This window comes from Bos indicus, chromosome X, assembly GCF_029378745.1.
Source record: "Bos indicus isolate NIAB-ARS_2022 breed Sahiwal x Tharparkar chromosome X, NIAB-ARS_B.indTharparkar_mat_pri_1.0, whole genome shotgun sequence".
Lineage (NCBI taxonomy): Eukaryota > Metazoa > Chordata > Mammalia > Artiodactyla > Bovidae > Bos > Bos indicus.
Window position 1 is genome coordinate 55,376,266 of NC_091789.1, and position 71,663 is coordinate 55,447,928.

General features: G+C 42.2%; 2 protein-coding genes and 1 long non-coding RNA gene across 3 annotated transcripts in view; all 3 read left to right on the plus strand.

Moving 5' to 3' along the window:
* The first annotated feature begins 24,118 nt into the window (after positions 1–24,118).
* LOC109554900 (nuclear RNA export factor 3-like) lies at positions 24,119–39,308 on the plus strand. The gene is made up of 13 exons (XM_070784133.1): positions 24,119–24,283; positions 34,987–35,143; positions 35,364–35,517; positions 36,133–36,216; positions 36,320–36,424; positions 36,537–36,617; positions 36,722–36,820; positions 36,935–37,033; positions 37,145–37,252; positions 37,399–38,114; positions 38,464–38,670; positions 38,810–39,096; positions 39,203–39,308. Exons 1-10 carry the CDS (start codon positions 24,250–24,252, stop codon positions 37,633–37,635), a joined length of 1,158 nt encoding a protein of 385 aa, XP_070640234.1. The 5' UTR covers positions 24,119–24,249; the 3' UTR covers positions 37,636–38,114; positions 38,464–38,670; positions 38,810–39,096; positions 39,203–39,308.
* Positions 39,309–39,395: 87 nt separating this feature from the next.
* Positions 39,396–41,770, plus strand: LOC139181226 (uncharacterized). Its single transcript, XR_011565265.1, has 3 exons — positions 39,396–40,059; positions 40,599–40,718; positions 41,216–41,770. It is a non-coding gene; the product is annotated as an uncharacterized lncRNA (long non-coding RNA).
* Positions 41,771–68,076: 26,306 nt separating this feature from the next.
* The window catches only part of LOC139181244 (nuclear RNA export factor 3-like), a 5,001-nt gene continuing 1,414 nt past the window's right edge, over positions 68,077–71,663 (plus strand). Inside the window, exons 1-8 of the mRNA XM_070784147.1 lie at positions 68,077–69,234; positions 69,455–69,608; positions 70,225–70,308; positions 70,412–70,516; positions 70,629–70,709; positions 71,015–71,113; positions 71,225–71,332; positions 71,479–71,588. Of these exons, the coding sequence (XP_070640248.1) occupies positions 69,059–69,234; positions 69,455–69,608; positions 70,225–70,308; positions 70,412–70,516; positions 70,629–70,709; positions 71,015–71,113; positions 71,225–71,332; positions 71,479–71,588 (917 nt within the window). The 5' untranslated portion in view covers positions 68,077–69,058. The remainder of the gene's footprint in view (positions 69,235–69,454; positions 69,609–70,224; positions 70,309–70,411; positions 70,517–70,628; positions 70,710–71,014; positions 71,114–71,224; positions 71,333–71,478; positions 71,589–71,663) is intronic.

The window sequence follows — 71,663 nt, forward strand, 5'->3', positions numbered from 1 at the left end:
AATAGGCCTCCTGGCCAGAAGATGATGTAAATCACCTAAAGCATTTGTATACTATACGTTTGCAGAAAAGAAAGCCTGGTCTCGATAAGGATCAAGGACTGCTGATTTTGCATGACTTTACACCTCCTATTAACCTCTATGCACACCTTAAGTTATATAAGCTCCCTTTGAAAATAAAGCTACGGGCCTTGCTCATCAGGCTTGGTCTCCCCGTGTTGTTCTTGCTTCCCTTTCTCTCCTTTTCTTCTCTGTTCTTCCTTCAGCATGACTGAATGGAGCGTGGGGGCTCTCTGAGACCACTTACTGCCTGGGCTTCTAAGACCCACTCGAGAAGGTGCTTAAGGTGGGGCACCTTCAGATATTTGGGAGGGTGCCTGCAGCATCTGTGGTCAGAGCAAGTTCGGTGTCACGAACTTTATTGGTGTCCCACGTTAACCAGTCAGATCAAGCCTCTGTCTCTCCCCTTTTGCTATTCTTTCACCAAAGCTGTTCTCCTGAGGATATCCCTGAATCCAACCGGTAGGTCCAGAATTTTCCTATCAGTATATTAATATAAGGAGCAGTCCAGGAGCAGCAGTTAGGCAACACCACAGCTTGCTGCCCTGTTGCCATCTTTCACCGAAACTACCAGGTGAGTTAAAGGCAAGCCTGTCTTCCCAGTGAGGGGACTGGATTAAGGTCTGCTCAGAGGCATGGTGTTGGGCAGCTCTTAGGAGCTTCTGAGTCTCCCAAGAGACTAGAAGTTATTCTGTCTAGAAGTTTGAACTCCAGCCATATCAGAGAGTCATTTGCATCCTTTCTAATTATATCTACCATATCATTAGGGAGAAGTGTGAGAAACGACTTTACACAGTGCCTGCCTTAGCCCCAGGCTTTCTCATTCACCCCTCAGGACAGCTCTGGGTTAGAGATGAGTCCCATTTCACAGCTATAAGCTCCTCCTCTTATAGCTTCTGTCCCCTGTCCAGATAAGTGGGAACTTGGGGTGAGGTTCTGTCCCTTGCCCTCTCTGGAGGACAAGGGAGCAGCCTCCCTTTTAGACTATGGGCTAGAGAAATGGTCACTTTGCTCTCCTGTGATATAACAGGCTCAAGGGGTACTCCCTCAAAAGCCCCTACTGATGAATATAATACTGCACAGACATGTGCACATGCATTCATTACCTAAGAAAAGAATTCATTATGTTCAGTTTCATGAGGAGATGAATTAGAATTAAAACGAATTGCCAGCATATCTACGTGTGTGTGTGTGTGTGTGTGTGTGTGTGTGTGTGTGTGTGTATCATCGGGCTGTGTGTAGGAAATGTATAATATCATTACTTATAAAGGCACAATATGTCAGGTAAATATGTGGAGATGACATACCTCTGAGAGAAAGACATTTCCTTCTTTACCTCAGAGTCCCCTTCCCTAGTGTGCAGGACAACTTTTGAGGATTGGGGAAAATAGAGTATCATTTTCATGTGAAAGTGCTTTAAGAATCAAGTCTGGAAAGTTCCACAGGGGGACCTTTTCAGATATCCAGAAGCAAAGAGCAGGGAGAAGGCAATGCAAGGGCAGCTATGGTGGCCTTCAGTGGAGCAGGAGCTGAGCAGGGCAGAGTGCTTCAGCTAGGCACCTCCCTGGTAGCCCCCACGTCACCACTGTCTGCAGCTGAGAACCAGGAATGCTATTGGGTAAGAATCTTCCCTGGGTCATTAGAGGATGGGCATAGGGCCAAGCACCCAGGGAGAGCCCAATGCTTGTCTGCATCTTTCACCTCCCCAATCTTCACTTCCTATGTACTCCACTCTCCGTTGGGTTCATCCCTAACTTCTTGCTGATTACCACCTCCACCATTCATATTTTGGCTGAGTAGTAAGAAAAAGAATAATACACATAAAACTGAAAAATCCCCACAAAAACGATAAAAGATACAAAGCACACAGATAAATTACTAACTTATCAAGGTAAATCATTCAGCACATAATGGTTCACAGCATCAAATCCTGGTCTTCTGACTGAAAAGGCTCTGCCCATCACCTCTGTTTCTATAGTGAGTGTACTTATGCGTTAGGACTGAGGCCAACACAGGTAAGGGACTCAGCCCAGGTCCTGTGGTCAGCTGATGACTCTGGAACTGGAGATTTGCTCGATGACTTCTGTCTAGCTGACCTGTGCCTATTCTTTGCTCTCCTGTACTAATCCATCCTTGGGGCTTCAAAGAAGTTACTTCTGGTCAAACGAGAATTTGAAAAAAAGGCACCAAAAAGTGTGAGCAAATAGGAAGTGATGAGATGGAACCAAAGTTTACTTCTTGATTCCTCATTTCCAGATAGTTTTTCAAATTTTCTACTTAATAGCACATAGGAGACAAGCTTCCCAGGTGGCACTAGTGGTATAGAACCCACCTCCCACTGCAGGTAGACATAGGAAACTCGGGTTTGATCCATGGGTGGGGAAAATCCCCTGGAGAAGGAAATGGCAACCCACCCAGTATTCTTGCCTAGAGAATCCCATGGACAAAGGAGCCTGATGGTCTGCAGTCCTTGTGGTCACACAGAGTCAGACACAACTGAAGCAACTTAGCATGCATGCACAAGGTGCAGGGTGCTGCTGCTGCTACTGCTGCTAAGTCGCCTCAGTCGTGTTCGACTCTGTGCGACCCCAGAGACGGCAGCCCACCAGGCTCCCCTGTCCCTGGGATTCTCCAGGCAAGAACACTGGAGTGGGTTGCCATTTCCTTCTCCAATGCATGAAAGTGAAAAGTGAAAGGGAAGTCACTCAGTCGTGTCTGACTCCTAGCGACTGCATGGACTGCAGCCTACCAGGCTCCTCTGTCCATGGGATTTTCCAGGCAAGAGTACTGGAGTGGGGTGCCATTGCCTTCTCTGGTGCAGGGTAGGCCAGGAGTAATACATCTCAAAGTCCCGTTGTATATGAGCTGTTCTTTGAGGTTTTCTCCTTTTCTTCTAACAAGTCTAGAAGTAGGCAGCCATAGTCCTGTTTTACAGATGGTCAACCTCAGGCTGACAGAGAATGTAAAATTTCCAGGGTCAGATGTCTTCCCTTTGCCCTCTGCAAAGGCCAACCGGCAGCTCCATTTTACATGATGGATTTCCAGGGCTTAAAGACTGATAGTGGAAAATTCACCTGATGTAAATCTAGGTTGTGTCATGCTCCCCACTGGACATGAAGATGATAATGGGGATGAAGTCCTCCTCCCTGGGCCAGGAGGAATGGGTGTGGGGGCTACAATGATTACCTGATTCCTGAGGTGCTGAACTGAACCCAGGAGGCAGCACAAGCTGTTACTCTTTGGAAAGAGGACCTGAATTGCTGCACGGGCACAGGAGGGCCTAGAGGAGCTATGCCACGTTGAAGGTCAGGAAGGGCGGCGCTGAGGAGATACCCCTCATCCAAGGTAAGGAGCAATGGTTTCGCTCTGCTGGAGCAGCCGTGAAGAGATACCCCACGCCCAAGGTAAGAGAAACCCAAGAAAGATGGTAGGTGTTGCAAGAGGGCGTCAGAGGGCAAACACACTGAAACCATATTCACAGAAAACTAGTCAATCTAATCACACTAGGACCACAGCCTTGTCTAACTCAATGAAACTAAGCCGTGCCCGTGTGGCAACGCAAGATTGTTGGGTCATGGTGGAGAGATCTGACAGAATGTGGTCCACTGGAGAAGGGAATGGCAAACCACTTCAGTATTCTTGCCTTGAGAACCCTATGAACAGTAATGAAAAGGCAAAATGATAGGATACAGAAAGAGAAACTCCCCAGGTCATTAGGTGCCCAATATGCTACTGCAGATCAGTGGAAAATAACTCCAGAAAGAATGAAGGGATGGAGCCAAAGCAAAAAGAATACCCAGCTGTGGATGTGACTGGTGATAGAAGAAAGGTCCAATGCTGTAAAGAGCAATATGGCATAGGAACTTGGAATGTCAGGTCCATGAATCAAGGCAAACTGGAAGTGGTCAAACAGGAGATGGCAAGTGTGAATGTCCACATTCTAGGAATCAGTGAACTCAAATGGACTGGAATGGGTGAATTTAACTCAGATGACCATTATATCTACTACTGTGGGCAGGAATCCCTCAGAAGAAATGGAGTAGCCATCATGGTCAACAAAACAGTTTGAAATGCAGTACTTGGATGCAATCTCAAAAACGACAGAATGATCTCTGTTCATTTCCAAGGCAAACCATTCAATATCACAGTAATCCAAGTCTATGCCCCAACCAGTAACGCTGAAGAAGCTGAAGTTGAATGGTTCTATGAAGACCTACAAGACCTTTTAGAACTAACACCCAAAAAAGATGTCCTTTTCATTATAGGGACTGGAATGCAAAAGTAGGAAGTCAAGAAACACCTGGAGTAACAGGCAAACTTGGCCTTGGAATACAGAATGAAGCAGGGCAAAGACTAATACAGTTTTGCCAAGAAAATGCACTGGTCATAACAAACACCCTCTTCCAAGAACACAAGAGAAGACTCTACACATGGACATCACCAGATGGTCAACACCAAAATCAGATTGATTATATTCTTTGCAGCCAAAGATGGAGAAGCTCTATACAGTCAGCAAAAACAAGACCAGGAGCTGACTGTGGCTCAGACCATGAACTCCTTATTGCCAAAATCAGACTTAAACTGAAGAAAGTAGGGAAAACCACTAGACCATTCAGGTATGACCTAAATCAAATCCCTTATGATTATACAGTGGAAGAGAGAAATAGATTTAAGGGCCTAGATCTGATAGATAGAGTGCCTGATGAACTATGGAATGAGGTTCATGACATTGTACAGGAGACAGGGATCAAGACCATCCCCATGGAAAAGAAATGCAAAAAAAGCAAAATGGCTGTCTGGGGAGGCCTTACAAATAGCTGTGAAAAGAAGAGAAGTGGAAAGCAAAGGAGAAAAGGAAAGATATAAACATCTGAATGCAGAGTTCCAAAGAATAGCAAGAAGAGATAAGAAAGCCTTCTTCAGCAATCAATGCAAAGAAATAGAGGAAAACAACAAAATGGGAAAGACTAGAGATCTCTTCAAGAAAATCAGAGATACCAAAGGAACATTCCATGTAAAGCTAGGCTCGATAAAGGACAGAAATGGTATGGACCTAACAGAAGCAGAAGATATTAAGAAGAGGTGGCAAGAATATACAGAAGAACTGTACAAAAAAGAGCTTCACGACCCAGATAATCACGATGGTGTGATCACTGACCTAGAGCCAGACATCCTGGAACGTGAAGTCAAGTGGGCCTTAGAAAGCATCACTACGAACAAAGCTAGTGGAGGTGATAGAATTCCAGTTGAGCTATTCCAAATCCTGAAAGATGATGCTGTGAAAGTGCTGCACTCTATAGGCCAGCAAATTTGGAATACTCAACAGTGGCCACAGGACCGGAAAAGGTCAGTTTTCATTCCAATCCCAAAGAAACACAATGCCAAAGAATGCCCAAACTACCACACAATTGCACTCATCTCACATGCTAGTAAAGTAATGCTCAAAATTCTCCAAGCCAGGCTTCAGCAATATGTGAACCGTGAATTTTCTGAAGTTCAAGCTGGTTTTAGAAAAGGCAGAGGAACCAGAGATCAATTTGCCAACATCCACTGGATCATGGAAAAAGCAAGAGAGTTCCAGAAAAACATCTATTTCTGCTTTATTGACTATGCCAAAGCCTTTGACTGTGTGGATCACAATAAACTGTGGAAAGTTCTTCAAGAGATGGGAATACCAGACCACCTGATCTGCCTCTTGAGAAATTTGTATGCAGGTCAGGAAGCAACAGTTAGAACTGGACATGGAACAACAGACTGGTTCCAAATAGGAAAAGGAGTTCGTCAAGGCTGTATATCGTCACCCTGTTTATTTAACTTATATGCAGGGTACATCATGAGAAACGCTGGACTGGAAGAAACACAAGCTGGAATCAAGATTGCCGGGACAAATATCAATAACCTCAGATATGCAGATGACACCACCCTTATGGCAGAAAATGAAGAGGAACTAAAAAGCCTCTTGATGAAAGTGAAAGAGGAGAGTGAAAAAGTTGGCTTCAAGCTCAACATTCAGAAAACGAAGATCATGGTATCTGGTCCCATCACTTCATGGGAAATAGATGAGGAAACAGTGTCAGATTTATTTTTCTGGGCTCCAAAATCACTGCAGATGGTGACTGACTACAGCCATGAAATTAAAAGACACTTACTGCTTGGAAGGAAAGTTATGACCAACCTAGAGAGCATATTCAGAAGCAGAGACATTACTTTGCCAACAAAGGTTCATCTGGTCAAGGCTATGGTTTTTCCTGTGGTCATGTATGGATGTGAGAGTTGGACTGTGAATAAGGCTGAGCACCAAAGAGTTGATGCTTTTGAACTGTGGTGTTGGAGAAGACTCTTGAGAGGCCCTTGGACTGCAAGGAGATCCAGCTAGTCCATTCTGAAGGAGATCAGCCCTGGGATTTCTTTGGAAGGAACGGTGCTAAAGCTGAAACTCCAGTACTTTGGCCACCTCATGTGAAGAGTTGACTCATTGGAAAAGACTCTGATGCTGGGAGGGATTGGGGGCAAGAAGAGAAGGGGACGCCAGAGGATGAGATGGCTGGATGGCATCACTGACTCGATGCATGTGAGTCTGGGTGAACTCCGGGAGTTGGTGATGGACAGGGAGGCCTGGCGTGCTGCGATTCGTGGGGTCGCAAAGAGTCGGACACGACTGAGCGACTGAACTGAACTGAGCTGAACATGTTCACAGCTACTATATGAAACCTGTTTTACATTTTATCTCATTCAGCCCTAATCTCTTTTCAAGGCCAATATGCACTTGCAAACAGTGAGAAAGAGAGTTTTTGTGTGTGAATTTTTCAATTGAGATACAGCTGATGTAGGGCATTATTTTCAGGTGTACAGTAAAGCAATTTGGATACATATATATATGTATTTCAGAATATTATCCATATATTAGTATAAATTAATCAGTATAATGTCGGTACCTTACTGTAATTCCTTATTGGTTACCCGTTTTGTGATAAGAGTTTGTATCTGTTAACCCCAAATTCCTATTAATTCCTGTCCCTCTCCACTCCCTATCCCCTTTGGTAATCATAAGCTCAGTTTGTCTGTCTGTGAGTCTGTTTCTGTATTGAATATAGATTCATTTGTATGATTTTTAAGATTCAACAAATAAATGATATCATATCATAGTTACTTTCTCTTTCTGACTGACTTAACTAACTATAATATTCACTAGGTCTGTCTATGTTGCTGCAAATGGTAATATTTCATCCTTTTATGGCTGAGTGATGGTCCACTGTTTGGGTGACTGTGTCTGTGTGTGTGTATCATATCACATCTTCTTAAGCTAGTCATCTGTTGATGGGTACTTGTGTTGTTTGAGTGTCTTGATTACTGTAAATGGTGCTGCTATGAATGACAGTTTTCTTTTCTTCTGGCTATGTTCCCAGAAGTGGAAATGCTGGATCCTATGGTAGCTATATTTGTAGCTTTCTCAAGTACTTCCATACCAATCTCCATAGTGGCTGCACCAATTTAATTCCCACCCGCAGTGTATCAAGGTCCCTTTTCTCCACACCCTCTCCAGAACTTATTATTTGTAGACTTTCTGATGATAGCCAGTCTGACCCATGTGAGGCATAACCTCATTGTGCTTCTGATTTGCATTTCCCTAATATTTACTTATGTTGAGCCTCTTTTCCAGTTCCTCTTGGAGATCTGCATCTCTTTGGAAAAATATTTAGATCTTCTCCCCATTTTTTCATTTTGTTGTTTACCTTTGGTTATAGAGTTGTGCATTTTGGATATTAAATCCTTGACAGCCACGACATTTCAAATATTTTTCTCTCATCCCATAAGTTGTCATTTCATTTTGCTGATGACTTCCTTTGCTGTGCAAACCCTTTTAGGTTTACTTAGGTTCCATTTGTTTATCTTTGTTTTAATTTATTTTGCCTTGGGAGACTGATCTAAGAAGATATTGCTATGATTGTTTTGTCAGAGTGTTTGTTGCTTCTGGTCTCAGAATTCTAAGAGTTTATATTTAGGTCTTTAAACCATTTTGAGTTTATTTTGTATATGGTGCGAGGGGGTGTTCTAATTTCACTGATTTACATGTAGCTGTCCAGTTTTCCCAGCACCACTTGTTGGAGAGACTGTCTTTTCTCCATTGTACATTCTTGCCTCCCTTGTTGAAGATTAATTGACCATAGGTGCATGGGTTTGGGCTTGCCGGGTGGCACTAGAGGTGCAGAATCCTCCTGCAATGCAGGAGACGTGGGTTCCATCCCCGGGTCAGGAAGATGCCCTGGCAGAGGGCATGGCAACCCATTCCAGTATTCTTGCCTGGAGAATCCATGGGCAGAGGAGCCTGGTGGGCTACAGTCCATGGGGTTGCAAAGGGTCAGACACGACTAAAGTGACTTCGCACGCAGGCACACACTCGTGGGATTATGTCTGGACTCTCTACTCTGCCATTCATACATATGTCTGCTTTTGTTCCAGTATCAAGTTGCTTTGATGACTGTAGTTTCCTAGTATAGCCTGAAGTCTGGGAGGGTTATGCCTCAAGCTTTGTTCCTTAACTCAGGATTGCTTTGGTAATTCTGGGTCTTTTTGTAGTTCCATATAAAATTTTGAAATATTTGTTCTAGTTCTGTGAAAATGTAATAGGTTGTTTTGATAAGCATTGCATTAAATATGTTGATATCTTTGGGAGGTATAGACATGTTTATAATATTAAGTGTTCTGATCTAAGATCATGGGATATCTTTTGAATTCTTTGAATTTTCTTCCAATTATTTGATCAAGATTTTAGAGTTTTTATGTCTTGGTTAAGTTTATTCTTAGGTATTTTTGATGGCATTTTAAATGGGATTGCTGTTTTGTTTTGTTTTGTTTTGGTTTTGCAATCTCTTTCTGATATTTATTAGTGTAATGGAATGCAAATGATTCCTATAGATTAATCTTCTATCCTGCTACCTTGCTCAGTTCATTTCAGGGAACAGAATGTAAAAGTTAAGTAACATGACCTAGGAAACAGCGTTATTAACTACTACTTCAGGATTCATAAACGGGAGTTACAAAAATGATTCAGCATTTCCCATTTTATACTTTAACTGACATTCGACATCCCAGGAAGCATCATTATTCAGTTGTTCTTTTGAAAACAATGTGAAGAACATGCAAAACACTAAAACTCATTACAAACTATTGGATACCCTCTGCATAACAACATTAAAGATGTGTAAACACCTGGAAGATATTATATTCACATATAGATTTCTTAAGCTATAGAGTAGGTCAATGATATCAAGAGCGCACAAAAACACTTGAAAAGAAAAAAAAACTATGTAAATAAGAAAGAACTAAATCATATTAAGTGAACAGGATTGTCATGATGTACCAAAAATATGATGCTATTTTTTGCAAAGAATATATATCAGCATGGGTGTATGGGTGTGATTAAATATGTTAGTGCATTACATGCAGAGAAAAATCTGGAAAGTAGGCACCAAGAAGTTAAGAGAAACTCATGTCTCTATTTTTTCCATATGTGTTAAACAAAGAGAAGTATTAATTGGTGACTTATCAACATATTAAGAGAAAGTTTTGTAAAACGGGTTTATCAACAGCTGAGTCACAAAAGAATGGTGTAGAAATACATTCATTGACTTAGGTATTAAACAGATCTCTGTAATGATTATTTGGTGAATATGCATTGTCAAAGATAGAGGATGTTTTTATTTTATAACGTTGCCTTTCTAGGGTGTTTTCAATATGTAATTTACTGAATAAAATGTTGAAAATACAAAAAATTGCACCCTGATAAAGACAACATTCATATATTGATTGTTTCAGAAGGCGTTGAAAACAATGTATTTGACAGTTTTCTATATGTGTGTGTATTTATATGTGCTTTTTGTCTCAAATTGTTTATATCAATTATCCATACACTAATTCGTGCAGCTTTCTACTCAATTCACTAGGAGGCTGGATTTCCAGTCCCCAGGCTTGAAGATCCCAGCATGGGCATAAACACAGAAGGATTGCTGCCAGTGTGAAGTCTAGAAATCTTGGCCTGTGGGAGGGAATCCGTTCCACTCCACACCAATACCACGGCTCTTTCCGTCCCCCATCCTTTGCCAAACCCCCAGTTCAGACATTCACACCTGCAGTTCTGACTCTGTTCACCAGGTGGCAGCACTGTCAATTGTCTACATATTTTTCTTTCTCTCTCTCAAGGAAGACATTATTTTTTTCAAAGTAAAAAGTTTCCTAAAAGACAGAAGTAGGTACAACGGGCTTTAAGTTTCTTTGAAAATTCAGACGTGTGTAAAAAGACTAACAGGATATGCGTGCAGTTTCTATCCTGCTTCTCACTGAGGTATTATGTATACCGTGTGTGTACTATGTGGAGGGACTGTCGGTCCAATTCCTTATCTGCATCTCAGCCTCTCTGTCTTCATCCGCAGACCTGCATAACGGTAAATGCCAATTGGAAACATGATGGACGTTAGTGGCCATCCCTTGGGGATGGGAATACAACCCTCATCCCTTTGACTTCAGACTTCATTCTAAGCAAGATTAGTCCAAGCTTGACCCTGAGTCCTGGAAACTGTCATGGAAACAAGAAATGATGTAGGTGAGTGGGAGAGCTTGTAACATGGGACAATGTGGCACCTTCTAACTCAAACCTCTGTCCTTTTGCATAGGACTAATAGGCTATTTATTACCTTTTCTGAGTGGGCATTGCTCAAAGCGTCAAGGATGAGGTGGTCAGTGTTGGTTTCAGTTTTGCTTCTTCTCACCAGATCCAGCTGCAGGTTTCCCTTTCTTTTGTTCTGTCAAAATGGTACACTTTGGAATTGGTTTGGAATTTATTACCCCTGAGGACATAAGAGGGTGGTTCTATCCATTTAGTCATCTGAAATGTCCATTTGAGATGACATGGAATTCCTGCTTTATAAAGATGTTCTCTGCCAGTCAGGGGGAGCCAGGCATGTATCCACAAGAGATGGAAAAGAATAGAGACTGAGCTATCAAGACAAACACAGGAGAGACATTCTGGTCCAAATGCCCAATTCTATTGACTCAAAGAAATGGTTTTCCCAGATTTCTCCCATGATGGTCACTTGTTTTCTGGGTTCCTCTTACACCTGACACTCTAATATGATCCTTTGCTCTCTTTCTCCTGTCCACAAATGTACACCCCCAGTCGTTTCCTCTAGAAGCTAGTAGTTGAGAAAAGTTTTCCAAAGATGACTTCAAATCCAGAAACAGGAAGGGAAAACCATGGTAACACTCGATTCCATTAAAAATTGCATGGCAAAAAATCACATAAGCAAAGTAAAATGAAAAAATTACACATTGGGGAAAATATACAACTTATCTAACCAACGAAGTTTATGTCCTTATACAGAAAGCTTATGAAAATAAAAGGCAAATTAGAACATTCTGAAGGAGATAGTGTACTACATACAAAGAAATATTTCCAGAAAATATGTTCCTTAAACATGTTAAAAACTATTTAACCTAACTCTTGACTAAGAGATGCAAAGAGAAAAAAAAAAAAACAACAACAAGATGCCTCTTCTCATCATTTACATAGTCTGTGAAGTAATATGGAGACATATACGTTGCTGGTTGTAATGTGACATGGTACAACTCCTAACCAGGGAATTTGTTATGATTTTATAAAATTACCAGGAGACTTACCATTGGAATCAGCAACCTCTTCTAAGAAATTACCCTAAAGTAACAATGTAAAAAGAAAAAAAGGTTTAAGTACAAAATCATTCCTGCCAGAATAATGCATACAGCAGAAGATAAGAAACAAGACATATACAACATATATATTCAACCAGCCCCCTGTTGCAAGGGTCTGGTTGAATAAACTGTGGTCCATCTACATCCAAAAGGACTATGCAGCTATAAAAACCAATAAGAGTAAAAAAACCCAATAAGACTCTCTTTCTCTATTGCTATGGAGTCATTGTTCAGTGACACTAAACAACAGGTGCAGAAAAGTGTGTAGAGCTGCTGCTGTCCCATAGGATAGCCACTAGCCTCAAGTAACTACTTACAGTAAGTTAAATTAAAATTACATGGCATTAAGAATCAATTACAGTTGCCACATTTTAGTAGCTAAATGTTCAATTCCTGAATAAAATGTTAGTTAATGACTGCCATGTTGAACAGCACAGATACAGAATATTTTCCTAGCTCCACAGAAATTTCTATTGGATAGCACTGGTATAAAGTATGACAACTTTTACATCTGAAAGGAGAAACAAATGTATGTTATCTGTTCTTATATTCTCTAAACTGGGCAGTAAATACAATTGATGATAAAAATGTGTACCTATAAGGGGACAGAAGAGCAACCCAGGATGCATGACAATGATGTAGATTTTCTGACTATGAGATCTAGGTTTATTAGCTCTATTCGCTGAAAGGGGCAAGAAACATTGACCAATCTAGTAGCAATCAGCAACTGTAGTCCCTGCACTGAATTTTCTAAACACATTTCCCACTGAAAGGCACCAGGCTTCCTGGAGAAATGCCTGATTTCTGGTCTAGGTAAGGATTGTACAAGGTGGGTCTGGACTGAACTCTCGTAACAGAAATTATATCAAAAAGAAAAATAACCTGAGGGGCTCCCACTGACCAAAGATAGAACAATTGGACCATCAAAAACATTCATGCTTATAATGGGGACTGCAGCCATGAAATGAAAAGACGCTTGCTCCTTGGAAGAAAAGCTATGACCCAACTAGACAGCATATTAAAAAGCAGAGACATTACTTTGCCAAGAAAGGTCTGTCTAGTCAAAGCTATGGTTTATCCAGTAGTCATGTATGGATGTGAGAGCTGGACTATAAAGAAAGCTGAGTGCTGAAGAACTGATGCTTTTGAACTGTGGTTTGGAGAACACTCTTGAGAGTCCCTTGGACTGCAAGGAGATCCAACTAGTCCATCCTAAAGGAAATCAGTCCTGAATATTCACTGGAAGGACTGATGCTGAGGCGGAAGCTCCAATACTTTTGGCCACCTGATGGGAAGAACCGACTCATTGGAGAATCCCCTGGTGCTGGGAAAGATTGAAGGCGGGAGGAGAAGGGGATGACAGAGGATGAGATGGTTGGATGGCATCACCAACGTAATGGACATGAGTTTGAGTAGGCTCCAGGAGTTGGCGATAGACAGGGAAGCCTGGCGTGCTGCAGTCCACGGGGTGGCAAAGAGTCGGACACGACTGAGTGACTGAACTGAACTGACGTAGGGAATCCTCAGGCTCCCAACACGGGAGTCATCTGCTGTTCCCACTCTCAGCTTCCCTCCACAAGCCTGGCCACCTGCAGCCTGTGAGAGGTGGGCCAGGCCCAACTGCAGGGAATGGGTCTTGAAGGGCAGCCTGGAGGGCCTGCAGAAACTTGGGGTGCAGAGGAAGTTCTGGGGTCTGTCCTTTGCACTCAGACATTGAAGGTCCATTTCAGTGCACCCCTCCCCAATATCTAGAAGCTTAAATGAGGCCAAAGATCGAGGGTGTGAAGGTTTAAAATATCCCAGCTGGCTCCAGATGGGGTGGACCATGAAATTGAAGCCAGCAAGAGGGCCTAGGGGGCTCATTGCCTAGTAGGGGAACGGTGGGGGTCTTCAAAGCCTTCAGCAGGCCACGATTGGCTGCCCCAGCCCAGGAGGCTTTGCCAAGGAAAGCTGTCACCAGCCCCCCAGTTTGAGCCTCACCTTAACACACCCCAGTAACCCCCTGAACACCCGATGCCACAATTTATTCACACATCCTCTCGGGCCCCCAGACCACAAGATGACCACATGCTGCATGTGGGTACATTCAGCCCAGCACACTTGCCAGGAGGATCAAGCATGTAGGAGGTGCCCCAAGGAAAGGGGACACCAGGGGTCAAAGATGAGGTATACCTGCTCACACAGATAGGTAATAGTTGTGGACCCAGGAATCATTTATGACTCTGCCGTATGATCATCCCAATTGAGCAGCCTCAGGGAAATCACATGGCTAAGAGAAGGGAATCTGTCTCTAAACAAATGTTACATTCAACAGTTAGGAAGGGTCTCCACTTCCCAGCATTTTAACTAAGGTCTTGAGTTGACAGTAGTTTCTCAACATGCATCACTCTGTCCTTTCCAAATAAACTCTCTTGAAATGAAGGCAAGCTCGTGGGTTTAACCACCCAGTTAGCAAAGCAGTGAACACCACAGAGACGGGAAAGGTTGAGAGCCTTCATGAACATCCAGAGGGGCAAATGTTCAAAGGGCAGGTTTCAGGGAAAATTTAGTCCCAGGATCATTCAAAGTCCCCATAAACAGTCAACAGAGGTAAATGAAAGCACCTTTGAAGTACCTTCCTTGTTGTTGTTCAGTAATTGCTCATGTCCAGCTCTTTGCAACCCTATGGACTGCAGCACACCAGGCTTCCGGTGCCCTCCGCTATCTCCCGGAGTTTGCTCAAACTCATGTCTACTGAGTCCATGATACTATCCAACCATCTCATCTTCTGCCATCCCCTTCTCCTCCCACTTCAATCTTTCCCAGCATCAGGGTCTTTTCCATTGAGTTGGCTCTTCACATCAGGTGGCAAAAATACTGGAGCTTCAGCTTCAGAATCAGTCCTTCCAGTGAGTATTCAGGGTTGGTTTCCTTTAGGATTGACTGGCTCCATCTCCTGCTGTCCAAGGGACTCTCGTGAGTCTTCTATAGCACCACAATTCAAAAGCATCAATTCTTGGGCGTTCAGCCTTCTTCGTGGTCCAACTGTCACATCACTGCATGACTACTGGAAAAATCATAGTATTATACGGACCTTTGTCAGCAAACTGATGTCTCTGCTTTTTTAATACGCTGTCTAGGTTTGTCATAGCTTTACTTTCAAGGAGTGAATGTCTTTTAACTTCCTGACTACAGTCACCATCAGCACTAATTTTGGAGCCCAAGACTATAAAATCTAACACTGTTTTCATTTTCCCCCATATATTTGCAATAAAGTGATGGGACCAGATGCCATTATCTTCATTTTTTTGAATGTTGAGTTTTAAGCCATTTTTTTCACTCTCCTCTTTCGCCTTCATCAAGAGGCTCTTTAGTTTTTCTTTGCTTTCTGCCATTAGAGTGGTATCATCTGCGTATCTGAGGTTACTGATATTTCTCCCTGCAATCTAATTCCAGTCTGTGATCCATCCAGCCCAGCATTTCACATGATATACTCTGCAGATAAGTTCAATAAACAGGGTGGTAATAGATAGCCTTGACGTACTCCTTTCCCACTTTGGAACCAGTCCTTTGTTCCATGTCTGGTTCTAACTGTTTCTTCTTGACCTGCATACAGGTTTCCCCAGAGGCAAGTAAGGTGCTCTGGTATTCCTGTCTCTTTACAAATTTTCCACAGTTTGTTGTGATCCATACAGTCAAAGGCTTTAGCGTTACCTATGAAGCAGAAGTAGATGCTTTTCTCGAATTCCCATCTTCTTTCTATGATCCAACAGATGTTGGCAGTTTGATCTCTGGTTCCTTTGCCAGTCCAGCTTGTACATCTGGACATTCTTGGTCCTCATACTTTTGAAGCCTAGCTTGAAGGATTTTGAGCATTACCTTGCTGGCATATGAAATGAGTGCAATTGTGCCGTAGTTTGAATATTCTTTGGCATTGGCTTTCTTTCAGATTGGAATGAAAACTGACCCTTTCCAGTCCTGTGGCTGTTGTTGAATTTTCCAAATTTGATGGCATATTGAGGGCAGGACTTTAACAGCATCATCTTTTAGGATATGAAACAGCTCAGCTGAAAGTCCATCACCTCCACTTGCTTTGTTTCTAGTAATGCTTCCTAAGGTCCACTTGACTTCACATTTCAAGATGTCTGGCTGTAGGTGAGGGACGACATTATCGCAGTTATCCAGGCATTAAGATCATTTTTGTACAGCAGACACCTTCTTTGGGGAACCTAAAATAATCCCAGGAAAGGAAAATATACACATGCCCAACACTAGTAATACAAAATTGGGTCACCTTCAAAATTGAGGCATCCATAAAGTGACCAAAAGTCTGTGTGTTGGTCTGGATACAGGAAAACACACTCCTTTCAGTCACTGTCTTCTTAGACCAGGTTGTGGCTATCAGATTTTAGCTCTGCAGAAATGCAAAGTGCAAAAAAAAAAAAAAAATGTAAATGATAGTGAAGGTGAATATTAAATTTGGGGTTATCTTGGGGTTGGATAAGACTCTTGAGAGTCCCTTGGACTGCAAGGAGATCCAACCAGTCCATTGTAAAGATTAGTCCTGGGAGTCCATTGGAGGGACTGATGTTGAAGCTGAAACTCCAATACTTTGGTCACTTGATGTGAAGAGCTGACTCATTTGAAAAGACCCTGATGCTGGGAAAGCTTGAGGGCAGGAGGACAAGGGGACGACAGAGGATGAGATGGTTGGATGGCATCACCGACTCAATGGACATGAGTTTGGGTAGGCTCCAGGAGTTGGTGGTGGACAGGGAGGCCTGCCGTGCTGTGGTTCACAGGGTCACAAAGAGTCGAACACGACTGAGCAGCTGAACTGAACTGAACTGAACTGTCACGGCAGTGCTGTGTTGTGATACACCTCACTGAGCTGATGAAAGGACTTGAGACAACAAAGGAGGAGAAAAGCCTGAGTGATGTCAGCGACAATGCAGAGATGGAACAAACCAGAGAGCTAGCAGGTGGACAGAATGTTCTAGCTAGGAATGTGACTCCAGGAGGCAGGTAGGACCTCACTGGCAGATGGAGTCCCTGGGGTCTGGGGACAGAGAGAAATTAAAGAGAGTGTATATTTTCCAGATGGCATGGGGCATCTCTTACTCATGAATTCTTCCCCTTTAGGTCTGCTTCCTACTTTCAAGGAGGTTCAGGGAACTGAGTATCAGCACAGTTTCCCTACTCTCAGTGGACCTGGTCCCTCTCTGCTCCGTGGACCAGTGACAGACATGTGGGGCACTTTACTCCTTACCATCGTTGTGCCTTTTCAGTGTATGAAGGGGCTATGTAGTGTCCATGGAAGCAAATATGGTCCTTCCCCAATCAGTCCTACACCCAGATAGCCTCAGTGCCCAGGAGTGTCCCATCAGTTACCTCTCAGCCTTATGTGCTCACCTGGGAGCCCCCACTCTTCACTCCAGGCAGAGTGGACTCCCCATCTCTTCCCTTCCATCCACCCCTCCTTCAGTCTTGCCCACTGTTCCAGGCCTAGTTCCTCTTTCAGGAATCTCTGATGGCTCCAGTGAACATCAAGATTGTTCAGGATTGTTGTCTATTCAGGATCTTTTGTTCGCTACCGATTTTAGAATTATTGGATTTGGTTCTATGAAATATGTCATTGTCATTTTGATAGAGGTTGATTTGAATCTGTAGATTGCTTTGGTATTATGGTCATTTTAGCAACATTAAGATTTTCAATCCGTAAGATGCACTATCTTTCCATTTATTTGTGCCTCTTTCATTTTCTTTCACCAGTGTCTTACTGTTTGCACTATAGAGGTGTTTCACCTCATTTGTTAAACCTGTTTCTAGGTATTTTATTCTTTTTTATGCAATTGTAATGATATTGAGCACCTTTTCATATACATGTTGACCATTTATATATAATCTTTGGGAAAATATCTCTCTAGGTCATTTGCCAAATTTTACTCAGACTTTTGTAGTTGTGTGATTTCCTTACATATTTTGAAAATTAATTGCATGTTATATACACAGTTTACAAAGATTCTCTCCAATTCCACAGGTTACCTGTTTATTTTGTTGACTGTTTCTTTTGTTGTGCAAGATGTTTTGTTTTGTGGTCCCACTTGTTGGTTTTTGCTTTTGTTACTTGTGCATTTGTAATATATTGAAAAATCACTGCCACGACCAATGCCAAGGAGCTTTTTCTTCTATTCATAAAACCTGGGAGTTTTATGGTTTCAGGAAATAGCAAGAGAACTAGAAATAGAAAAGGGACCTGAATACCTGAATGCATTTTTGCAATCTCATGATAAAACTTTAACCCCGAGGAGCTGTTTCTTATGGGAGTGAAGAAAGTGGTTTCTTGAAAGGAATCTACCCTTGGTGGAGATGCTGTGAAGATTTTTGAAATGACAATGAAGGATTTAGAATATTCCATGATTTAGAATATTAGATAAAACAGTGGCAGGTTTTGAGAGGATAGACTCCAGTTTTGAAGGAAATTCTTCAGTGGGTAAAAAGCTAACAAACAACACTGCATGCTAATTGTTTCTGAAAAAGAAGAGTCAATTGATACAGCAAACGTTAGTGTTGTTTCATTTAAAGAAGTTACCATGGCCACCCCAACCTTCAACAGCCACCACCCTAATCAGTCAGCAGCCATCAAAACACATGCCTGACCCTCCACCAGCCAAACGATTATGGCTCTCTAAACTTTCAGATATTTGTTAGCAAGTTTCAGCAATCAAGTGTTTTTAATTAAGATATGCACTTAGTTTTTTAGACAACGCTATTGTACACTTAATAGCCTACAGTACAGTATAGACATAATTTTTATAAGACATGGAGAACCAAAAAATTTATGTTATTCACTTTGTTGCCATATGGGCTTTCTTGCAATGGTGTGCAACCAATTCACAATATTTCCAACATATACTTGTATCAATAATTGAGGCAAGGTTGAGTGAATTGGTAGGAAGAATAAAGTTTAGGTTCAGAAGACGTGGGTCCCAGTCTGGAACCAGCCAATGAGTAGGAGCATGCCGTGCGGCAGTGTAGGCCATTAAAGTAGGTCCCGAACCTCAGGTTCCCCATCCAGGGAGTGACCACTCTCTCCTTCATCCGGTCCTTGTCAGGATTTATTGAAACCACAAGACAGTAAAGGTCACCCAGAGCGTTGAGTCTCAGTCAGGTCTGGCTGAGGCTCAGTTTTGTCACCTATAAGGAATGAATCACAATGTGGAGGTTGTAGTTATGTCAAAAGGATTAAATGTTATATGTAGATTAAAGATAAGCCAGTGTCATTTTATGTACATAATTAGTGAGAATATAAAAATGGTGATATCTCATCAGAGGTTAATGGAACATTTTTCTTCCTTCTTTAGTTTTTTTTTTTTTTTTTATTACTTTCAAAGCTCATTTAAATATTTTGAAATATATTTAAGAGTATTCCACAAAACAAATTATTCAAAAATTTTAAGACTTGCAATTCTACCTCTGGAAGATTCATTTGGTTTTTGCCACGCAAAACCAATCCACTAAAACTGACAGACTGTCCATACATTGCTACCATGGGCTCTTTTACAGAAGGAGAAACAATCCCCAGCTGCCACAGGTTCTCAGAAATACAGAGTCTGATTTTTGTCTGAGGAACGATGCTGCAGTTCCTTTGCTGAAGTGTCCCTAGCATCCCCCTTCAAAGTGGAACAGTGAATTTTCGGTGACTCTTCAGACAAGATATTTGAAAAGTTCAGCATCTGAAGTCCACTATGTGATGCTACAGCCTCTGAAAACTGGTGCGCTCACAGCCTTCGGTCCCCTTTCACATGCAAAGTGTGTCTGGAGATGACAAACGTGGTGGAGTCATTATATGCCTGAAGTGAAGTGAAGTGAAGTCGCTCAGTCGGGTCCGACTCTTTGCGACCCCATGGACTGTAGCCCACCAGGCTCCTTGGTCCGTGGGATTTCCCAGGCATGAATACTGGAGTGTGTTGCCGTTTCCTTCTCCAGGGGATCTTCCCGACCCAGGGATTGAACCCAGGTCTCCCGCTTTGTAGGCAGACGCTTTACCATCTGAGCTACCAGGGAAGCCCCCCATTATATGCCTAGTGGTAATCAAACCAGTAGGGTGTGTCTGGGACTTCTCACATGAAGTGATCTTTAAGCTGAGATCCGAGCTTAAGGAGGCTTTAGCCAGCAAAAGGGGTAAGGGTGGAGACGAGCCAAATATAACAGGAAGGACATACCCTGTAATCTGGTTCATCCCTTTGGAAAATCCAGAGTGGAAATCCCTTACCCATCAGTCTATCACTCAGGGAAAAACTTTGTGAACCTTAACAGGACAGCTATAGGGAGATGTACATGAACCCCTTCTGCCTTCCTTGCTCCCACCTCAGGCATATACTAACCAGTCGTTCTCTAAGAGTCATATTATTACTATGATTTCTATGTGGGAAACCACGGAGGAGAAGAAAATTGTTAGGCAAAGCAATTTGAGCATGAATTTATTTTATATATTCTCCCACTACTCGCAATGCAAAGCAACTTTTAAAACATTTTTCATTCCTTTTCCCAAATAGCACTTCTCACTGGATAAAATTCAAAAACTGGAGATCTGTGCCACCTGGTGAACATATCTGGAATAAAAGCCTTGGAAGGAGGAAAGGAGCAAGATGCCCATCACTAGGAAATATCTAGTAGGATTTTATGGTTAAATGAATCAGTAAGGGTGAGTCAGAGCCCATGTACATTAAATCTACTGGCAAGAACTTTTCTTCAGCCTCTCCCTCCCTGTTGTGACAGGAAACCGATATACATGTGATTAGAAGAGTAGTGAGAAAGGGTAATGTGAAATGTGTAATGTGAAAGTGTCGTGTGAAAATAATTACCGACTCATATATAAACACAGTTAAGCCACATAAATTGTTTTTTGAAATGAAATTCACAACTAGTTCTATACTATAATGTTATAAAAATTTACATTATTTACTTTTCTGACTTCAAATTATTATCTTTCTTTTCAAAACTAATGAAATGCAGGGATGTGTATACAATAGATAAAGTAATTTTTATGTTTTATTAATCTTTTTCCATAACAAGAAATATATTCTTGGTAATTTACTTTGTTCCCCAGATATATTTCTCTGTGTACAATATTAAATAAGTAAATTTATATGAGCATATCTGTTCTTCCAAATTTTGTTCACAGTAAGTATATATACTATGTTCTGTATGTATGTATGTATGTTGATGTATATATGTACGTTTATGTAAATATACATATGTAAGTATATGTACATTCATATATACTTCCGTATATAACTGTTTTTGTATTTGTTTGATCTTTATATGTTTGTGAATCATAGTTCTCATTCAAGTTTTTAAGAGACTTTAAATGACCCTCTTTACTGATCAGATTTATTTATATCATATAGTATAAAACATGTGCTCTAAAATATGTTCCTAATATTTTGCCAATAATTTGATTTATTTTGTATGTGACATTTTTGTTTGGGAGAGACATGGGCTTTTTATAACTTCACTTCAATTGCTCTAATTAATTTTGTAACAGAGTTCTAAGCTTTTCTTGCCTCTCAGATCTAGTTTTGGTTGTCCTGGTGTCAATGCCATGTTGATAGGGTCCTCAAACAACCTTCTCCCCCATGTCTTGGTCTTGAAGATAGGTGAAATCCACTCCCTGGATATAGGGTCCCAGGAATTGAAGTGTCCTGAAGGATTTGTGTGAGGCTCAGGTTGAAGCAGAGGAAATTAGACTCCATGGAGGGAAGGAAATGGTCATTTATGGAGTTATATTAGGCCAGATGCACTTTACATGGTATCTTGTATAAGCAAACACAGATGCAAATATTTTCCCCATTATTAATCAATGTAGATTTTGGGCTAAAGCTCTTTTCCATTTTGTCATGAGGCCCTCAAGTCTTTGGATCTAGAATGCCCAGTGGACTAGTACTCAGTGCAACCCTATGCATTACTCACTTTTTCAGTCATGCATGCTAAATTGCTTCAGTTGCATCTGATTCTTTGCAACCCTATGGACTACAGCCTGCCCATCTTCTCTGTCCATGGGATTCTCCATGCAAGAACAGTGGAGTGGGTTGCCATGCCCTTCTCCAAGGGAGCTTTCTGACCCAAGGGTCGAACCCGTGTCTCTTGTGTCTCCTGCATTAACAGGAAGGTTCTTTACCACTTGTGCCATCTGGGAAGCCCTTTATTTTTCTTTAAAAAAAAAAAAAAACCACGAAAATTAAAGGAATTTCTTTACTGTCAAAAGAAAAAAAATGTAAAAGATTGAAAAGTTTGGAGACAACATTTCAAACAGTATTACAGCTTTTGTGTTCATGTGCAAGAGCAAACAGGATTTCTGATAATCAATAGAGAAAAGACAAAAAAAAAACCCCACAAATAATTCAATTCATCTAAAAAACAAAATGCTTTTCAGTAAACATCTGGAAATATGCCAAACCATGAACTGAAGAAATGAAATTCTGAAGATGTCATATTAAATTAAAAATTAATTTGCATACATTTGCTTATGTAACTTAAATTTTTATTTTGTTTATTTATTTTTGTGCCTTGTGGCATGTGTGATCTTAGTTCCCCAACCTGGGATCAAGCCAGTGCCCCTGGATTGGGGTGCAAAATCTTAACCACTGGACCATCAGAGAAGTCCCTGTAATGGAAAATTATAAACAATATTATATCTAGAACTACATACCTACACAAATCCTTTAAGATAGGTATATGCATTACCATAAGAGAAACACATCTGGAAAATGTGCACTAATTGTTTTACATTGGATACCTTGGGTACGTGTGGGTCATGATAAGGTGATCGTGTAGATGGAAGGTTGAGAATAATTTTATTTTCCAGATATACATTTTCAATGTTTGAGAATTTCTGATTAGGCTAATTTGTTAAGAGGAATACTTGAAAACAACAACTAATTGACAAAAACGTCCAATATATTTACATGTTATAAAAATGTTCACATGTGGTTGTTTAATAAAAAGTCAACTTTTTCAACTTTTGACTTGACAATGTATCCGTGTATTCGTATGCATTTGTGTCTTACATTTCCCTCACCTCAGATGTTCACACACTCAGGTGTAGATTTTCTTCATCTCTCTCAGGCGTTGTACTTCTTTCAGGGCACAGAGAACTGGAGAGGAAGATATTAAACATTCCAGAAAATTCTAGCTCATGAACTAGAGCCCAGGCTTTTCCTTCCTTTCTTCTTTAGAAACCCTCTGATTTGAGACTTTCATATCTACAGTTCTGGCTCTAACGGAGGCAGTGTTTCAGAGAGTAAAGTGAGCAATGGAGAGCTGTGGGGAGCAGCAGATGAAGCTTCCCTTGCTCACTCCCCCTAGGCTCACCCTCTGCTGTGCAACCCAGATCCCAACAGGAGCTGGGGACCCCTGCACTAGGGGATATCTGCCTACATTGGCTATTTTTTTTTTAAAAGAAAGACTAATTTTTTTTTTTTTTTTTTCTACTGTCATTGCAGTGACCCACCAAGCTCTGTTTGGTATTTCCTTTTTATTTTCAAGGATTTTTGTTGTTTTGGTATGATCTCTTTGGAATGGATTAGAGTTAATTCTAGCCACCTGATTATTTTTAGAATAGTCAGGTGGTGGCTCAGACGGTAAAGCGTCTGCCTGGCAATGCGGGAGACCCGGGTTCGTTTCCTGGGTCGGGAAGATCCCCTGGAGAAGGAAATGGCAAGCCACTCCAGCACTCTTGCCTGGAAAATCCCATGGACGGAGGAGTCGGACACGACTGAGCGACTTCAATTCACTTCACTACACTTGCATAAACTTCAGAAAAAGCCCTATATTGCACCAAGTATTTAGTAAAGCTATGCTTCAAGAAGGCATCTTCCAGTCCATGGAGCTCAATTCCGGCCTGTTTCTCCCAGTAGCATCTGAATGACCCTGAACAAGTGCAGCACCTCAATAAGCCTCAGCAACCTTGGAAAGTTGATGATTCTGGTATCAATGTCCCCTTGTGAGGAATACATGAAAGAACAGATGTTATGTAGCAAGGACAGTGCGTTTCCTACTGCTGCCCCTCCAGTTCTCTGGGTCTGCAGAATGAAGGAACACAGTGTAATGTAGCTGATGCAGAGTCTGGCACAGAGAGTTCTCTGTGTTTGTAGCTATATGTATCAAGATCCCTAAGCCTCCTGATTCTAGCTGGCCTCCTCTGCAGGAGTGGTACTGTCGGGAAGAGTTCCTTGGATGTTATGCTGGTAGCAAACTCAGAGGGCAGTAATTACAGGAAGTTAAGTTTCCTCTGGCCCCCAAGACTCTCCTCCTCTATGACCTTGGGGAAAGGACTTCCTGTTAGGACGCCATCTTGTTTGTGTGGCTGTGAGGAAGGTGTTTGGGGCTTGCACTCTTCCTACCTCAGCAGTTTTCCTTGATATTCTACAAGCTTCCAGCTCCAGACCCACAGATTCTCTTCCAGGGCAGCCTGTGAGGACAGTGATGGACAGATCTCTGCCTTCAGGCCACCCTATGGGTGAGTGGTCTGCGTGAGACCTTCTCTTCAGAGCCCCCCAAAGCAGGAAGGGTTCTGGGTTCCCTCACCCACCCCAAAGCACAGGACCCCCAACCAGTTGACTGTCCTTCAGGGAAAGCGGGGAGAGAGCCCACACTGACTATTTTCCGGTCTCTTGAGGAGATGGGCCAAGTGGGCTTTGACACACCCATCTCGATTCCACGTGGTTAACCTCCCCTCTGATGAAAATGGCCGTTGGTGACTTGAATTTTTCCCTGGCTAAGGAAAAGGCATGAATCATGTTATCTTCTCAGGTCTAGGGTTTGGAGAGTGGCGAGGGTCACCTAGGTGGAGGGTAGGATTATATAAACTACTATTCTTTGGATTTATACTAGAGGTGGGGGAGGGGCAGAAACCCGACCGTTACTACTGGATATTACATTAACAGTTAGGGTAAATTGTATTAGCCCTTCGAACCTTCTTGAGGCTTTATTGCTGGGCATGTGATATATTCTGGAATGTTTGATGAGTAGTCATGTGCATTGTTCTACGTCAATTAAATAAATGTAAGTCAGATTTTAAAATCCTCTCCCTCTAGCTGAGATTTTTGTCTGTCATTTTATGTGTCACTCAGTGAGATGTGTTAAAATTTCACACTGTGACTGTGGATTTGTCCATTATTTCTGTGAGTTTTTGCTTTGTATGCTGGCTTTAGTTAAGTTGAGTTCAGTTCAGTCGCTCAGTCATGTCCGACTCTTCGCGACCCCATGAATCGCAGCAAGCCAGGCCTCCCTGTCTATCACCAACTCCCGGAGTTCACTCAGACTCACGTCCATCGAGTCAGTGATGCCATCCAGCCATCTCATCCACTGCCGTCCCCTTCTCCTCCTGCCCCCAGTCCTTCTATTTTTATTACTATCTTCTTATTGCTCTGAACCTGTTATCATAAAGGAATTTCCCTTTTAAAGTGTACCTTTTCTTTTACTGATATGGTTATACCAGTTTTCTGAGGTTAATGTAAAAAGGTGTACATTTTGCAATTTTTTTATTTTCTAATTTTCCTGATGATTAAATTTTGCATATGTCTCTTTTCAGGAGTATTTGAGGAAAGGTTTCTTGTCCAGTCTGATACAATCTGTCTTTCTATTTGGAGTATTTCGCCTGAATCTTCTAAAATAAAAATAGATATAATATGATTTATGTATATCATATTATTGTGTATTTATTGTTGCCTCTTCTAAGTTCCTTTTCCTTTCTTTTCCTTTGATATGGTGAATATTTTTTAACTGTCAAATCATTACTTTGCATGGTTATCTAGGTAAACATTCTTTTGCTGTTCTTGTAGTGTTCACCCTTCAGATTACAATGTACATTTTTGCCTTTTCACAGTCTAATATTAGTTAATTAGTTCCCTAAAACTGTTCAGTTATGGGGCTTTGAGACACTTTGATTCCATAAACTCCTTCCACATTCATTGTCATGCATTTTCATTCTCTCTATATTTAAATCCCCGAAGGAAATTATTATCATTGTGTTATATAGTCAATACTCATTTAAATTTTCCTCCATATTCACAAATGTCATTCGTCTTTTTTTTCCTGTATCTGTGTGGCTCCACCTAGGGTGATATTTCTTCTGCCCAAAGAAAAGCCTATAATATTTCTTTAGTTTGGATCTTTTTTTTATACATATACAAAATTTTATATATTAGATGTTTCACAACTTTTGCAGTTTTTAAATTTTTTAAATTTAAATTTATTTATTTTAATTGGAGGCTAATTACTTTACAATATTATATTGGTTTTGCTGTACATCAACATGAATCTGCCACAGGTGTACATGTGTTCCCCATCCTGAACCCCCCTCCCACCTCCCTCCCATACCATCCCTCTGGTTCATCCCAGTGCACCAGCCCCAAGCATCCTGTATCCTGTATCAAACCTGGCCTGGTGATTCGTTTCCTATATGGTATTATACATGTTTCAAAGCCATTCTCCCAAATCATCCCACCCTCTTCCTCTCCCACAGAGTGTAAAAAACTGTTCTATACTTCTGTCTCTTTTGTTCTCTCGCATACAGGGTTATCATTACCATCTTTCTAAATTCCATGTATATGAGTTAGTATACTGAATTGGTGTTTTTCTTTCTGGCTTACTTCACTCTGTTTAATAGGCTCCAGTTTCATCCAGCTCATTAGAACCGATTCAAATGTATTCTTTTTAATGGCTAAGTAATACTCCATTGTGTATACGTACCACAGCTTTTTTATCCATTTATCTGCTGATGGACATCTAGGTTGCTTCCATGTCCTGGCTATTATAGATGAACACTGAGGTATATGTGTCTCTTTCAATTCTGGTTTCCTTGGTGTGTATGCCCGGCAGTTGGATTGCTAGGTCATATGGCAGTTCTATTTCCAGTTTTTTAAGGAATCTCCACACTGTTCTCCATAGTGGCTGAACTAGTTTGCATTCCCACCAACAGTGTAAGAGGGTTCCCTTTTCTCCACACCCTCTCCAGCATTTATTGCTTGTAGACTTTTGGATAGCAGCCGTTCTGACTGGCATGAAATGGTACCTCATTGTGGTTCTGATTTGCATTTCTCTGATAACGAGTGATGTTGAGCATCTTTTCATGTGTTTGTTAGCCATCTGTATGTCTTCTTTGGAGAAATGACTGTTTAGTTCTTTGGCCCATTTTTTGATTGGGTCGTTTATTTTTTGGGAATGGAGCTGCAGGAGTTGCTTGTATATTTTTGAGATTAGTTGTTTGTCAGTTGCTTCATTTGCTATTATTTTCTCCCATTCTGAAGGCTGTCTTTTCACCTTGCTTATAGTTTCCTTTGTTGTGCAGAAGCTTTTAATTTTAATTAGGTCCCATTTGTTTATTTTTGCTTTTATTTCCAGTATTCTGGGAGGTGGATCATAGAGGATCCTGCTGTGATTTTTGTCGGAGAGTGTTTTGCCTATGTTCTCTAGGAGTTTTATAGTTTCTGGTCTTACATTTAGATCTTTAATCCATTTTGAGTTTATTTTTGTGTATGGTGTTAGAAAGTGGTGTAGTTTCATTTTTTTACAAGTGGTTGACCAGTTTTCCCAGCACCATTTGTTAAAGAGATTGTCTTTTCTCCATTGTATATTCTTGCCTCCTTTGTCAAAGATAAGGTTTCAGTAGGTGCGTGGATTTATCTCTGGGCTTTCTATTTTGTTCCACTGATCTACATTTCTGTCTTTGTGCCAGTACCATACTGTCTTGATGACTGTGGCTTTGTAGTAGAGCTTGAAGTCAGGCAGGTTGATTCCTCCAGTTCCATCCTTCCTTCTCAAGATTGCTTTGGCTATTCAAGGTTTTTTGTATTTCCATACAAATTGTGAAATTATTTGTTCTAGCTCTGTGAAAAATACCGTTGGTAGCTTGATAGGGATTGCATTGAATCTATAGATTTCTTTGGGTAGCATACTCATTTTCAATATATTGATTCTCCCGATCCATGAACATGGTATATTTATCCATCTATTAGTGTCCTCTTTGATTTCTTTCACCAGTGCTTTATAATTTTCTGTATTTAGGTCTTTAGTTTCTTTAGGTAGATATATTCCTAAGTATTTTATTCTTTTCATTGCAATGGTGAATGGAATTGTTTCCTTAATTTCTCTATTTTCTCATTATTAGTGTATAGGAATGCAAGGGATTTCTGTGTGTTGATTTTATATCCTGCAACTTTTCTATATTCATTGATTAGCTCTAGTAATTTTCTGGTGGAGTCTTTAGGGTTTTCTATGTAGAGGATCATGTCATCTGCAAACAGTGAGAGTTTTACTTCTTCTTTTCCAATTTGGATTCCTTTTATTTCTTTTTCTGCTCTGATTGCTGTGGCCAAAACTATGTTGAATAGCAGTGGTGAGAGTGGGCACCCTTGTCTTGTTCCTGATTTTAGGGGAAGTGCTTTCAATTTTTCACCATTGAGGATAATGTTTGCTGTGGGTTTGTCATATATAGCTTTTATTATGTTGAGGTATGTTCCTTCTATTGTTGCTTTCTGTAGAGTTTTTATCATAAATGGATGTTGAATTTTGTCAAAGGCTTTCTCTGCATCTATTGAGATAATCATATGGCTTTTATTTTTCAATTTGTTAATGTGGTGTATTACATTGACTGATTTGTGGATATTGAAGAATCCTTGCATCCCTGGGATAAAGCCCACTTGGTCATGATGTATGATCTTTTTAATGTTTTGTTGGATTCTGATTACTAGAATTTTGTTAAGGATTTTTGCATCTATGTTCATCAGTGATATTGGCCTGTAGTTTTCTCTTTTTGTGGCATCTTTGTCAGGTTTTGGTATTAGGGTGATGGTGGCCTCATAGAATGAGTTTGGAAGTTTACCTTCCTCTGCAATTTTCTGGAAAAGTTTGAGTAGGATAGGTGTTAGCTCTTCTCTAAATTTTTGGTGGAATTCAGCTGTGAAACCATCTGGACCTGGGCTTTTGTTTGCTGGAAGATTTCTGATTATAGTTTCAATTTCCTTGCTTGCGATGGGTCTGTTAAGATTTTCTATTTCTTCCTGGTCGAGTTTTGGAAAGTTTTACTTTTCTAAGAATTTGTCCATTTCTTCCAAGTTGTCCATTTTATTGGCATATAATTGCTGATAGTAGTCTCTTATGATCCTTTGTATTTCTGTGTTGTCTGTTGCGATCTCCCCATTTTCATTTCTAATTTTATTGATTTTATTCTGCCTTTGTTTCTTGATGACTCTGGCTAATGGTTTGTCAATTTTATTTATCCTTTCAAAGAACCAACTTTTGGCTTTGTTGATTTTTGCTATGGTCTCTTTTGTTTCCTTTGCATTTATTTCTGCCCTAATTTTTAAGATCTCTTTCCTTCTACTAACCCTGTGGTTCTTCATTTCTCCCTTTTCTAGTTGCCTTAGGGATAGAGTTAGGTTATTTATTTGATTTTTTTCTTGTTTCTTGAGGTATGCCTCAAGGTATGCTATGAACTTTCCCCTTAGCACTGCTTTTACAGGGTCCCACAGGTTTTGGATTGTTGTGTTTTCATTTTCATTCGTTTCTATGCATGTTTTAATTTCTTTTTTGATTTCGTCTGTGATTTGTTGGTTATTCAGCAGCGTGTTGTTCAGCCTCCATACAGTGGAATTTTTAATAGTTTTTGTCCTGTAATTAAGATCTAATCTTACTGCATTGTGGTCAGAAAAGATGCTTGGAGTGATTTCAATGTTTTTGAATTTACCAAGGCTAGATTTATGACCCAGGATGTGATCTATCCTGGAGAAGGTTCCATGTGCACCTGAGAAAAAGGTGAAATTCATTGTTTTGGGATGAAATGTCCTATAGATATCAATTAAGTCTAACTGGTCTATTGTATCATTTAAAGTTTGTGTTTCTTTGTTAATTTTCTGTTTAGTTGATCTATCCATAGGTGTGAGTGGGGTATTAAAGTCTCCCACTATTATTGTGTTATTGTTAATTTCCCCTTTCATACTTGTTAGCATTTGTCTTACATATTGTGGTGCTCCTATATTGGGCGCATATATATAATTGTTATGTCTTCTTCTTGAATTAATCCTTTGATCATTATATAGTGTCCTTCTTTGTCTCTTTTCACAGCCTTTGTTTTAAAGTCTATTTTATCTCATATGAGTATTGCTACTCCTGCTTTCTTTTGATCTCTATTTGCATGGAATATCTTTTTCCAGCCCTTCACTTTCAGTCTGTATGTGTCCCCTGTTTTGAGGTGGGTCTCTTGTAGCCAACATATATAGGGGTCTTGTTTTTGTATCCATTCAGCCAGTCTTTGTCTTTTGGGTGGGGCATTCAACCCATTTACGTTTAAGGTAATTATTGATAAGTATGATCCCGTTGCCATTTACTTTATTGTTTTGGGTTTGAGTTTATACACTCTTTTTTTTTTTTTTTTTTTTGAGTTTATACACTCTTTTTGTGTTTCCTGTCTAGAGAATATCCTTTAGCATATGTTGGAGAGCTGGTTTGGTGGTGCTGAATTCTCTCAGCTTTTGCTTGTCTGTAAACCTTTTGATTTCTCCTTCATATTTGAATGAGATCCTTGCTGGGTACAGTAATCTGGGCTGTAGATTATTTTCTTTCATCACTTTAAGTATATCTTGCCATTCCCTCCTGGCCTGAAGAGTTTCTATTGAAAGATCAGCTGTTATCCTTATGGGAATCCCTTTGTGTGTTATTTGTTGTTTTTCCCCTTGCTGCTTTTAATATTTGTTCTTTGTGTTTGATTTTTGTTAATATGAATAATATGTGTCTTGGGGTGTTTCACCTTGGGTTTATCCTGTTTGGGACTCTCTGGGATTCTTGGACTTGGGCGATTATTTCCTTCCCCATTTTAGGGAAGTTTTCAACTATTATCTCCTCAAGTATTTTCTCATGGTCTTTCTTTTTGTCTTCTTTTGGGACTCCTATGATTCGAATGTTGGGGCATTTAACATTGTCCTGGAGGGGTCTGAGATTGTCCTCATTTCTTTTAATTCGTTTTTCTTTTTTCCTCTCTGATTCGTTTATTTCTACCATTCTATCTTCTACTTCACTAATCCTATCTTCTGCTTCCATTATACTATTTGTTGCCTCCATAGTGTTTTTGATCTCATTTATTGCATTATTCATTATATACTGACTTTTTAAATTTCTTCTAGGTCCTTGTTAAACCTTTCTTGCATCTTCTCAATCCTTGTCTCCAGGCTATTTGTCTGTGATTCCATTTTAAATTTTCAAGATTTTGGATCATTTTCACTATCATTATTTGGAATTCTTTATCAGGTAGATTCCTTATCTCTTCCTCTTTTGTTTGCTTTGGTGGGCATTTATCCTGTTCCTTTACCTGCTGGGTATTCCTCTGTCTCTTCATCTTGTTTATATTGCTGAGTTTGGGGTGGCCTTTCTGTATTCTGGCAGTTTGTGGAGTTCTATTTATTGTGGAATTTCCTCGCTGTGGGTGGGGTTGTACCGGTGGCTTGTCAAGGTTTCCTGGTTAGGGAAGCTTGTGTCGGTGTTCTGGTGGGTGAGGCTGGATTTCTTCTCTCTGGAGTGCAGTCAAGTGTCCAGTAATGAGTTATGAGATGTCAGTGGTTTTGGAGTAACTTTGGGCAGCCTGTATATTGAAGCTCAGGTCTGTGTTCCTGTGTTGCTGGAGAATTTGCATGGTATGTCTTGCTCTGGAACTTGTTGGCCCTTGGGTGGTGCTTGGTTTCAGTGTAGGTATGGAGGCATTTGATGAGCTCCTGTTGATTAATGTTCCCTGGAGTCAGGAGTTCTCTGGTGTTCTCAGCATTTGGAGTTAAGCCTCCTGCTTCTGGTTTTCAGTCTTATTTTTACAGTAGTCTCAAGACTTCTCCATCTATACAGCACTGTTGATAAAACATCTAGGTTAAAGATGAAAAGTTTCTCCACAGTGAGGGAGATTCACAGAGTTACATGGAGAAGAGAAGAGGGAGGAGGGAGTTAGAGGTGACCCGAATGAGATGAGGTGGAATCAAAAGAAGAGAGAGCAAGCTAGCCAGTAATCACTTCCTTATGTGTGCTCCACAGTCTGGACCACTCAGAGATGTTCATGGAGTTATACAGAGAAGAGGAGGGAAGGAGACAGAAGTGGCCAGGAGGATAAAAGGGGGGAATCAAAAGGAGAGAGACAGATCCAGCAAGTAATCAGTTCCCTAAGTGTTCTCCACCGTCTGGAACACACAGAGATTCACAGAGTTGGGTAGAGAAGAGAAGGGGGAGGGAGGAGACAGAGGCGACCTGGTGGAGAAAAAGGAGAGTCCAGAGAGGGAGAGAGCAGTCAAGCCAGTAATCTTGCTCCCAAGTAAAAATGGGTACTGAAGATTGGGTTCTTAAAGGTACAAAATTGATAACAAATACCAAAAATCAAAGATTACAAATCTAGAATAGAGGTTGGATTTTCAAAAATACAATATTAAAGAAAAGAAGAAAAAAAAGTCACAAAAATTATTTTAAAAAATATATATATGAAGTTTGCTTTAAAAAAGTAGGGTCTTTTTGTTTGCAAAGTAGTAGTAGGTTATAAAAATGAAAAAGGAGTAATAGAGGACTTAAAAATTAAAAAACATTAAAAAAAAAGAATGATCATAAAAATAGTAAAAATATATCTAGGACTTTCTCTGGTGGTGTTGTGGGTACTTTGGGGTCAGTTCATTTTCGGCTATTCCCTTGGTCCGGCTTATATTTCTCAAGATCTATAGGCCCCTTCCCATGTAGTCAGTACTAAGAACAGGGTTTTAATCTATTGCACCTGTCACTTCCAAGGCAGTTCCCTCTGTTTTAGCTTCTTCTGTTTGCTGGTCTCTTCAGTGTCTGATTTCCACCCTGACACAAAGGGAGCGGTGGTGGACACTTTCTTTTAGGCTCACTTGTTCAGTCGCGCTGTGGGGAGGGAGTGACACTGCAAACAAATAACACTGGCATGTTCTCGTAGTGTCTCAGCCACACTGCGCCTGCCCCCTCTCACGGCACATGTGCCCCCTTGCCCACACTGCTCAGGTTCTAGGTTGCTCCGCCAGGAACCATCCAAGGCTGGCCCTGGGCTGCCTGCACCTCCCAGGTCTAAGCTGCTCAGGTTCAGGCACTCGGGTAGTCCTCAGAGGCGCAGACTTGGTTGGGCCTGCGTTTTGTGCCCTTCTCATGTCCGAGGAGCTCATGTGATGAGGTGTTTGGCAAGCGCGATCTCTGCGACTTATCGCCTCCCCCGTCCCTGCCACTCGGTTTTCTGGGTGTACAACCAGCGCACCTTCTCAGGCAGATATTGACCGTCCAGAACCCCAAGAAGTCTTAGTTAGCAAAGAAGCCTGCTTGTAGTTTGGTAGATAATGTCTCTCTGGGGCTGCGATTGCCCCCTTCTGGCTCTGGCTGCCTGTCACTGGAGGGAGATGGTCTGCAGCAGGCTAGCTCTGTTCAGTCCTTTGTTCTGTGCACGGGCCTGGCAGTGTCTTAGGTTAGGGCTGGCTTTTCGTGTGGTAGCTATCCCACAGTCTGGTTTGCTAGCCCAAGTTAGTTTGCTCAGATTGGCCTCAAGGCATTCAGGCCCTGGTCCTTACTCTAAGCCATGCAGCCCGCGCCTCCCTGCCCATACCCGCTTGCTAGTGGCAGGTGCAGGCGTCTGCGCTGCTTCTCCACTGGGGGAGTTACCGTTGGGCTCATAATCTGTGGATTTTAATTATTTATTTATTTTTCCTCCCTGTTATGTTGCCTTCTGTGCTTCCAAGGCTTGGCACAGACTCGGCAGTGAGAGTGTTTCCTGGTGTTTGGAAACTTCGCTCTTTTTAAGACTGCCTTCCCGGGACAGAGCTCCATCCCTACCTCTTTTGTCTCTTTTTTTGTCTTTTATATTTTTTCCTGCCTCCTTTCGAAGACAATGGGCTGCTTTTCTGGGTGCCTGATGTCCTCTGCAGGCATTCAGAAGTTGTTTTGTGGAATTTACTCAGCGTTTAAATGTTCTTTTGATGAATTTGTGGGGGAGAAAGTGGTCTCCCGGTCCTATTCCTCTGCCGTCTTAGGACCGCCCCCCTAGTTTGGATCTTTAGGTCACAAGTTTTCTCAGTTTTTGTTACATGATGATGAAATGCATGTCTTTTCTTTTAAGGACGTTTTTCCTTAAAGCACATTTTTTGTCCTATTAATGTTGGTCTTTTAAAAATAGATTGATTTATTTATTTTTGGCTGTGCTGGGACTTGTTGCTGGGTGAGGGATTTCTCTAGTTGCAATGAGCAGGGACTACTATCTAGTTGCAATGCACAGGATTCTCATTACCATGGCTTCTCTTGTTGCACTCTTGTTGCAGAGCACGGGTTCTAGGGCACATGTGCTTCAGTAGTTTTGGCTCATAGGCTCTAAAACACAGGTTCCGTTTCTGTGGCACAGGGCCTAAGTTGTCCTGAGGCATGTGGAATCTTCGCAGACCAGGGACCCTGGTGTCCCCTGCATTGGCAGGTGGATTCTTAATCACTGAACCACAAAGGAAGTCCTCCTATTAATATTGTTATCCTAAGTTGATATCTTGGTACATTTGGAAACTTCTCAGCCAAGTTCTCTTCAAACACCACTTCTCCCCTGTTCACTTTCCTTCTCTATGGGGCTCACATTAACCATGTATTAGGTATACTCATTGTATCACCTTTAATTCCCTCTTTTTTGGGGGGAGGGTATTCTCCATATTATATCTCTCCAGGTTCCATCTTGGATCTTTTCATAAGACTTACCTTTCATTTCTCTAATTCTTCCTTCAGGGAGGCAGATCACCTTTGACCCTTGAACTTCAGGGTAGGGTTTATTGAACTCATAGAGCAGAGCAGAGAAATGAGACTTGGGGATAAAAAGCCACTTGTCCCAGGACACCTAACCTGAACCAAGTAGAACACAGTCTAACATCACAGACTACACTCTACATCCAGACCCTTTCCTTGGTGCCTGTTTTCTTGTCTGTGACTGCTCCCTACCTCTCATTTCATGAAAAGTGGAGCCATGGTGAGGTCTCTCAGCCATTTTTTAGCTCTATGATACATGTGTGTTTAGATTTGATGTATGGCAAAACCAATACAATATTGTAAAGTAATTAGTCTCTAATTAAAATAAATAAATTTAAATGATGTTTCTTCATTAGTCATGATATTTACTCAGGACTACTTCTGATACTGGGACCACTGATATGTTGTTGTCAATTTTAGAGCACACTGATAAAGTGAACTCTTTACAAAGAAGAGCACGAAGCTCGGGTATTTACCGAAGGCAATACGCCTGTTGGTCTGAACCGGTCACTTCCCAGCAGCAGCAAGACAGAGATTCAAAAGAAAGTGATGCTCATATGGTCATCCAAGGAAGATAGTAAGTGACCAGTCACCATGGCTGACATGTACCAACCAATGAACAACAAAACCTTGCAGTTAAATATGTCATTCTTCTCTCCAACTTGCCAGAGTAAAAAATGATTGGATCAGGTTGATGTTTGAGCAGTCTTTATTATAACTCTGGTATGATTTGGGAGAATGTAGAGAAGTCTTTCTAAGCCTATATGGACCACTTTTTTCTTTCCACTTCCCCACAGTGCTCCCTATGCCATTCCATCCCATCACTGGAGAAGCAGTTTTCAGACAAAAGACCAAATGCATGTTAACATGCAGACAGACCAAAAGCCTCCGGAGGGAACAATGAAAACAAATAGACAGGATGAGACCTTGGGGAGCTGGTTCAAGATTATTGTGAGTATCCTGGCTAAATGAACCTAATATGTAGAAGATGACAGAGTCGTGTTGGATTTGTGTAGAGATGCTGGGAACTTTTCTGGGGCAGTAGTGTTGGTAATCTGTCTTGATATTACTAGGAGGTATCTTCTTAGATCATGTAAGGGCAGGTGCAGAGAAGCAGTATGAAGGAAACAGACTGACTGCAAGGAAGAGCATGGGAGAGGTTGACTGAAAGCAAAGGAGGAAGCCTATTGCCATGGGGATGGAGCATTTCATACCAGATGACGCAGTTTGGCTTGAGCTGGGTGTGGGAGGAGGTTGAGTCTCTGGGGTCCGTGTCAGAGTGACAGGCCAGGTGTACCTCATGTGGATCTCCTGGAACTTTATAAAAGGAAGTATATGTGAAACATATTAAGTCAATTTTTTTTCAGGAAGAGTATCTGAATGCAAAGAAAGTGTATATAGAAAATACTTGTCTCATAACAAAGTTAGTGGTAATAGATATTGTCTTATCTTAAGTAATTATTTAAAACCTGAAAAATGGCCCTAAAGCAAGACACAGTTGGGTCTTACCTTAATCTTGGATTCCATTGTATTCATTCTCTTTCCCATTTGTTCTCTGATTCCTAGATTCCCTTTGGTACAAAATATGATGAGAAGTGGCTGATGAATTTGATTCAGAAGAAGTGCAGTGTCCCCTTTACTGCAGTCGAAGTAAGACAGGACATGGAGATGATGCGACAAACTGGGGTAGATTGCGGGCCCAGAGAAATGGCACTGGTCTCATGTTCTGCTTCTCCTGTCACTCTCCCTACAGTTTCACTATGAGAAAATGCAGGCCCAGTTCTTTGTAGAGAATGCCAACGTTGCCTGTGCATTGAAGAATGTCAGCAGCAAGATTTTCAATGAGGATAATGAAAAGGTGTGTGTCAAGGGCTGACAAAGGGCAAGAGGGCAGGAGAGCGGCATGGTCTTGCTTGATCCCATGCACAGATTTCCTGGAGCTTACCCAGCCCTTCTTGTGTTCTCTACAGATATCTATCTTTGTTGAGCCCTGTGATGCACCCGAGTCTGTGCAGAAGACACTGACATCTGAAAAGTTGGAGCAGATAAAGGTAATGCAGACTCAACACAAGCTGTGCCCTCATAGCCAGACCCACCTCTTCCCCCCACTCACCCTCAGACTCAGGCTCGCTGGACCCCATCCCTAACTCTGCAGCTCACCATGAACAAACCATACGATGCCTGCCAGCAAGCTCTTGACATCCAGAGGCTCCGCTTTGGCCCTGGTATGGCTACAGTAGTGACTGCAGGGCAGGTGAGGGTAGAGGGTCTGTCTGAGTACAGCACTCAGAGATGGTATCATGGGGAGGGCTTGGTGCTGGAGGTGTTCCAGCTGGGACCCTCTCAGCCTGTGTTTCCCTCCTTATAGTTTCCTGGAGACTTGATAACATGTGATATTGGAATGACATGGAACCGTAGAAATAGCATGGCTGCTTCCCTGCACGTCTATCCAGGGATCAGGCCCATGGTGAGGACCTAGGCCCAATGTTGGGTCCAATGGTGAGGGAGGGGGACATTGCGTAGAAGAGGCAGATGTCTCAGGTATTCTCTTTGGGGTCCTCACTCCCTTTCCTCATAGCTTTCATCTTTGTACTTGAGCAACAAGAAACCCTACTTGATGCATGGCCTGTCCACCATTATGGAGATTGCTTCCAACACCGAGAACTTGAATCTCTCCAACACTGAGGTGAGGTGGGGCACCCAGATCCTCCTTTGAAAGGAATGTGGGAGGCCTTATGGGTGGTGACAGACAAAGGAAAGTGGATTTGTAGGGAAAGGAAGGGTGTGGGTGCAGAGCCATTTGGTCCATGTGGGTGTTCCCTATAATACTAGGTGAAGATTGCAGGAGAGATGGACAAGGGTCATCAGCTGGAACCAGAAGGGATGTGTGCAGACAGAAGCGCTGTGTGCACCACCTTCCGTGATAAGTCAACCAACATGAGGTCTTCCTCTGCCTTGTCTCTACACCCCTATGTCTCTCTCATCTCTCCCCTCCTCCCTCCACTCCCTTTCTGTCTTTATTCCCCTCCCTACCTCCTGAGTCCCACCTCAATCACCTCCCTGCCATAGCACCTGGTCATCCCTGAGGTGTGTCCTGACTTGACAGCATGCTGGACTCCCAAGTGAGGTAGCAAAGCCCCGGGCTCCCATCCTCCCATATCTTCTTTTCTCTACAGCCTTCACTGGGCCCTGGAGGAAGGAAGGAAGGGATGGAGGGGAGTAAGGCCTGCAGACTGGATTTGAAGTGCCGGTCCCTGTGGCACTGCAGAAGGGAGTCAGAACAGGCTGGCTGGGAGCTACGCAGAGGAAAGGAAATGGAGGAGGAGGTTCAAGGAAGGGGTGGAGGGGACAGTCTCCCTCTTGGTCCATCCATAGAGTGGTGACCAGGGCCCTTGAATGCTAGAATACTGGGGGGGTGAGGGTGCTGTGATTACTGTAAGTGACTTGCTCCCATGAGGAGGGTCGTGTCCATAGTTTCACTGACATTTTTCTTTTGTCTTGATTTTGGCAGCACCCTCCTGGAGTTGTTCCCCAGGATACTAAGCTTGGTAAGTGCATTCCTTGATCAGACGCCTCTGACTGGCATTGACAGTGCCCTCAAACTACTCGGAAACCCATTAGGACCTGTCCAAGTTCCGTTTTTTAGCCTGGCCCTTAAATGTCCTGGGGGAGGGGGATGTACCATTCTCTGTGGGCACCTGAAAAGGCTCTGGATCTTCAGCCATGTTCTCCACAGGCTTTGGGGACCCTTGGTGATGACAGAACATGTAGTCCTGCCTCCAGCATTTCCAGGGATACTTTCTTCCCTACCCCCAGCCCATCCTGGGCCCATCCTTTTCCCTGACCATCCAGCACCACATCGGGAATGCACTGCTGACTTCCTCTTCCCTCCCCTAGGATGGCCAGGAGATACTCTCAGGTTCTAAATGTGCTGTGGAAGCCCCCAAGTGCTTACCAATGTACAAGGTGAGCACAGAGGATCCAGCAGGGTTCCAGGTGGTACAAGAGGGTGTGTCAGCCCTTGTCCTGAGGACTGTTTTAATTCCAGGGAAGTTTCTTTGGATCTGATCAGGTGAACAGTCAAATCCTGCAATTTCTTCAGCAGTAAGTACCCCTGGGAATCTGAACAAGGGGAGGGCTGGGACAGGGGAGGCCACCCAAGCTCAGGTCTGCACATGGGAGTTTTCAAGTCTTCTTTGAGCTTCAGACCACAGAGAGAGACTCGCCTCACTTCTTCCCTCAGCTATTACGTGATCCATGACTATGGAGATCGCCAGGGACTGCTGGGCTTTTATCATGACGAGGCCTGCTTCTTCCTGACCATTCCATTCCACTCCAGGGACTCAGGCTTGTGAGTATCACAGTGTAGACTCCTCCCCCAGGCCATGTGGTTCCCCAGCAGATGCAGGCCAGCTCCTGCTGACACCTATGCTGGCCAGACCACCACCCACTGTTCCTCTGTGTCTCCTAGAAGCAGCATGTGTGCGTACTTCTTGGACAACAGGAATATGAAGACACTCAAGGACCCCAGTGAGTGTGTGGTGGGAAGAATGGGCCGGGAAGGGTGGTAAGGGGGCCAGTCATAGGGTCCGTGGCATGGCAGACATGACCTTTGCTTTCTTCCCCTCCCCCACAGACCCGCGTGTCCAGATGATGAAACACACAAAACATGACATTGTGCATGCCCTCTGTGCATTACCCAAAACTCAGCATGACTTCAGCTCCTTTGAGGTGGACATGTGTTTCCACACGGTGAGCACCTGCTCCTCGCTTGGTGGTGAGGGGCAGAAAGGCGCAGGTTGGAAAGAGGATGAGGGGTGACTGAGTACCTGGTCTCTTCCTTATCAGGAAATGATGTTCTGCTTCTCTGTCAGTGGGGTGTTCAAGGAAGGTGAGTGTGTGTAGCCCGCTCCCCCGAGATGCTGCACTGCTCTCTCACTTGATCAGGCTCCCTCCCACCAGAACTCTTCCTTCCAGATTCCCTCCCCTGCCCTCCCCTCCCCAGCCCTCAGTCTTCCCACAGACAACCCAGGTCTGAACTGCGTCCATGTCTGCCCTGCCCACCCTGGGCACTAGGGACACAGGCTGTGGAGTTTGGTGGCTCCCATACCAGATCCTTACACTGAGAACCTGGGCTACTACTTAACCTCACAGTTTCCTCATAATATCCATCTCTTCAGCACCTGAGAAAAATGCATCCCGTGAACTTGTGAAGTGGTTGTCATGGGGACATGTCACTGGGAGCAGACATCTCCTACCTTTGCCCTCCCCATTCCTGACATGCAACTCCCCATGTGAACAGATATCCCCTCAGCATGAGTGTCAAGTTAGACCCTGACTGGGGAATGACGTGGGAGCCTGTAAACACGTGAGGTTCTTAGGGGGTACTCTTGCTTATTGTTTGTTGTTTGTTGTTGAAGTGGAAGGCATTTCTCAGGGCTGTGTCTGTGCCTTCACCCGGACCTTCACCACTACTCCCACCAGCTCTTCCAGGTGAGAGCCATGTTGTGGGTGGGATGGCCCATCCAGCCTGGGCTCAGGGCCCTGGGCATGTGGATGCAGATCTTAGGCTGACTCAGTATTGTGGAAAGCCAGCAGGGAGATCCAAGGACCAGTCTAGCCTAGTGGTTAGGAAGAGCATGGGCTCTGGAATCAGCACATGTGTTCTCTCCTTGACCCAGTGCTCACTCTCTGTGTGATCTTGGTCAAGTCTCATCATCTGTCTGTGACTCTATCTTCTGAAAATGGGGATCAGACTGTATACTCCTGTACTGTAACGTACTGAGTTACTGTTCAGGGTAAATGTGAAGTTGTCCCTGGGTTGGGGAACAGACCATCCATTGAGTGAAGCTGGTAGACAATCTCTCTGAAGGTGAGCTCTGTGCGAGAGGCAGAGGAACCAATCGAGGAGCCTGGGGACAGACACAGGAGGATATGGAAATGATCTAGTTGCTGAGTGTTAGTGGGAGAAGTCAGGGTTGGGGTGCAGTTGGTCCATTCATAAATTGTCCACACGTGCATTTTTCCTCCAGTTTTTGTATAGTGAATGATGAGCTGTTTATAAGGGAAGCCAGCCCCAGTGAAGCTCAGCGTCTGCATTCTCCATCCCTGTGTCAGCCACCTTCATGGTCATCCTCTCCCCTGAGTAGCAGGTAACAGTGCGGGCTTTCTCCATCCAGTTTGGAATCACCTTCAATGGTCTCAGAAGTGAGTGCTGGGTTTGCGTGGACACAGGAGGGAGCTGGGATGAGTGTAGGAGTAATTAATGGGAACTTGAAGGTAAATTGTTTTCCTTGTTTATTTCAGTTACTTTTACCCTGAACATTTCATTTTTAGTACATAGGTAGCTACTAGTTGTTTTGAGCAGGCTTGAATCATTTTTAGGAGTTTAATGAAACTTCTCCCTGTGTTAATGGACAATTGGGTGTTCAGATGTTTTTATCATGATACACTCTGCATGAAGTTCATTTCAGTGTATAATACACAGTATATGTGAAAGAGAAAAATAATTGTTCTACAACATAACACTCTAAGATAACCCTTTTGTTTTTTATCGTCATTGTATCTTCCTGAAAGTTTGCTTATGTAGGTATATACGTATTTGTGCATGTATATATATATATATATATATTTCTATATTTATCTACAGAAAATGACATCTCATCATGAAAGAGAGAAAAGGAAACCACAGATGATATGAAGACAAAGAGAGGCTTGTGGCTGAATCGGGACCTGAAACTTGAGTAAGATTAAAAGTTAATGTGAAGGAGCCATCCCATCTCATTTTTTACCCTTAAATTTGCCCATACACTTATTTTCCTTCATAACCTCTTATTTCTATTGCTGAGTTAAGTTATATCTCAAATGGAATAGTACAAATTGTGAGCCAAATAAATATTGAGTTATTACTGCATGAAAGAATGGAGCGTTGTATTTCAGTAAAATGGTAGTATGTTTTAGTTTTTTGTCCCGCATGGAGGCAGCAGATATTGGAAATTCTGGTGTGACATGGCTGGATGTTGCATGATCTGATACCTCCTGCAGTGTTGAATGGGAGACAGGTCCACACCGGGAGCCAGCACGGGAGTTCCCACCCATGACAAAGGTCATGCGGAGAGGCCTGATATGCAAAGGCGAGTCAGGACTCGAGGGGCCCCCTGGATCTGCTTGAGCATCTACCCCAAAACCAGAATCTGTTTTACTATTTTACGACTTTCACCAACTCCTCTGACATTAATGGGGGGCTATCCCCGACCACCTTTCTCTGAAGGAAATCAACTTAAAGCTCCAGTTAATTAGCCTCCTGGGCATAAGAGGAGTGTTTCAATCCAGCCCCTCAGATGGCTCTCTAACTTCCCTAACAGGTTTATCTGGACTCCTATAGCTAGGCATATGATTGTTTACAGCCTCCCAACCGCGAGAGGCACGGAAAGCCTAAGATATTCAAATAGTATAGAGCCTCTTGGGGAGTTAGAAATTATTAGAATAGAACTGGTGGAGGATTTCATTGTTGAGCCAATGCTTGCTGCCAAGTTTCCACATCCCCTGTATTGTGTCCTTGGGAGTATATTAATTAATATAGTTGGTATATAGAAAAAAATAAGTAGTGGCCTTGGTGTTAACAACTTTAGACCCTTAAGGTAATAAATTCTTTCCTTGTTGTAAGCCCACTGCACCTTTGCCCTATAGGGATGCAACTTTATCTATACTTTCAGAGGATGGCGCCAAACTTTAAAATAGTTACTCTGAGAAAAAATAAATTTTCTGTCTAACTAACCTTTATCAGAACAAAGAGTCATAAAATGTTAATAGGCCTCCTGGCCAGAAGATGATGTAAATCACCTAAAGCATTTGTATACAATACGTTTGCAGAAAAGAAAGCCTGGTCTCGATAAGGATCAAGGATTGCTGACTTTGCATGACTTTACACCTCCTATTATCCTCTATGCACACCTTAAGGTATATAAGCTCCCTTTGAAAATAAAGCTACGGGCCTTGCTCATCAGGCTTGGTCTCCCCGTGTTGTTCTTGCTTCCCTTTCTCTCCTTTTCTTCTCTGTTCTTCCTTCAGGATGACTGAATGGAGCGTGGGGGCTCTCTGAGCCCACTTACTGCCTGGGCTTCTAACACCCACTCGAGAAGGTGCCTAAGGTGGGGCATCTTCAGCTATTTGGGAGGGTGCCTGCAGCCTCTGTGGTCAGAGCAAGTTCGGTGTCACGAACTTTATTGGTGTCCCACGTAAACCAGTCAGATCAAGCCTCTGTCTCTCCCCTTTTGCTATTCTTTCGCCAAAGCTCTTCTCCTGAGGATATTCCTAGATCCAACTGGTAGGTCCAGAATTTTCCTATCAGTATATTAATATAAGGAGCAGTCCAGGAGCAGCAGTTAGGCAACACCACAGCTTGCTGCCCTGTTGCCATCTCTCACTGAAATTACCAGGTGAGTTAAAGGCAAGCCTGTCTTCCCAGTGAGGGGACTGGATTAAGGTCTGCTCAGAGGCATGATGTTGGGCAGCTCTAAGGAGCTTCTGAGTCTCCCAAGAGACTAGAAGTTATTCTGTCTAGAAGTTTGAACTCCAGCCATATCAGAGTCATTTGCATCCTTTCTAATCATATCTACCATATCATTAGGGAGAAGTGTGAGAAACGACTTTACACAGTGCCTGCCTTAGCCCCAGGCTTTCTCATTCACCCCTCAGGACAGCTCTGGGTTAGAGATGAGTCCCATTTCACAGCTATAAGCTCCTCCTCTTATAGCTTCTGTCCCCTGTCCAGATAAGTGGGAACTTGGGGTGAGGTTCTGTCCCTTGCCCTCTCTGGAGGACAATGGAGCAGCCTCCCTTTTAGACTATGGGCTAGAGAAATGGTCACTTTGCTCTCCTGTGATATAACAGGCTCAAGGGGTACTCCCTCAAAAGCCCCTACTGATGAATATAATACTGCACAGACATGTGCACATGCATTCATTACCTAAGAAAAGAATTCATTATGTTCAGTTTCATGAGGAGATGAATTAGAATTAAAACGAATTGCCAGCATATCTACGTGTGTGTGTGTGTGTGTGTGTGTGTGTATCATCGGGCTGTGTGTAGGAAATGTATAATATCATTACTTATAAAGGCACAATATGTCAGGTAAATATGTGGAGATGACATACCTCTGAGAGAAAGACATTTCCTTCTTTACCTCAGAGTCCCCTTCCCTAGTGTGCAGGACAACTTTTGAGGATTGGGGAAAATAGAGTATCATTTTCATGTGGAAGTGCTTTAAGAATCAAGTCTGGAAGGTTCCACAGGGGGACCTTTTCAGATATCCAGAAGCAAAGAGCTGAGAGGTGGCAATGCAAGGGCAGCTATGGTGGCCTTCAGTGGAGCAGGAGCTGAGCAGGGCAGAGTGCTTCAGCTAGGCACCTCCCTGGTAGCCCCCACTTCACCACTGTCTGCAGCTGAGAACCAGGAATGCTATTGGGTAAGAATCTTCCCTGGGTCGTTAGAGGATGGGCACAGGGCCAAGCCCCCAGGGAGAGCCCTGTGCCTATTCTTTGCTCTCCTGTACTAATCCATCCTTGGGGCTTCAATAAGAAGTTACTTGTGGTCAAACGAGAATTTGAAAAAAGACAGCAAAAAGTGTGAGCAAATAGGAAGTGATGAGATGGAACCAAAGTTTACTTCTTGATTCCTCATTTCCAGATAGTTTTTCAAATTTTCTACTTAATAGCACATAGGAGACAAGCTTCCCAGGTGGCACAAGTGGTATAGAACACACCTCCCACTGCAGGTAGACATAGGAAACTCGGGTTTGATCCATGGGTGGGGAAAATCCCCTGGAGAAGGAAATGGCAACCCACCCAGTATTCTTGCCTAGAGAATCCCATGGACAAAGGAGCCTGATGGACTGCAGTCCTTGTGGTCACACAGAGTCAGACACAACTGAAGCAACTTAGCATGCATGCACAAGGTGCAGGGTGCTGCTGCTGCTGCTGCTGCTAAGTCACTTCAGTCATGTTCCACTTTGTGCAACCCCAGAGACGGCAGCCCACCAGGCTCCCCTGTCCCTGGGATTCTCCAGGCAAGAACACTGGAGTGGGTTGCCATTTCCTTCTCCAATGCATGAAAGTGAAAAGTGAAAGGGAAGTCACTCAGTCGTGTCTGACTCCTAGCGACCCCATGGACTGCAGCCTACCAGGCTCCTCTGTCCATGGGATTTTCCAGGCAAGAGTACTGGAGTGGGGTGCCATTGCCTTCTCTGGAGCAGGGTAGGCCAGGAGTAATACATCTCAAAGTCCCGTTGTATATGAGCTGTTCTTTGAGGTTTTCTCTTTTTCTTCTAACAAGTCTAGAAGTAGGCAGCCATAGTCCTGTTTTACAGATGGTCAACCTCAGGCTGATGGAGAATGTAAAATTTCCAGGGTCAGATGTTTTCTCTTTGCCCTCTGCAAAGGCCAACTGGCAGCTCCATTTTACATGATGGATTTCCAGGGCTTAAAGACTGATAGTGGAAAATTCACCTGATGTCGAATCTAGGTTGTGTCATGCTCCCCACTGGACATGAAGATGATAACGGGGATGAAGTCCTCCTCCCTGGGCCAGGAGGAATGGGTGTGGGGGCTACAATGATTACCTGATTCCTGAGGTGCTGAACTGAACCCAGGAGGCAGCACAAGCTGTTACTCTTTGGAAAGAGGACCTGGATTGCTGCACAGGCACAGGAGGGCCTAGAGGAGCTATGCCACGTTGAAGGTCAGGAAGGGCCGTGCTGAGGAGATACCCCTCGTCCAAGATAAGGAGCAATGGCTGCACTTTGCTGGAGCAGCCGTGAAGAGATACCCCACGCCCAAGGTAAGAGAAACCCAAGAAAGATGGTAGGTGTTGCAAGAGGGCATCAGAGGGCAAACACACTGAAACCATACTCACAGAAAACTAGTCAATCTAATCACACTAGGACCACAGCCTTGTCTAACTCAATGAAACTAAGCCGTGCCCGTGTGGCAACGCAAGATTGTTGGGTCATGGTGGAGAGATCTGACAGAATGTGGTCCACTGGAGAAGGGAATGGCAAACCACTTCAGTATTCTTGCCTTGAGAACCCCATGAACAGTAATGAAAAGGCAAAATGATAGGATACAGAAAGAGAAACTCCCCAGGTCATTAGGTGCCCAATATGCTACTGCAGATCAGTGGAAAATAACTCCAGAAAGAATGAAGGGATGGAGCCAAAGCAAAAAGAATACCCAGCTGTGGATGTGACTGGTGATAGAAGAAAGGTCCAATGCTGTAAAGAGCAATATTGCATAGGAACTTGGAATGTCAGGTCCACGAATCAAGGCAAACTGGAAGTGGTCAAACAGGAGATGGCAAGTGTGAATGTCCACATTCTAGGAATCAGTGAACTCAAATGGACTGGAATGGGTGAATTTAACTCAGATGACCATTATATCTACTACTGTGGGCAGGAATCCCTCAGAAGAAATGGAGTAGCCATCATGGTCAACAAAACACTTTGAAATGCAGTACTTGGATGCAATCTCAAAAACGACAGAATGATCTCTGTTCATTTCCAAGGCAAACCATTCAATATCACAGTAATCCAAGTCTATGCCCCAACCAGTAACACTGAAGAAGCTGACGTTGAATGGTTCTTTGAAGACCTACAAGACCTTTTAGAACTAACACCCAAAAAAGATGTCCTTTTCATTATAGGGGACTGGAATGCAAAAGTAGGAAGTCAAGAAACACCTGGAGTAACAGGCAAATTTGGCCTTGGAGTACGGAATGAAGCAGGGCAAAGACTAATAGAGTTTTGCCAAGAAAATGCACTGGTCATAACAAACACCCTCTTCCAACAACACAAGAGAAGACTCTACACATGGACATCACCAGATGGTCAACACCAAAATCAGATTGATTATATTCTTTGCAGCCAAAGATGGAGAAGCTCTATACAGTCAGCAAAAACAAGACCAGGAGCTGACTGTGGCTCAGACCATGAACTCCTTATTGCCAAAATCAGACTTAAACTGAAGAAAGTAGGGAAAACCACTAGACCATTCAGGTATGACCTAAATCAAATCCCTTAGGATTATACAGTGGAAGAGAGAAATAGATTTAAGGGCCTAGATCTGATAGATAGAGTGCCTGATGAAATATGGAATGAGGTTCGTGACATTGTACAGGAGACAGGGATCAAGACCATCCCCATGGAAAAGAAATGCAAAAAAGCAAAATGGCTGTCTGGGGAAGCTTTACAAATAGCTGTGAAAAGAAGAGAAGCGAAAAGCAAAGGAGAAAAGGAAAGATATAAACATCTGAATGCAGAGTTCCAAAGAATAGCAAGAAGAGATAAGAAAGCCTTCTTCAGCGATCAATGTAAAGAAATAGAGGAAAACAACAGAATGGGAAAGACTAGGGATCTCTTCAAGAAAATCAGAGATACCAAAGGAACATTTCATACAAAGATGGGCTTGATAAAGGACAGAAATGGTATGGACCTAACAGAAGCAGAAGATATTAAGAAGAGGTGGCAAGAATACACAGAAGAACTGTACAAAAAAGAGCTTCACGACCCAGATAATCACGATGGTGTGATCACTGACCTAGAGCCAGACATCCTGGAACGTGAAGTCAAGTGGGCCTTAGAAAGCATCACTAAGAACAAAGCTAGTGGAGGTGATAGAATTCCAGTTGAGCTATTCCAAATCCTGAAAGATGATGCTGTGAAAGTGCTGCACGCTATAGGCCAGCAAATTTGGAATACTCAGCAGTGACCACAGGACCGGAAAAGGTCAATTTTCATTCCAATCCCAAAGAAACACAATGCCAAAGAATGCCCAAACTACCACACAATTGCACTCATCTCACACGCTAGTAAAGTAATGCTCAAAATTCTCCAAGCCAGGCTTCAGCAATATGTGAACCGTGAATTTTCTGAAGTTCAAGCTGGTTTTAGAAAAGGCAGAGGAACCAGAGATCAAATTGCCAACATCCACTGGATCATGGAAAAAGCAAGAGAGTTCCAGAGAAACATCTATTTCTGCTTTATTGACTATGCCAAAGCCTTTGACTGTGTGGATCACAATCAACTGTGGAAACTTCTTCAAGAGATGGGAATACCAGACCACCTGATCTGCCTCTTGAGTAATTTTTATGCATGTCAGGGAGCAACAGTTAGAACTGGACATGGAAAAACAGACTGGTTCCAAATAGGAAAAGGAGTTCGTCAAGGCTGTATACCGTCACCCTGTTTATTTAACTTATATGCAGAGTACATCATGAGAAACGCTGGACTGGAAGAAACACAAGCTGGAATCAAGATTGCCGGGACAAATATCAATAACCTCAGATATGCAGAGGACACCACCCTTATGGCAGAAAGTGAAGAGGAACTAAAAAGCCCCTTGATGAAAGTGAAAGAGGAGAGTGAAAAAGTTGGCTTCAAGCTCAACATTCAGAAAACGAAGATCATGGTATCTGGTCCCATCACTTCATGGGAAATAGATGAGGAAACAGTGTCAGATTTATTTTTCTGGGCTCCAAAATCACTGCAGATGGTGACTGCAGCCATGAAATTAAAAGACACTTACTGCTTGGAAGGAAAGTTATGACCAACCTAGAGAGCATATTCGGAAGCAGAGACATTACTTTGCCAACAAAGGTTCATTTGGTCAAGGCTATGGTTTTTCCTGTGGTCATGTATGGATGTGAGAGTTGGACTCTGAAGAAAGCTGAGCACCAAAGAGTTGATGCTTTTGAACTGTGGTATTGGAGAAGACTCTTGAGAGTCCCTTGGACTGCAAGGAGATCCAACTAGTCCATTCTGAAGGAGATCAGCCCTGGGATTTCTTTGGAAGGAATGGTGCTAAAGCTGAAACTCCAGTACTTTGGCCACCTCATGTGAAGAGTTGACTCATTCGAAAAGACTCTGATGCTGGGAGGGATTGGGGGCAAGAAGAGAAGGGGACGCCAGAGGATGAGATGGCTGGATGGCATCACTGACTCGATGCATGTGAGTCTGAGTGAACTCCGGGAGTTGGTGATGGACAGGGAGGCTTGGCGTGCTGCGATTCGTGGGGTCGCAAAGAGTCAGACACGACTGAGCGACTGAACTGAACTGAGCTGGACATGTTCACAGCTACTATATGAAACCTGTTTTACATTTTATCTCTTTCAGCCCTAATCTCTTTTCAAGGCCAATATGCACTCACAAACAGTGAGAAAGAGAGTTTTTGTGTGTGAATTTTTAAATTGAGATACAGCTGATGTAGGGCATTATTTTCAGGTGTACAGTAAAGCAAGTTGGATATATATATATATATATATGTATTTCAGAATATTATCCATATATTAGTATAAATTAATCAGTATAATGTCGGTACCTTACTGTAATTCTTTACTGGTTACCCTTTTTGTGATAAGAGTTTGTATCTGTTAACCCCAAATTCCTATTAATTCCTGTACTTCTCCACTCCCTATCCCCTTTGGTAATCATAAGCTCAGTTTGTCTGTCTGTGAGTCTGTTTCTGTATTGAATATAGATTCATTTGTATGATTTTTAAGATTCAACATATAAATGATATCATATCATAGTTACTTTCTCTTTCTGACTGACTAAACTAACTATAATATTCACTAGGTCTGTCTATGTTGCTGCAAATGGTAATATTTCATCCTTTTATGGCTGAGTGATGGTCCACTGTTTGTGTGACTGTGTGTGTGTGACTGTGTGTGTGTGTGTGTGTATCATATCACATCTTCTTAAGCTAGTCATCTGTTGATGGGTACTTGTGTTGTTTGAGTGTCTTGATTACTGTAAATGGTGCTGCTATGAATGACAGTTTTCTTTTCTTCTGGCTATGTTCCCAGAAGTGGAAATGCTGGATCCTATGGTAGCTATATTTGTAGCTTCCTCAAGTACTTCCATACCAATCTCCATAGTGGCTGCACCAATTTAATTCCCACCCGCAGTGTATCAAGGTCCCTTTTCTCCACACCCTCTCCAGAACTTATTTGTAGACTTTCTGATGATAGCCAGTCTGACCCATGTGAGGCATAACCTCATTGTGCTTCTGATTTGCATTTCCCTAATATTTACTTATGTTGAGCCTCTTTTCCAGTTCCTCTTGGAGATCTGCATCTCTTTGGAAAAATATTTAGATCTTCTCCCCATTTTTTCATTTTGTTGTTTACCTTTTGTTACAGAGTTGTGCATTTTGGATATTAAATCCTTGACAGCCACGACATTTCAAATATTTTTCTCTCATCCCATAAGTTGTCATTTCATTTTGCTGATGGCTTCCTTTGCTGTGCAAACCCTTTTAAGTTTAGTTAGGTTCCATTTGTTTATCTTTGTTTTAATTTATTTTGCCTTGGGAGACTGATCTAAGAAGATATTGCTATGATTGTTTTGTCAGAGTGTTTATTGCTTCTGGTCTCAGAATTCTAAGAGTTTATATTTAGGTCTTTAAACCATTTTGAGTTTATTTTGTATATGGTGCGAGGGGGTGTTCTAATTTCACTGATTTACATGTAGCTGTCCAGTTTTCCCAGCACCACTTGTTGGAGAGACTGTCTTTTCTCCATTGTACATTCTTGCCGCCTTTGTTGAAGATTAATTGACCATAGGTGCATGGGTTTGGGCTTGCCGGGTGGCACTAGAGGTGAAGAATCCTCCTGCAATGCAGGAGACGTGGGTTCCATCCCCGGGTCAGGAAGATGCCATGGCAGAGGGCATGGCAATCCACTCCAGTATTCTTTCCTGGAGAATCCATGGGCAGAGGAGCCTGGTGGGCTACAATCCATGGGTTTGCAAAGGGTCAGACACGACTGAAGTGACTTCGCACGCAGGCACACACTCGTGGGATTATGTCTGGACTCTCTACTCTGCCATTGATACATATGTCTGCTTTTGTTCCAGTATCAAGTTGCTTTGATGACTGTAGTTTCCTAGTATAGCCTGAAGTCTGGGAGGGTTATGCCTCAAGCTTTGTTCCTTAACTCAGGATTGCTTTGGTAATTCTGGGTCTTTTTGTAGTTCCATATAAATTTTTGAAATATTTGTTCTAGTTCTGTGAAAATGTCATAGGTTGTTTTGATAAGGATTGCATTAAATCTGTTGATATCTTTGGGAGGTATAGACATGTTTATAATATTAAGTGTTCTGATCTAAGATCATGGGATATCTTTTAAATTCTTTGAATTTTCTTCCAATTATTTTATCAAGGTTTTAGAGTTTTTATGTTTTAGTTAAGTTTATTCTTAGGTATTTTTGATGGCATTTTAAATGGGATTTCTGTATTTTGTGTGTGTGTGTTTTTTTTTTTTTTTTTGCAATCTCTTTCTGATATTTCTTTATTAGTGTAATGGAATGCAATAGATTCCTATAGATTAATCTTCTATCCTGCTACCTTGCTCCGTTCATTTCAGGGAACAGAATGTAAAAGTTAAGTAACATGACCTAGGAAACAGCATTATTAACTACTACTTCAGGATTCATAAACGGGAGTTACAAAAATGATTCAGCATTTCCCATTTTATACTTTAACTGACATTCGACATCCCAGGAAGCATCATTATTCAGTTGTTCTTTTCAAAACAATGTGAAGAACATGCAAAACACTAAAACTCATTACAAACTATTGGATACCCTCTGCATAACAACATTAAAAGATGTGTAAACACCTGGAAGATATTATATTCACATATAGATTTCTTAAGCTATAGAGTAGGTCAATGATATCAAGAGCACACAAAAACACTTGAAAAGAAAAAAACTATGTAAATAAGTAAGAACTAAATCATATTAAGTGAACAGGATTGTCATGATGTACCAAAAATATGATGCTATTTTTTGCAAAGAATATATATCAGCATGGGTGTATGAGTGTGATTAAATATGTTAGTTCATTACATGCAGAGAAAAATCTGGAAAGTAGGCACCAAGAAGTTAAGAGAAACTCATGTCTCTATTTTTTCCATATGTGTTAAACAAAGAGAAGTATTAATTGGTGACTTATCAACATATTAAGAGAAAGTTTTGTAAAACAGGTTTATCAACAGCTGAGTCACAAAATAATGGTGTAGAAATACATTCATTGACTTAGGTATTAAACAGATCTCTGTAATGATTATTCGGTGAATATGCATTTTCAAAGATAGAGGATGTTTTTATTTTATAACGTTGCCTTTCTAGGGTGTTTTCAATATGTAATTTACTGAATAAAATGTTGAAAATACAAAAAAGTGCACCCTGATAAAGATACAACATTCATATATTCATTGTTTCAGAAGGCGTTGAAAACAATGTATTTGACAGTTTTCTATATGTGTGTGTATTTATATGTGTTTTTTTGTCTCAAATTGTTTATATCAATTATCCATACACTAATTCGTGCAGCTTTCTACTCAATTCACTAGGAGGCTGGATTTCCAGTCCCCAGGCTTGAAGATCCCAGCATGGGCATAAACACAGAAGGATTGCTGCCAGTGTGAAGTCTAGAAATCTTGAACTGTGGGAGGGAATCCGTTCCATTCCACACCAATACCATGGCTCTTTCCGTCCCCCATCCTTTGCCAAACCCCCAGTTCAGACATTCACACCTGCAGTTCTGACTCTGTTCACCAGGTGGCAGCACTGTCAATTGTCTACATATTTTTCTTTCTCTCTCTCAAGGAAGACATTATTTTTTTCAAAGTAAAAAGTTTCCTAAAAGACAGAAGTAGGTACAACGGGCTTTAAGTTTCTTTGAAAATTCAGACGTGTGTAAAAAGACTAACAGGATATGCGTGTAGTTTCTATCCTGCTTCTCACTGAGGTATTATGTATACCGTGTGTGTACTATGTGGAGGGACTGTCAGTCCAATTCCTTATCTGCATCTCAGCCTCTCTGTCTTCATCCGCAGACCTGCATAACGGTAAATGCCTATAGGAAACATGATGGACGTTAGTGGCCATCCCTTGGGGATGGGGATACAACCCTCATCCCTTTGACTTCAGACCTCATTCTAAGCAACAGTAGTCCAAGCTTGACCCCGAGTCTTGGAAACTATCATGGAAACAAGAAATGATGTAGGTGAGTGGGAGAGCTTGTAACATGGGACAATGTGGCACCTTCTAACTCAAACCTCTGTCCTTTTGCATAGGACTAATACCTACTTATTACCTTTTCTGACTGGGCATTGCTCAGAGAGTCAAGGATGAGGTGGTCAGTGTTGGTTTCAGTTTTGCTTCTTCTCACCAGATCCAGCTGCAGGTTTCCCTTTCTTTTGTTCTGTCAAAATGGTACACTTTGGAATTGGTTTGGAATTTATTACCCCTGAGGAGATATGAGGGTGGTTCTATCCATTTAGTCATCTGACATGTCCATTTGAGATGCCATGGAATTCCTGCTTTATAAAGATGTTCTCTGCCAGTCAGGGGGAGCCTGGCATGTATCCACAAGAGATGGAAAAGAATAGAGACTGAGCTATCAAGACAAACACAGGACAGAAACTCTGGTCCAAATGCCCAATTCTATTGACTCAAAGAAATGGTTTTCCCAGATTTCTCCCATGATGGTCACTTGTTTTCTGGGTTCCTCTTACACCTGACACTCTAATATGATCCTTTGCTCTCTTTCTCCTGTCCACAAATGTACACCCCCAGTCGTTTCCTCTAGAAGCTAGTAGTTGAGAAAAGTTTTCCAAAGATGACTTCAAATCCAGAAACAGGAAGGGAAAACCATGGTAACACTCGATTCCATTAAAAATTGCATGGCAAAAAATCACATAAGCAAAGTAAAATGAAAAATTACACATTGGGGAAAATATACAACTTATCTAACCAACGAAGTTTATGTCCTTATACAGAAAGCTTATGAAAATAAAAGGCAAATTAGAACATTCTGAAGGAGATAGTGTACTACATACAAAGAAATATTTCCAGAAAATATGTTCCTTAAACATGTTAAAAACTATTTAACCTAACTCTTGACTAAGAGATGCAAAGAGAAAAAAAACAAACAAACAAAACAAGATGCCTCTTCTCATCATTTACATAGTCTGTGAAGTCATATGGAGACATATACGTTGCTGGTTGTAATGTGACATGGTACAACTCCTAACCAGGGAATTTGTTATGATTTTATAAAATTACCAGGAGACTTACCATTGGAATCAGCAACCTCTTCTAAGAAATTACCCTAAAGTAACAATGTAAAAAGAAAAAAAGGTTTAAGTACAAAATCATTCCTGCCAGAATAATGCATACAGCAGAAGATAAGAAACAAGACATATACAACATATATATTCAACCAGCCCCCTGTTGCGAGGGTCTGGTTGAATAAACTGTGGTCCATCTACATCCAAAAGGACTATGCAGCTATAAAAACCAATAAGAGTAAAAAAAACACCAATAAAACTCTCTTTCTCTATTGCTATGGAGTCATTGCCAGGATACTTTTAGTGATACTAAAAAACAGGTGCAGAAAAGTGTGTAGAGCTGCTGCTGTCCCATAGGATAGCCACTAGCCTCAAGTAACTACTTACAGTAAGTTAAATTAAAATTACATGGCATTAAGAATCAATTACAGTTGCCACGTTTTAGTAGCTAAATGTTCAATTCCTGAATAAAATGTTAGTTAATGACTGCCATGTTGAACAGCACAGATACAGAATATTTTCCTAGCTCCACAGAAATTTCTATTGGATAGCACTGGTATAAAGTATGACAACTTTTACATCTGAAAGGAGAAACAAATGTATGTTATCTGTTCTTATATTCTCTAAACTGGGCAGTAAATACAATTGATGATAAAAATGTGTACCTATAAGGGGACAGAAGAGCAACCCAGGATGCATGACAATGATGTAGATTTTCTGACTATGAGATCTAGGTTTATTAGCTCTATTCGCTGAAAGGGGCAAGAAACATTGACCAATCTAGTAGCAATCAGCAACTGTAGTCCCTGCACTGAATTTTCTAAACACATTTCCCACTGAAAGGCACCAGGCTTCCTGGAGAAATGCCTGATTTCTGGTCTAGGTAAGGATTGTACAAGGTGGGTCTGGACTGAACTCTCGTAACAGAAATTATATCAAAAAGAAAAATAACCTGAGGGGCTCCCACTGACCAAAGATAGAACAATTGGACCATCAAAAACATTCATGCTTATAATGGGGACTGCAGCCATGAAATGAAAAGACGCTTGCTCCTTGGAAGGAAAGCTATGACCCACCTAAACAGCATATTAAAAAGCAGAGACATTACTTTGCCAAGAAAGGTCTGTCTAGTCAAAGCTATGGTTTATCCAGTAGTCATGTATGGATGTGAGAGCTGGACTATAAAGAAAGCTGAGTGCTGAAGAACTGATGCTTTTGAACTGTGGTTTGGAGAACACTCTTGAGAGTCCCTTGGACTGCAAGGAGATCCAACTAGGAAATCAGTCCTGAATATTCACTGGAAGGACTGATGCTGAGGTGGAAGCTTTTGGCCACCTGATGGGAAGAACCGAGTCAATCCCCTGATGCTGGGAAAGATTGAAGGCAGGAGGAGAAGGGGATGACAGAGGATGAGATGGTTGGATGGCATCACCAACGTAATGGACATGAGTTTGAGTAGGCTCCAGGAGTTGGTGATAGACAGGGAAGCCTGGCGTGCTGCAGTCCACGGGGTGGCAAAGAGTCGGACACAACTGAGTGACTGAACTGAACTGACGTAGGGAATCCTCAGGCTCCCAACACGGGAGCCATCTGCTGTTCCCACTCTCAGCTTCCCTCCACAAGCCTGGCCACCTGCAGCCTGTGAGAGGTGGGCCAGGCCCAACTGCAGGGAATGGGTCTTGAAGGGCAGCCTGGGGGGCCTTGCAGAAACTTGGGGTGCAGAGGAAGTTCTGGGGTCTGTCCTTTGCACTCAGACATTGAAGGTCCATTTCAGTGCACCCCTCCCCAATATCTAGAAGCTTAAATGAGGCCAAAGATCGAGGGTGTGAAGGTTTAAAATATCCCAGCTGGCTCCAGATGGGGTGGACCATGAAATTGAAGCCAGCAAGAGGGCCTAGGGGGCTCATTGCCTAGTAGGGGAACGGTGGGGGTCTTCAAAGCCTTCAGCAGGCCACGATTGGCTGCCCCAGCCCAGGAGGCTTTGCCAAGGAAAGCTGTCACCAGCCCCCCAGTTTGAGCCTCACCTTAACACACCCCAGTAACCCCCTGAACACCCGATGCCACAATTTATTCACACATCCCCTCGGGCCCCCAGACCACAAGATGACCACATGCTGCATGTGGGTACATTCAGCCCAGCACACTTGCCAGGAGGATCAAGCATGTAGGAGGTGCCCCAAGGAAAGGGGACACCAGGGGTCAAAGATGAGGTATACCTGCTCACACAGATAGGTAATAGTTGTGGACCCAGGAATCATTTATGACTCTGCCGTATGATCATCCCAATTGAGCAGCCTCAGGGAAATCACATGGCTAAGAGAAGGGAATCTGTCTCTAAACAAATGTTACATTCAACAGTTAGGAAGGGTCTCCACTTCCCAGCATTTTAACTAAGGTCTTGAGTTGACAGTAGTTTCTCAACATGCATCACTCTGTCCTTTCCAAATAAACTCTCTTGAAATGAAGGCAAGCTTGTGGGTTTAACCACCCAGTTAGCAAAGCAGTGAACACCACAGAGACGGGAAAGGTTGAGAGCCTTCATGAACATCCAGAGGGGCAAATGTTCAAAGGGCAGGTTTCAGGGAAAATTTAGTCCCAGGATCATTCAAAGTCCCCATAAACAGTCAACAGAGGTAAATGAAAGCACCTTTGAAGTACCTTCCTTGTTGTTGTTCAGTAATTGCTCATGTCCAGCTCTTTGCAACCCTATGGACTGCAGCACACCAGGCTTCCGGTGCCCTCCGCTATCTCCCGGAGTTTGCTCAAACTCATGTCTACTGAGTCCATGATACTATCCAACCATCTCATCTTCTGCCATCCCCTTCTCCTCCCGCTTCAATCTTTCCCAGCATCAGGGTCTTTTCCATTGAGTTGGCTCTTCACATCAGGTGGCAAAAATACTGGAGCTTCAGCTTCAGAATCAGTCCTTCCAGTGAGTATTCAGGGTTGGTTTCCTTTAGGATTGACTGGCTCCATCTCCTGCTGTCCAAGGGACTCTCGTGAGTCTTCTATAGCACCACAATTCAAAAGCATCAATTCTTTGGTGTTCAGCCTTCTTCGTGGTCCAACTGTCACATCACTGCATGACTACTGGAAAAATCATAGTATTATACGGACCTTTGTCAGCAAACTGATGTCTCTGCTTTTTAATACGCTGTCTAGGTTTGTCATAGCTTTACTTTCAAGGAGTGAATGTCTTTTAACTTCCTGACTACAGTCACCATCAGCACTAATTTTGGAGCCCAAGACTATAAAATCTAACACTGTTTTCATTTTCCCCCATATATTTGCAATAAAGTGATGGGACCAGATGCCATTATCTTCATTTTTTTGAATGTTGAGTTTTAAGCCATTTTTTTCACTCTCCTCTTTCGCCTTCATCAAGAGGCTCTTTAGTTTTTCTTTGCTTTCTGCCATTAGAGTGGTATCATCTGCGTATCTGAGGTTACTGATATTTCTCCCTGCAATCTAATTCCAGTCTGTGATCCATCCAGCCCAGCATTTCACATGATATACTCTGCAGATAAGTTCAATAAACAGGGTGGTAATAGATAGCCTTGACGTACTCCTTTCCCACTTTGGAACCAGTCCTTTGTTCCATGTCTGGTTCTAACTGTTTCTTCTTGACCTGCATACAGGTTTCCCCAGAGGCAAGTAAGGTGCTCTGGTATTCCTGTCTCTTTACAAATTTTCCACAGTTTGTTGTGATCCATACAGTCAAAGGCTTTAGCGTTACCTATGAAGCAGAAGTAGATGCTTTTCTCGAATTCCCATCTTCTTTCTATGATCCAACAGATGTTGGCAGTTTGATCTCTGGTTCCTTTGGCAATCCAGCTTGTACATCTGGACATTCTTGGTCCTCATACTTTTGAAGCCTAGCTTGAAGGATTTTGAGCATTACCTTGCTGGCATGTGAAATGAGTGCAATTGTGCCGTAGTTTGAATATTCTTTGGCATTGGCTTTCTTTCGGATTGGAATGAAAACTGACCCTTTCCAGTCCTGTGGCCGTTGTTGAATTTTCCAAATTTGATGGCATATTGAGGGCAGGACTTTAACAGCATCATCGTTTAGGATATGAAACAGCTCAGCTGAAAGTCCATCACCTCCACTTGCTTTGTTTCTAGTAATGCTTCCTAAGGTCCACTTGACTTCACATTTCAAGATGTCTGGCTGTAGGTGAGGGATGACATTATCGCAGTTATCCAGTCATTAAGATTGTTTTTGTACAGCAGACACCTTCTTTGGGGAACCTAAAATAATCCCAGGAAAGGAAAATATACACATGCCCAACATTAGTAATACAAAATTGGGTCACCTTCAAAATTGAGGCATCCATAAAGTGACCAAAAGTCTGTGTGTTGGTCTGGATACAGGAAAACACACTCCTTTCAGTCACTGTCTTCTTAGACCAGGTTGTGGCTATCAGATTTTAGCTCTGCAGAAATGCAAAGTGCAAAAAAAAAAAAAAAATGTAAATGATAGTGAAGGTGAATATTAAATTTGGGGTTATCTTGGGGTTGGATAAGACTCTTGAGAGTCCCTTGGACTGCAAGGAGATCCAACCAGTCCATTGTAAAGATTAGTCCTGGGAGTCCATTGGAGGGACTGATGTCGAAGCTGAAACTCCAATACTTTGGTCACTTGATGTGAAGAGCTGACTCATTTGAAAAGACCCTGATGCTGGGAAAGCTTGAGGGCAGGAGGACAAGGGGACGACAGAGGATGAGATGGTTGGATGGCATCACCGACTCAATGGACATGAGTTTGGGTAGGGTCCAGGAGTTGGTGGTGGACAGGGAGGCCTGCTGTGCTGTGGTTCACGGGGTCACATAGAGTCGAACACGACTGAGCAGCTGAACTGAACTGAACTGAACTGTCACGGCAGTGCTGTGTTGTGATACACCTCACTGAGCTGATGAAAGGACTTGAGACAACAAAGGGGGAGAAAAGCCTGAGTGATGTCAGCGACGATGCAGAGATGGAACAAACCAGAGAGCTAGCAGGTGGACAGAGTGTTCTGGCTAGGAATGTGACTCCAGGAGGCAGGTAGGACCTCACTGGCAGATGGAGTCCCTGGGGTCTGGGGTCAGAGAGAAATTAAAGAGGGTGTGTATTTTCCAGATGGCATGGGGCATCTCTTACTCATGAATTCTTCCCCTTTAGGTCTGCTTCCTACTTTCAAGGAGGTTCAGGGAACTGAGTATCAGCACAGTTTCCCTACTCTCAGTGGACCTGGTCCCTCTCTGCTCCGTGGACCAGTGACAGACATGTGGGGCACTTTACTCCTTACCATCGTTGTGCCTTTTCAGTGTATGAAGGGGCTGTGTAGTGTCCATGGAAGCAAATACGGTCCTTCCCCAATCAGTCCTACACCCAGATAGCCTCAGTGCCCAGGAGTGTCCCATCAGTTACCTCTCAGCCTTATGTGCTCACCTGGGAGCCCCCACTCTTCACTCCAGGCAGAGTGGACTCCCCATCTCTTCCCTTCCATCCACCCCTCCTTTAGTCTTGCCCACTGTCCCAGGCCTAGTTCCTCTTTCAGGAATCTCTGATGGCTCCAGTGAACATCAAGATTGTTCAGGATTGTTGTCTATTCAGGATCTTTTGTTCCCTACCGATTTTAGAATTATTGGATTTGGTTCTATGAAATATGTCATTGTCATTTTGATAGAGGTTGATTTGAATCTGTAGATTGCTTTGGTATTATGGTCATTTTAGCAACATTAAGATTTTCAATCCGTAAGATGCACTATCTTTCCATTTATTTGTGCCTCTTTCATTTTCTTTCACCAGTGTCTTACTGTTTGCACTATAGAGGTGTTTCACCTCATTTGTTAAATCTGTTTCTAGGTATTTTATTCTTTTTTATGCAATTGTAATGATATTGAGCACCTTTTCATATACATGTTGACCATTTATATATAATCTTTGGGAAAATATCTCTCTAGGTCATTTGCCAAATTTTACTCAGACTTTTCTATATTGAGTTGTGTGATTTCCTTACATATTTTGAAAATTAATTGCATGTTATATACACAGTTTACAAAGATTCTCTCCAATTCCACAGGTTACCTGTTTATTTTGTTGACTGTTTCTTTTGTTGTGCAAGATGTTTTGTTTTGTGGTCCCACTTGTTGGTTTTTGCTTTTGTTACTTGTGCATTTGTAATATATCGAAAAATCACTGCCACGACCAATGCCAAGGAGCTTTTTCTTCTATTCATAAAACCTGGGAGTTTTATGGTTTCAGGAAATAGCAAGAGAACTAGAAATAGAAAAGGGACCTGAATACCTGAATGCATTTTTGCAATCTCATGATAAAACTTTAACCCCGAGGAGCTGTTTCTTATGGGAGTGAAGAAAGTGGTTTCTTGAAAGGAATCTACCCTTGGTGGAGATGCTGTGAAGATTTTTGAAATGACAATGAAGGATTTAGAATATTCCATGATTTAGAATATTAGATAAAACAGTGGCAGGTTTTGAGAGGATAGACTCCAGTTTTGAAAGAAATTCTTCAGTGGGTAAAAAGCTAACAAACAACACTGCATGCTAATTGTTTCTGAAAAAGAAGAGTCAATTGATACAGCAAACGTTAGTGTTGTTTCATTTAAAGAAGTTACCATGGCCACCCCAACCTTCAACAGCCACCACCCTAATCAGTCAGCAGCCATCAAAACACATGCCTGACCCTCCACCAGCCAAACGATTATGGCTCTCTAAACTTTCAGATATTTGTTAGCAAGTTTCAGCAATCAAGTGTTTTTAATTAAGATATGCACTTAGTTTTTTAGACAACGCTATTGTACACTTAATAGCCTACAGTACAGTATAGACATAATTTTTATAAGACATGGAGAACCAAAAAATTTATGTTATTCACTTTGTTGCCATATGGGCTTTCTTGCAATGGTGTGCAACCAATTCACAATATTTCCAGCATATACTTGTATCTATAATTGAGGCAAGGTTGAGTGAATTGGTAGGAAGAATAAAGTTTAGGTTCAGAAGACGTGGGTCCCAGTCTGGAACCAGCCAATGAGTAGGAGCATGCCATGCGGCAGTGTAGGCCATTAAAGTAGGTCCCGAACCTCAGGTTCCCCATCCAGGGAGTGACCACTCTCTCCTTCATCCGGTCCTTGTCAGGATTTATTGAAACCACAAGACAATAAAGGTCACCCAGAGCGTTGAGTCTCAGTCAGGTCTGGCTGAGGCTCAGTTTTGTCACCTATAAGGAATGAATCACAATGTGGAGTTTGTAGTTATGTCAAAAGGATTAAATGTTATATGTAGATTAAAGATAAGCCAGTGTCATTTTATGTACATAATTAATGAGAATATAAAAATGGTGATATCTCATCAGAGGTTAATGGAACATTTTTCTTCCTTCTTTAGTTTTTTTTTTTATTACTTTCAAAGCTCACTTAAATATTTTGAAATATATTTAAGAGTATTCCACAAAACAAATTATTCAAAAATTTTAAGACTTGCAATTCTACCTCTGGAAGATTCATTTGGTTTTTGCCACGCAAAACCAATCCACTAAAACTGACAGACTGTCAATACATTGCTACCATGGGCTCTTTTACAGAAGGAGAAACAATCCCCAGCTGCCACAGGTTCTCAGAAATACAGAGTCTGATTTTTGTCTGAAGAACGATGCTGCAGTTCCTTTGCTGAAGTGTCCCCAGCATCCCCCTTCAAAGTGGAACAGTGAATTTTCGGTGACTCTTCAGACAAGATATTTGAAAAGTTCAGCATCTGAAGTCCACTATGTGATGCTACAGCCTCTGAAAACTGGTGCGCTCACAGCCTTCGGTCCCCTTTCACATGCAAAGTGTGTCTGGAGATGACAAATGTGGTGGAGTCATTATATGCCTGAAGTGAAGTGAAATGAAGTCGCTCAGTCGGGTCCGACTCTTTGCGACCCCATGGACTGTAGCCCACCAGGCTCCTTGGTCCGTGGGATTTTCCAGGCATGAATACTGGAGTGTGTTGCCGTTTCCTTCTCCAGGGGATCTTCCCGACCCAGGGATTGAACCCAGGTCTCCCGCTTTGTAGGCAGACGCTTTACCATCTGAGCTACCAGGGAAGCCCCCCATTATATGCCTAGTGGTAATCAAACCAGTAGGGTGTGTCTGGGACTTCTCACATGAAGTGATCTTTAAGCTGAGATCCGAGCTTAAGGAGGCTTTAGCCAGCAAAAGGGGTAACGGTGGAGACGAGCCAAATATAACAGGAAGGACATACCCTGTAATCTGGTTCATCCCTTTGGAAAATCCAGAGTGGAAATCCCTTACCCATCAGTCTATCACTCGGGGAAAAACTTTGTGAACCTTAACAGGACAGCTATAGAGAGATGTACATGAACCCCTTCTGCCTTCCTTGCTCCCACCTCAGGCATATACTAACCAGTCGTTCTCTAAGAGTCATATTATTACTATGATTTCTATGTGGGAAACCACGGAGGAGAAGAAAATTGTTAGGCAAAGCAATCTGAGCATGAATTTATTTTATATATTCTCCCACTACTCACAATGCAAAGCAACTTTTACAACATTTTTCATTCCTTTTCCCAAATAGCACTTCTCACTGGATAAAATTCAAAAACTGGAGATCTGTGCCACCTGGTGAACATATCTGGAATAAAAGCCTTGGAAGGAGGAAAGGAGCAAGATGTCCATCACTAGGAAATATCTGGTAGGATTTTATGGTTAAATGAATCAGTAAGGGTGAGTCAGAGCCCATGTACATTAAATCTACTGGCGAGAACTTTTCTTCAGCCTCTCCCTCCCTGTTGTGACAGGAAACCGATATACATGTGATTAAAAGAGTAGTGAGAAAGTGTAATGTGAAATGTGTAATGTGAAAGTGTCGTGTGAAAATAATTAGTGATTCATATATACCGATTCATATATAAACACAGTTAAGCCACATAAATTGTTTTTTGAAATGAAATTCCCAACTAGTTCTATACTATAATGTTATAAAAATTTACATTATTTACTTTTCTGACTTCAAATTATTATCTTTCTTTTCAAAACTAATGAAATGCAGGGATGTGTATACAATAGATAAAGTAATTTTTATGTTTTATTAATCTTTTTCCATAACAAGAAATATATTCTTGGTAATTTACTTTGTTCCCCAGATATATTTCTCTGTGTACAATATTAAATAAGTAAATTTATATGAGCATATCTGTTCTTCCAAATTTTGTTCACAGTAAGTATATATGCTATGTTCTGTATGTGTGTATGTATGTTGATGTATATATGTACGTTTATGTAAATATACATATGTAAATATATGTACATTCATATATACTTCCGTATATAACTGTTTTTGTATTTGTTTGATCTTTATATGTTTGTGAATCATAGTTCTCATTCAAGTTTTTAAGAGACTTTAAATGACCCTCTTTACTGATCAGATTTATTTATATCATATAGTATAAAACATGTGCTCTAAAATATGTTCCTAATATTTTGCCAATAATTTATTTTGTATGTGACATTTTTGTTTGGGAGAGACATGGGCTTTTTATTACTTCACCTCAATTGCTCTAATTAATTTTGTAACAGAGTTCCAAGCTTTTCTTGCCTCTCAGATCTAGTTTTGGTTGTCCTGGTGTCAATGCCATGTTGATAGGGTCCTCAAACAACCTTGTCCCCCATGTCTTGGTCTTGAAGATAGGTGAAATCCACTCCCTGGATATAGGGCCCCAGGAATTGAAGCATCCTGAAGGATTTGTGTGAGGCTCAGGTTGAAACAGAGGAAATTAGACTCCATGGAGGGAAGGAAATGGTCAATTATGGAGTTATATTAGGCCAGATGCACTTTACATGGTATCTTGTATAAGCAAACACAGATTCAAATATTTTCCCCATTATTAATCAATGTAGATTTTGGGCTAAAGCTCTTTTCCATTTTGTCATGAGGCCCTCAAGTCTTTGGATCTAGAATGCCCAGTGGACTAGTACTCAATGCAACCCTATGCATTACTCACTTTTTCAGTCATGCACGCTAAATTGCTTCAGTTGCATCTGATTCTTTGCAACCCTATGGACTACAGCCTGCCCATCTTCTCTGTCCATGGGATTCTCCATGCAAGAACAGTGGAGTGGGTTGCCATGCCCTCCTCCAAGGGAGCTTCCTGACCCAGGGGTCAAACCCCTGTCTCTTGTGTCTCCTGCATTAACAGGCAGGTTCTTTACCACTTGTGCCATCTGGGAAGCCCTTTATTTTTATATTTAAAAATAACCCACGAAAATTAAAGGAATGTCTTTACTGTCAAAAGAAAAAAAATGTAAAAGATTGAAAAGTTTGGAGACAACATTTCAAACAGTATTACAGCTTTTGTGTTCATGTGCAAGAGCAAACAGGCTTTCTGATAATCAGTAGAGAAAAGACAAAAAAAAACCTCACAAATAATTCATCTAAAAAACAAAATGCTTTTCAGTAAACATCTGGAAATATGCCAAACCATGAACTGAAGAAATGAAAATCTGAAGATGTCATATTAAATTAAAAATTAATTTGCATACATTTGCATAGGTAACTTAAATTTTTATTTTATTTATTTATTTTTGCGCCTTGTGGCATGTGTGATCTTAGTTCCCCAACCTGGGATCAAGCCTCTGCCCCTGGATTGGGAGTGCAAAATCTTAACCACTGGACCATCAGAGAAGTCCCTGTAATGGAAAATTATAAACAATATTATATCTAGAACTACATACCTACACAAATCCTTTAAGATAGGTATATGCATTACCATAAGAGAAACACATCTGGAAAATGTGCACTAATTGTTTTATATTGGATACCTTGGGTACGTGTGGGTCATGATAAGGTGATCGTGTAGATGGAAGGTTGAGAATAATTTTATTTTCCAGATATACATTTTCAATGTTTGAGAATTTCTGATTAGGCTAATTTGTTAAGAGGAACACTTGAAAACAACAACTAATTGACAAAAACGTCCAATATATTTACATGTTATAAAAATGTTCACACGTGGTTGTTTAATAAAAAGTCAACTTTTTCAACTTTTGACTTGACAATGTATCCGTGTATTCGTATGCATTTGCGTCTTACATTTCCCTCACCTCAGATGTTCACACACTCAGGTGTAGATTTTCTTCATCTCTCTCAGGCGTTGTACTTCTTTCAGGGCACAGAGAACTGGAGAGGAAGATATTAAACATTCCAGAAAATTCTAGCTCATGAACTAGAGCCCAGGCTTTTCCTTCCTTTCTTCTTTAGAAACCCTCTGATTTGAGACTTTCATATCTACAGTTCTGGCTCTAACGGAGGCAGTGTTTCAGAGAGTAAAGTGAGCAATGGAGAGCTGTGGGGAGCAGCAGATGAAGCTTCCCTTGCTCACTCCCCCTAGGCTCACCCTCTGCTGTGCAACCCAGAACCCAACAGGAGCTGGGGACCCCTGCACTAGGGGATATCTGCCTACGTTGACTATATTTTTTTTTTAAAGGAAAGACTAATTTTTTTTTTTCTACTGTCATTGCAGTGACCCACCAAGCTCTGTTTGGTATTTCCTTTTTATTTTCAAGGTTTTTTGTTGTTGTTGTTTTGGTATGATCTCTTTGGAATGGATTAGAGTTAATTCTAGTCACCTGATTATTTTTAGAATAGTCAGGTGGTGGCTCAGACGGTAAAGCGTCTGCCTGGCAATGCGGGAGACCCGGGTTCATTTCCTGGGTTGGGAAGATCCCCTGGAGAAGGAAATGGCAAGCCACTCCAGCACTCTTGCCTGGAAAATCCCATGGACGGAGGAGTCGGACACGACTGAGCGACGTCACTTCACTACACTTGCATAAACTTCAGAAAAAGCCCTATATTGCACCAAGTATTTAGTAAAGCTATGCTTCAAGAAGGCATCTTCCAGTCCATGGAGCTCAATTCCGGCCTGTTTCTCCCAGTAGCATCTGGATGACCCTAAACAAATGCAGCACCTCAATAAGCCTCAGCAACCTTGGAAAGTTGATGATTCTGGTATCAACGTCCCCTTGTGAAGAATACATGAAAGAACAGATGTAATGTAGCAAGGACCGCGCGTTTCCTGCTTCTTCCCCTACAGTTCTCTGGGTCTGCAGAATGAAGGAACACAGTGTAATGTAGCTGATGCAGCGACTGGCACAGAGATTTCTCTGTATTTGTAGCTACAAGTATCAAGATCCCTGCTGCTGCTGCTGCTGTTGCTAAGTCGCTTCAGTCATGTCCGACTCTGTGTGACCACAGAGACAGCAGCCCATCAGGCTTCCCCATCCCTGGGATTCTCCAGGCAAGACACTGGAGTGGGTTGCCATTTCCTTCTCCAATGCAGGAAAGTGAAAAGTGAAAGTGAAGTCGCTCAGTCATGTCCGACTCTTAGCGACCCCATGGACTGCAGCCTACCAGGCTCCTCCGTCCATGGGATTTTCCAGGCAAGAGTACTGGAGTGGGGTGCCATCGCCAAGATCCCTAAGCCTCCTGATTCTAGCTGGCCTCCTCTGCAGGGGTGGTACTGTTGGAAAGAGTTCCTTGGATGTTATGCTGGTAGCAAACTCAGAGGGCAGTAAGTACAGGAAGTTAAGTCTCCTCTGGCCCCCAAGACTCTCCTCCTCTATGACCTTGGGGAAAGGAGTTCCTGTTAGGACGCCATCTTGTTTGTGTGGCTGTGACGAAGGTGTTTGGGGCTTGCACTCTTCCTACCGCAGCAGTTTTCCTTGATATTCTACAAGCTTCCAGCTCCAGACCCACAGATTCTCTTCCAGGGCAGCCTGTGAGGACGGTGGTGACAGAGCTCTGCCTTCAGGCCACCCTATGGGTGAGTGGTCTGTGTGAGACCTTCTCTTCAGAGCCCCCCAAAGCAGGAAGGGTTCTGGGTTCCCTCCCACACCCCAAAGCACAGGACCCCCAACCAGTTGCCTGTTCTTCAGGGAAAGCGGGGAGAGAGCCCAGACTATTTTCCGGTCTCTTGAGGAGATGGGCCAAGCGGGCTCTGACACACCCATCTCGATTCCATGTGGTAAACCTCCCCTCCGACGAAAATGGCCGTTGCTGACTTGAATTTTTCTCTGGCTAAGGAAAAGGCATGAGTCATGTTATCTTCTCAGGTCTAGGGTTTGGAGAGTGGCGAGGGTCACCTAGGTGGAGGGTAGGATTATATAAACTAATATTCTTTGGATTTATTCTAGAGGTGGGGGAGGGGCAGAAACCCGACCGTTACTACTGGCTATTACATTAACAGTTAGGGTAAATTGTATTAGCCCTTCGAAGCTTCTTGATGCTTTATTGCCGGGCACGTGATATATTCTGGAATGTTTGATGAGTAGTCATGTGCATTGTTCTACGTCAATTAAATAAATGTAAGTCAGATTTTAAAATCCTCTCCCTCTAGCTGAGATTTTTGTCTGTCATTTTATGTGTCACTCAGTGGGATGTGTTAAAATTTCACACTGTGACTGTGGATTTGTCCATTATTTCTGTGAGTTTTTGCTTTGTATGCTGGCTTTAAGAGGCATACAAATTTAGAATGTATATTACTATCTTCTTATTGCACTGAACCTGTTATCATAAAGGAATTTCCCTTTTAAAGTGGACCTTTTCCTTTACTGATATGGTTATAGCAGTTTTCTGAGGTTAATGTGAAAAGGTGTACATTTTGCAATTTTTTTATTTTCTAATTTTCCTGATGATTAAATTTTGCATATGTCTCTTTTCAGGAGTATTTGAGGAAAGGTTTCTTGTCCAGTCTGATACAATCTTTCTATTTGGAGTATTTCGCCTGAATCTTCTAAAATAAAAAGAGATATAATTTGGTTTGTGTATATCATATTATTGTGTATTTATTGTTGCCTCTTGTAAGTTCCTTTTGCTTTCTTTTCCTTTGATATGGTGAATATTTTTTAACTATCAAATCATTACTTTGCATGGTTATCGAGGTAAACCTTCTTTTGCTATTCTTGTAGTGTTCACACTTCAGATTACAATGTACATTTTTGCCCTTTCACAGTCTAATATTAGTTAATTAGTTCCTAAAACCGCTCCGTTATGGGGCTTTGAGACACTTTGATTCCATAAACTCTTTCCACATTTATTGTCACGCATTTTCATACTCTATATATATATAAATCCCCGAAGGTAATTATTATCATTGTGTTATATAGTCAATACTCATTTAAATTTTCCTCCATATTCACAAATGTCATTCGTCTTTCCTGTATCTGTGTGGCTCCACCTAGGGTGATATTTCTTCTGCCCAAAGAAGAGCCTATAATATTTCTTTAGTTTGGATCTTTAGGTCACAAATTTTCTGAGTTTTTGTTAATGATGTTGAAATGCATGTCTTTTCTTTTAAGGATGTTTTTCCTTAAACCATATTTTTTGTCCTATTAATGTTGGTCTTTTAAAAATTGATTTATTTATTTTTGGCTGTGCTGGGACTTGTTGCTGGGTGAGGGATTTCTCTAGTTGGAATGAGCAGGGACTACTATCTAGTTGCAATGCACAGGATTCTCATTACCACGGCTTCTCTTGTTGCACTCTTGTTGCAGAGCACGGGTTCTAGGGCACATGTGCTTCAGTAGTTTTGGCTCATAGGCTCTAAAACACAGGTTCCGTTTCTGTGGCACAGGGCCTAAGTTGTCCTGAGGCATGTGGAATCTTCGCAGACCAGGGACCCTGGTGTCCCCTGCATTGGCAGGTGGATTCTTAATCACTGAACCACAAAGGAAGTCCTCCTATTAATATTGTTATCCTAAGTTGATATCTTGGTACATTTGGAAACTTCTCAGCCAAGTTCTCTTCAAACACCACTTCTCCCCTGTTCACTTTCCTTCTCTATGGGGCTCACATTAACCATGTATTAGGTATACTCATTGTATCACCTTTAATTCTCTTTTTTGGGGGAGGGTATTCTCCATATTATATCTCTCCAGGTTCCATCTTGGATCTTTTCATAAGACTTACCTTTCATTTCTCTAATTCTTCCTTCAGGGAGGCAGATCACCTTTGACCCTTGAACTGTCACATCAGGGTAGATTTCAGGGTAGGGTTTATTGTACTCATAGAGCAGAGCAGAGAAGTGAGACTTGGGGATAAAAAGCCACTTGTCCCAGGTCACCTAACCTGAACCAAGTAGAACACAGCCTAACATCACAGACTGCACTCTACATCCAGACCCTTTCCCTGGTTTCTTGTCTGTGACTGCTCCCGACCTCTCATTTCATGAAAAGTGGAGTCATGGTGAGGTCTCTCAGCCATGTTTTAGCTCTATGATGCATGTATGTTTAGATTATAAAGAATGATGTTTCTTCATTAGTCATGATATTTACTCAGGACTACTTCTGATACTGGGACCACTGATATGTTGTTGTCAATTTTAGAGCACACTGATAAAGTGAACTCTTTACAAAGAAGAGCACGAAGCTCGGGTATTTACCGAAGGCAATATGCCTGTTGGTCTGAACCGGTCACTTCCCAGCAACAGCAAGACAGAGATTCAAAAGAAAGTGATGCTCGTATGGACATCCAAGGAAGATAGTAAGTGACCAGTCACCATGGCTGACATGTACCAACCAATGAACAACAAAACCTTGCAGTTAAATATGTCATTCTTCTCTCCAACTTGCCAGAGTAAAAAGTGATTGGATCAGGTTAATGACTGAGCAGTCTTTATTATAACTCTGGTATCATTTGGGAGAATGTAGAGAAGACCTTCCAAGCCTATATGGACCACTTTTTTCTTTCCACTTCCCCACAGTGCTCCCTATGCCATTCCATCCCATCACTGGAGAAGTAGTTTTCAGAGAAAAGACCAAATGCATGTTAACATGGAGACAGACCAAAAGCCTCCGGAGAGAACAATGAAAACAAATAGACAGGATGAGACTTTGGGAAGCTGGTTCAAGATTATTGTGAGTATCCTGGCTAAATGAACCTAATATGTAGAAGATGACAGAATCGTGTTGGATTTGTGTAGAGATGCTGGGAACTTTTCTGGGGTAGTGGTGTTGGTAATCTGTCTTGATATTACTAGCAGGTATCTTCTTAGGTCATCTAAGGGCAGGTGCAGAGAAGCGGTAGAAGGAAAAAGACTGACTGCAAGGAGGAGCATGGGAGAGGTTGACTGAAAGCAAAGGAGGAAGCCTACTGCCATGGGGATGGAGCATTTCATACCAGATGACGCAGTTTGGCTTGAGCTGGGTGTGGGAGGAGGTTGAGTCTCTGGGGTCCATGTCAGAGTGTCAGGCCAGGTGTACCTCATGTGGATCTCCTGGAACTTTATAAAAGGAAGTACATGTGAAACATATTAAGTCAATTTTTTTTTTCAGGAAGAGTATCTGAATGCAGAGAAAGTGTATATAGAAAATCCTTGTCTCATACCAAAGTTAGTGATAACAGATATTGTTTTATCTTAAGAAATTATTTAAAACCTGAAAAATGGCCCTAAAGCAAGACACAGTTGGGTCTTACCTTAATCTTGGATACCATTGTATCCATTGTCTTTCGCATTTGTTCTCTGATTCCTAGATTCCCTTTGGTACAAAATATGATGAGAAGTGGCTGATGAATTTGATTCAGAAGAAGTGCAGTGTCCCCTTTACTGCAGTCGAAGTAAGACAGGACATGGAGATGATGCGACAAACTGGGGTAGATTGCGGGCCCAGAGAAATGGCACCGGTCTCATGTTCTGCTTCTCCTGTCACTCTCCCTACAGTTTCACTATGAGAAAATGCAGGCCCAGTTCTTTGTAGAGAATGCAAACGTTGCCTGTGCATTGAAGAATGTCAGCGGCAAGATTTGCAATGAGGATAATGAAAAGGTGTGTGTCAAGGGCTGACTAAGGGCAAGAGGGCAGGAGAGCGGCATGGTCTTGCTTGATCCCATGCACAGATTTCCTGGAGCTTACCCAGCCCTTCTTGTGTTCTCTACAGATATCTATCTTTGTTGAGCCCTGTGATGCACCCGAATCTGTGCAGAAGACACTGACATCTGAAAAGTTGGAGCAGATAAAGGTAATGCAGACTCAACACAAGCTGTGCCCTCATAGCCAGACCCACCTCTTCCCCCAACTCACCCTCAGACTCAGGCTCGCTGGACCCCATCCCTAACTCTGCAGCTCACCATGAACAAACCATACGATGCCTGCCAGCAAGCTCTTGACATCCAGAGACTCCACTTTGGCCCTGGTATGGCTACAGTAGTGACTGCAGGGCAGGTGAGGGTAGAGGGTCTGTCTGAGTACAGCACTCAGAGGGAGGGCTTGGTGCTGGAGGTGTTCCAGTTGGGACCCTCTCAGCCTGTGTTTCCCTCCTTATAGTTTCCTGGAGACTTGATAACACGTGGTATTGGAATGACATGGAACCGTAGAAATAGCATGGCTGCTTCCCTGCACGTCTATCCAGGGATCAGGCCCATGGTGAGGACCTAGGCCCAATGTTGGGTCCAATGGTGAGGGAGGGGAACATTGTGTAGAAGAGGCAGATGTCTCAGGTATTCTCTTTGGGGTCCTCACTCTCTTTCCTCATAGCTTTCATCTTTGTACTTGAGCAACAAGAAACCCTACTTAGTGCATGGCCTGTCCACCATTATGGAGATTTCTTCCACCATGGAGAACTTGAATCTCTCCAACACTGAGGTGAGGTGGGGCACCCAGATCCTCCTTTGAAAGGAATGCGGGAGGCCTTATGGGTGGTGACAGACAAAGGAAAGTGGATTTGTAGGGAAAGGAAGGGTGTGGGTGCAGAGCCATTTGGTCCATGTGGGTGTTCCCTATAATTCTAGGTGAAGATTGCAGGAGAGATGGACAAGGGTCATCAGCTGGAACCAGAAGGGATGTGTGCAGACAGAAGCGCTGTGTGCACCACCTTCCGTGATAAGTCAACCAACATGAGGTCTTCCTCTGCCTTGTCTCTACACCCCTATGTCTCTCTCATCTCTCCCCTCCTCCCTCCACTCCCTTTCTGTCT

Excerpts from the sequence above, each read along its gene's own strand:
- LOC109554900 (XM_070784133.1), top strand. The coding sequence starts at position 24,250 with ATGGACAGATCTCTGCCTTCAGGCCACCCTATGG. Across the intron at positions 36,821-36,934 it reads CAGTAGTGACTGCAGGGCAG|TTTCCTGGAGACTTGATAAC; the intron begins GTGAGGGTAGAG and ends CCCTCCTTATAG. Across the intron at positions 37,253-37,398 it reads TGAATCTCTCCAACACTGAG|GTGAAGATTGCAGGAGAGAT; the intron begins GTGAGGTGGGGC and ends CTATAATACTAG.